At 41.6% G+C, this 69479-nt stretch overlaps 7 protein-coding genes and 1 long non-coding RNA gene across 9 annotated transcripts in view; 4 read left to right on the top strand and 4 right to left on the bottom strand.

The window, feature by feature from the left end:
• The first annotated feature begins 3365 nt into the window (after positions 1–3365).
• Positions 3366–5547, top strand: LOC131878458 (nucleosome assembly protein 1-like 1-B). The gene is made up of 4 exons (XM_059224438.1): positions 3366–3588; positions 3750–3944; positions 4142–4304; positions 4499–5547. The coding sequence occupies exons 2-4, from the start codon at positions 3750–3752 to the stop codon at positions 5308–5310; spliced, it is 1170 nt and encodes a 389-aa protein (XP_059080421.1). The 5' UTR covers positions 3366–3588; the 3' UTR covers positions 5311–5547.
• LOC131878460 (uncharacterized) lies at positions 4733–7917 on the bottom strand. The gene is made up of 2 exons (XR_009373026.1): positions 7537–7917; positions 4733–5854 (listed from the first exon to the last, which is right to left on the bottom strand). It is a non-coding gene; the product is annotated as an uncharacterized LOC131878460 (long non-coding RNA).
• Positions 6810–18693, top strand: LOC131878457 (low-density lipoprotein receptor-related protein 6-like). The gene is made up of 6 exons (XM_059224437.1): positions 6810–7311; positions 12800–12900; positions 12984–13109; positions 13198–13400; positions 13669–14485; positions 14565–18693. Exons 1-6 carry the CDS (start codon positions 7203–7205, stop codon positions 18399–18401), a joined length of 5193 nt encoding a protein of 1730 aa, XP_059080420.1. The 5' UTR covers positions 6810–7202; the 3' UTR covers positions 18402–18693.
• A 3127-nt stretch (positions 18694–21820) lies between these two features.
• Positions 21821–34625, top strand: LOC131878459 (rho GTPase-activating protein 1-like). Its single transcript, XM_059224439.1, has 8 exons — positions 21821–22723; positions 28016–28132; positions 31883–32156; positions 32278–32496; positions 33129–33227; positions 33307–33707; positions 33796–33899; positions 33975–34625. The coding sequence occupies exons 1-8, from the start codon at positions 22657–22659 to the stop codon at positions 34143–34145; spliced, it is 1452 nt and encodes a 483-aa protein (XP_059080422.1). The 5' UTR covers positions 21821–22656; the 3' UTR covers positions 34146–34625.
• A 5467-nt stretch (positions 34626–40092) lies between these two features.
• Positions 40093–42866, bottom strand: LOC131877431 (uncharacterized). Of its 2 annotated transcripts, none has more exons than XM_059223093.1 (7): positions 42342–42866; positions 42083–42269; positions 41971–42003; positions 41798–41863; positions 41136–41726; positions 40570–41059; positions 40093–40500 (listed from the first exon to the last, which is right to left on the bottom strand). In XM_059223093.1, exons 2-7 carry the CDS (start codon positions 42173–42175, stop codon positions 40280–40282), a joined length of 1494 nt encoding a protein of 497 aa, XP_059079076.1. In that variant the 5' UTR covers positions 42176–42269; positions 42342–42866; the 3' UTR covers positions 40093–40279. The 2 variants fall into 2 exon arrangements, with proteins under 2 accessions (XP_059079076.1, XP_059079075.1); XM_059223092.1 differs by having other exon boundaries at positions 42083–42252.
• A 398-nt stretch (positions 42867–43264) lies between these two features.
• On the bottom strand, positions 43265–45826 carry LOC131877430 (DNA replication licensing factor MCM3-like). Its single transcript, XM_059223091.1, has one exon. The coding sequence runs from the start codon at positions 45661–45663 to the stop codon at positions 43342–43344; it is 2322 nt and encodes a 773-aa protein (XP_059079074.1). The 5' UTR covers positions 45664–45826; the 3' UTR covers positions 43265–43341.
• Positions 45827–48700: 2874 nt separating this feature from the next.
• LOC131877432 (leucine-rich repeat-containing protein 59-like) lies at positions 48701–50958 on the top strand. Its single transcript, XM_059223094.1, has 4 exons — positions 48701–49099; positions 49207–49266; positions 49445–49708; positions 50018–50958. Exons 1-4 carry the CDS (start codon positions 48971–48973, stop codon positions 50912–50914), a joined length of 1350 nt encoding a protein of 449 aa, XP_059079077.1. The 5' UTR covers positions 48701–48970; the 3' UTR covers positions 50915–50958.
• Positions 50959–69368: 18410 nt separating this feature from the next.
• Positions 69369–69479, bottom strand: part of LOC131877940 (MBT domain-containing protein 1-like) — a 3183-nt gene continuing 3072 nt past the window's right edge. Inside the window, exon 7 of the mRNA XM_059223786.1 lies at positions 69369–69479. This exon is cut by the window's right edge and continues 230 nt beyond it. The gene's annotated coding sequence lies outside the window, so the exon portion shown is untranslated.

The following is a 69479-nucleotide window of genomic DNA, read 5'->3' as shown; positions in this document are numbered from 1 at the left end:
TTAAGGGAAACAAATGACTAAGGGTCGGAAAAATAGTTCGTTTTTCGGTCTTAATAGTTGTTTTTCAGTTGTGAAAATCAGCCAAAATAAGTTCCGAAAACGTTGAAATCAGTTATAAAAAAGTGAGAAAAAGCTTTGTTTCTGTTCAGTTATTCAAGTATAATGGTGATTTTTAAGGTCAAAATTGCTTGATTTTTGTTTTTCAAGATGTTTTCCTCTTCGGATTTAGTTTTGCCTTTACATCAGTAAAAAAAAATTTTATGAAGACGCCTCAGTGAAAAACATCGTTTACCTTAAAAGGGACCATTGAAAAACCTACCATTAAACTACGAAAGATCCAATTTTAGTCAAAAGGAAAGTGGCAACCCTCTGACTTTTGGCCATCTGAAGACCGACTCTCGTAACCCCAAATATTTGCCCATGGTCTGGTCCGTCATAAAGAGATTTACCGTTCTTGAGTAAAGTTCTCCACTCATCAATGGTTTGAGGATGGACACCGAAAGGCTCACCCACTTTCCTCGGCATCTTGTTGGTCATCAGCAGGTCGTTGGTTTTGAATATGAAATCCTGAAAATCCTTTTCCCGCACTCACAAAAATTGCTTGAACAATTTGAGTCTCAATTTTTCGGGAAAAGGGTCTTTTGAAAAAACCTTACACAATGCAATGAATGATCCACTTTCAGTCTAATGGAGATTGGTAACCTTCTGCATTTTGGACATCTGAAGACTAACTCCTGTAATCCCAAATCTTCCTTCGTCCTTGGTCTAGTCTAGTCTGGTCTACCGTTAAGGGATTCGCTATTTTGCAAGAAATACTCTACTCACTAATGGTTCGAGGACGGACACCGAAGGGCTCGCTCACTTCCCTCAGCCTCTTGCCAGTCCTCAGCCGGCCCTGTGTTTGGTTCTGACCTGAAGATTGAGCTTATTTACATTTTCGAACATTATTTTGCCCACAAACGATGGGAGGGTTACCAATCGCCACTAGACAATAGAAGGTAGATCTACGTAGAGGAATAGTCCTTTAGTTAGATGATTTGTAAAATGACCACATGTGCTCAACAGTTACTTCTTATGACAGCTTGGGGGATCAATGTCAAACAAATCATTGGGCGGGGACAAACATTGTCACCTAAGGTAGACCTAAACTTCCTTCCTTTATTTCGCTTAAATTATGAGTAAAGAGTTAATACTGTTGCATGTGTAACATTTTGATCAAAAAGTTCAACTCATGCAACTAGTGTTATTGTGAAAAGTTATTCTTGGGTGAGCAAACATAGTTAATGCATTATCTAAATAAGTTATAAATTTTATCACTTGAGTCCCCCCAAAAAATTTCATTGGTTCATTCATGCAAATCCCCATTATTGACCTGTCAAACTCCTGTTTTTGCAAGAATTTTATACCATGTTAAATTATGGCTCAAGGAACCTGATCCCCATAATGTTTTTCCTCTTCTTTGATCTGGGAAGTACCGGGTGCGGGGATAGGTTATATACGTAGCTTTGTTGATTCCCAACATATCTTTTGTTTTTTTATTTATTCATGTCATACCTTTTGTGTCTTTTTGTATATATGTACATTGCTGTTTTATGATACTTCAAATGCTCCATTGTTTTTGTAGTCTGCATTTTGAACATCATGTGTTTTTTTTGTATCATGTCTTCACTTCATGTCTTCTTTCTTTGCTGACGTTAGGATCAGTTTCTTCTAATGAACCCTCATCTTTTCTCAGTGGCTATTTTGCTTTGACATCGTCCAATCTCATTTGGCCTCAATTGACAGTTTACATGGAGGATGGCTGATGTGAAGACATAAATATGGAGTTGGATTTTTTGGCTAATGGAGAATAGACTTCTTTTCTTAGGCCGTCCTACATGTTTAAAGATTTTGATACAGTCCACCTTGTTACACTGTTGTGTAAATGCTAATACAATTCTCACTATCAAAACATCTGAGTTGTATGAGTTGGCTTATTATTGCTCACGGCAATTTATAAGCTCATTTATATGGTCTCTCATTTTAATTACTAAAATTTTTCATAAATTCAATTTGGTGGCAAAGTCTCAGGACATTCTAATCAAATCTAATCAAAACAATTCCAGATTGTTTTGGCTTCAAAAAAAAGTTGTCACGCGAATTTTGGTGGCTGGTAACTATAAGCAATCTTCAACATGTTGACCTCAAACAAGGCTGCATAGGCCCAAGTCCTTCTTGACAAGGTCCCTCATATTGGTCTCAGGCTCACTTTCAAATGCTGGGTCTGGAGTGACTTCAATGGACTTCTTCACAGCCTCAATGGTGGCCTCAGTTCAACAGGCTCAAGGTTGACCTGTTAAGGCCACCATTGAGGTTGTAAAGAAGCCTATCGAGGTCACTCCAGAGACCAGCATACGAAAGTTAGCCAGAGCTCATGTCTGCCACTATGCTGGATTGCGCCCTCTACAGGGCAACTGTTAAAGTTGGAAATCGAAATTGATAGCCCATATTCTTAACTGACTCTTTTCAAAATGGGTAAGCTTGGGGTTGGTAGAGGAGGATTCAAATTACTTGTTCGTTTTCATTACAACATAGCAACTTCACACGTATCATAACGAAAGAGGTCAGTTGGGGTTTAAAGTACCTCAGTAGGCCGCACTGCATGACTTTTTAAGAAAAAAAAAACTAAATCTTGAACGCAAGGTTTTCAAAAACTCACAGCAACCTCATGATTTCCATGATTCCTTGTTTTCGTCACGCTGAAACTTCTCCGATAACACGAAATAATCTAGATTGGAGTGATCCCAGAATCAAATTTGTAAGGGAATGTGTCTCGTGTGTTTTACTCAAAACGATTTCATGCATTCAAAAAATACTCACTTAGTGGCACTCCAATGGTCAAATGAGGCATACTTTCTCGTAGGTTATTATATTTATCACTTCAAACAACCCATGTGTTATTTAAGATAACATCTGCCCAGCGCTGCCCGGTCCCAGGCAGCAGTCTCCGGCTATTCTGGCCAATCACAGGACGAGATTTTTCGCGGCTTTTGCTGGCGCTTGTTTCGGAAGCTCTTTTTCCGGCGAGCAAGGCATGCTTCAGGGATGCTGTTATGGAATAGAATTGTCAAGTATTGAATATTCTGACTATTTTGGGCACTTGCCGGTCACCGTCATTCCATTGATCTGAAATTTGAAGCGAATAACATTGCAGAGGGTAAAGTGAGAGACTGTTCTTCGCCAGGACTTGAAACAAGGATACCCCTTCAATATATGTGTTTACAATGATGACATACAACTCGTACAATTCAAAACCCGTCCACTAGCTATAATCAATCAAATTTGATCATAGTGTTCATTCCGTTTTCCTCACTTCCTTGATTTGGTCTTTTTGCGCAGTCCGATTTGACCTTAAATTGTTTAGTTCTTCATGCCTTGCTTCAGTTAGTACCAGGTAATGCCTCTCTGCTTCATCATTCGTTGAACAAGCGTGCACTGGGAAAGTGGGCACTTCTAGCAGTCGAGTTTCCCGCCGCTGGAAGCTTCTATTTCCTTTTACAAATTTCGACATCATTCTCCTGTGGTATATTCACAGTAACCAGTGTTAAGGTGAGTCACAATCAATGCAATAATCGCTAGCTTCGCCGGCCTTCGGGGTCAAAGAACGTTGGTCAAATGCAGGGATTTGTTTATGCAGACCACGTGGTGACGAAACAAAGCAAGATACTAGTGCCATTTTTTTGAGTGGAATTCATCCTTTGTTCTTTTAGATGTCTAGTAATAGCGATCCCGAGAAGGCCATGGAAGTCGTGGATGATGACCACGAAGACATTGAGGATGAAGACGACGACGATGAGCAATCTCAGGATAAAGTAACTGCCCAACTCCTGAAGAATCCGGCCGTAATGGCCGCTCTACAAGGCAAACTGAACTCCATGGTGGGCACACCTTCAGGTTATATTGAGGTGAGAATCACCTCTTGAAATGATGAACCCATCGTTGGGTTGAACTATGATGAATGGCACTGTGCCTCATATCTGACACCTCTTATATGAATCCGATATGATTAAGTCTTTTTTACTCTGAGAATCCTTACTATTGCTACTGCTATTTATCTGTTACGGACAATGTTGTAGAAGTTAATCTTTTCTTGATCCCTTAGTCCTTGCCTGCACCGGTGAAACGGCGTCTCAAAGCTCTGAAGAAGATCCAATTCGAAACGACCAAAATCGAAGCCAAGTTTTATGAAGAAATCCACCAGCTCGAGTGCAAATATCACAATCTGTACTCCCCCTTTTATGAAAAACGCAGCCAAATTACCAAGGGTAGGTTGTTTAATCGTCTGATTTTTACCAAGATCATTTATAGGATGAATGGCGCTTAAAGCCTCAATCTGACACCTCTTATGAAGGCATATTCATGATTCGTATTGAACTTCTGAAACTCCATTGCATCACTGGCACGTGGTATGAAAAGAAAACACAATTTTTATGAGACCGTATTATTTTCATCTCATTAGGAAGCCACGAACCTACTGATGAGGAATGCGAATGGCCCAGTGACGACGAAGACGACGAAGAGCTGTCTGAAGAAATGAAAGCTAAAGCCAAGTTGGAAAACGAGAAGGCTAACGGTGAAAAAGAAGAGAAGGACGTCAAAGGGGTGCCAGAGTTTTGGCTGACCATATTTAAGAATGTAGACATGCTTCAAGAGATGGTACAAGATCATGATGAACCCGCCCTAAAGTCACTAAAAGATATAACCGTGACCTTTGCTGAAAAACCTATGGGATTTACCCTTCACTTTCATTTCGCTACCAACGATTTTTTCTCTGACTCCGTTCTGACCAAAGAGTACTTCATGAAATGTGAGCCAAGCGAAGACGATCCATTTAGCTTCGAAGGTCCAGAGATCGTCAAGTGCAAAGGTTGTCCCATTAATTGGAAGCAAGGCAAGAATCTCACAGTCAAAACCGTCAAGACAAAGCAGAAACACAAATCCAAGGGATCCGTCCGCACCATAACCAAAACTGTGAAGAACGATAGTTTCTTTAATTTCTTTGACCCCCCCGCATGTGAAGAGAATGAGGAAGACATGGACCCCATGACACAAGATCTTCTAACCGCTGATTTCGAAATCGGGCACTACGTGCGTGAACGAATCATTCCCCGAGCCGTTCTTTTCTTCACTGGTGAAGCGCTCGAAGATGATTTTGACGAAGATGAAGAAGATTCTGGTGACGAGGAAGGTGAAGAGGAAGAGGACGATCCTGACTTTGTTCCTGGAAAGGGTGGTAAAGGAAAAGATGCGCAAGAATGTAAGCAACAGTGAGCAATCTATTTCGGCTCCTAATACCTACGAGTCCAGCACGATGCCATTCATTGCCTTGCCCCCGGCCATTGGAAACTACTTGGCTATCATGAAATCTTGGCTATCTTGCATCGGCATTTATTGTACCTCAACATCCTGGTCGATACCATTGTATCTTACTCTTTGTTCCTTGCCAATGTGTCACTCAACTATATAGAGACATTTCTTTTTTTCCAAATATATGAATTCAAGATAGAATACTGTTTTCGTATTGTAATTATATCAAGCTACAGTTGCGGGTTTTTCTAACATTTCACAAGCAGTTTTTTTTTGTGACGTTGAAGTACGTCCTGCTTCTCGAATACACTTTCATCTAAACAAATCTTTGGAATGGAATAATCTGGACAGATGTTGATCAAAATTCCCTATCAACCCTATGTTTAAGGGTTAGTGAGATAGGCCAACTCTAACTCGTTGGCGAATCAATCATTCTATGAACATAAAGTTAAGTAAAATTAATACTCACTTTCGACTGAAGTGCTGGGTATTCCTTTCCTAAGTAAGTCTGCAAACAAAAAGAATACGTTCAGTGAGTAGATTTTTGTAGAAATTAGAAATTCCGTGGAAATCTTCAATAATGAAATCCACACAACCTCAATGCATGCGTGGTTAAAGTTTATCATTTCCAGAAACATGTGGAATTTCCTGCAAGAGGGAATATTACTAGAATACGAGCTCTCCCATTAGGTTCATATCTCAAGGGCTCCGGTTCTCTGGTATCTGGCTGATCTCAACAAACCCAAAGAGTAGAGAGATGCCCAAGACGCTTCCAACGTTTAGGCAGCCCAGGCTCAAATGGGATCAGTTAGAACGACGGCCTCTATGGCCAGAATCCAGGAACCAATGATCAAAGGCGAGAACGAGAGCTGCGAGCTCACGACCTGGCCCAGCATTAAGCTTAGTGGTGGTCAATGTAGTTGATACAATCTACGAGCTTCACAGGTTGAGTGCTAGGCACACCCCCAGCCGCCCTTACGAGCCTATCTTCCTCTGGATAGGGCACCCATAGGGCTGGCACAGGAAGAAAAAGCGGGAGTCCGTCTTCGAACGTGTCGTGTCTTTCGTTCCTGTGCTAGGAGCTCGCTGGCCCGTCCCTGTTGGCCACAGAATCTTGCGCGTCTGTTCTGGCACTCGTGTCTTGGCCAGCATTGGGATTGGGTCTCCAAGCTTATCCAGAGCAGACCCAGTCGGGCAGCTTCTGCTAATCGCCACTATGCTATCCCTAGGTTGATATGTCGACTTCAGCTTGGCCGGTACGAGGCTGATACCGAAGTTGTGACTGTTGAGCGGGTGCATCTCGGCCAACTCACAGCTCACCTTTAGGGCGAACTTCGGCGTTGTCACGAACGCTTGGAATTCGTTTGAGTGCGTGAGGTTGGGAACGCGGGATGGCGGATTAAGAAGGCAAGAGGGAGGGGGATAGCGAGGGGTGTCACTGTGGAGGGTGTACTTGGTCGCTTCAAGAGCGTGTACAAGTGCCACCTTGCCGGAGAGCTGAAGAACTCACGGAGCAGGTCTTCTCGCTCCCTGATTCCCTGACTCTCTGTCTTTCGAGTAGTTGTGAAAGATTGTGGCGGCCCATCGGGTGGGACAAAACAAATTGCGGGCCTGATAAGAATACACCGAACGAATATGGTTAGTGAGTCTACTCCTGACCTTTGATAACAATGCATGGCATTCATCAACACTTGTGTGCACCCCCAATCCCAAATGGACCTCATGACGGTCTAGTGTGAGTGCAAAGGAACTTGATTGCATGTCGGTTTGTCCTCGGACGTGGTTTTGCCGGTTTCAAACGTGAGAATACCAGAGAGTTACTCCGTTTTGCCATTGATGTGATTCGTGACGTGAGCATGGTTCTGGACTGGCCTCGGGGCCGCCGACGTCGGCCTCCGAATGGTTTAGTGTATTGGTCGAGTCTTCTCGGGTTAGCCTTGCTCATGGGCGGACTTTGGCCTTCAGGTAAGTCGACAATATATTGGGTATCCTTTAAACTTGATCATTTGAGTGGTTATGTAGAGCACGTTTGATAGGATCGCTTATAAGTGATGACGCCAAGACGGGTTTGGCCCTTCATTAAACTTTGCATGTCAGAGTGGCAGATTTGTTGAACACCTTTTTGACCCTTGTTAGACGGTGTCGTCGTCGACGTCTTGGTCGTTGGTCGTTGTTATTGTTACCACTTACCATTTAGTTGCCATCTTCCTCCTCGTCCTCGTCATCCTGTTCGTCTCGCTTGTTCGCTCGTCTCGTTCACAAGTCCTCTTGCTCCTCCTCGTTCATGGGGCCCGCCATCATTCCTTGGGTGTTTCATGGTCAAGACAGGCAAATCTGGACAAGGGTGCAATTCGGCCGGGTGGAAAACTCAAACTTGGGTTGCCAGCTTATTCCAAGCTCATGACCGCTAACCCTCCTGTTCACTCAAAGTGGAAATGCCCCAAAAGCAAATGAGCTTCTCTGTTTGAGCTTCTCTCCCCCAATTCCTTGAATAGAGTGGCTTTTGGTTCACAGTACGGATCTATTTCAGTACCCTTTTGTGAAGGTTGGATAGAATTGCCTGTGAAACGGCTAGCCAGAGAACAATCTGAAACCTGCACTTTCATGCAGGCTCATTTGCATAAAGATGATTGGAGGTTTACCCTGCACAGGAAGGGTTGAACTATTGAGTGCCTCATTCTTTGGACTAGCTTTGAGGATGAGCAACAGCTAAATTGGCATTCCCTTTGCGTAATATCAAAATCCCGAGGTGTGTAAAATTTTATTCCTGTAATTAAATAGGTGTTGTAAATTTTACAGCCCGAATTGAAGTAGCTTCTGGCTTGAAATATTTATATTTGGCTCTTGAGATAGTAGGAGCGTGGCAGTTTGTCACTCAAAAAGAAAATCACGACTTCAAATTGCGTGCTGTTTGAAGTATGTGAACGATTTGAAACCCCTTTGAGGACTTTGAATCGAATAATGTATTTTTTGTGCTCGTGCAATTGTCGGCAAGATAAAACGCCAAGTGTGGGAGCTTGGTGAAGCTTGAAAGAACCCGCGGTTTCCAAACCCACAAGCTGGTCCCCGCAAAGTCTATGCATGAAATCGTTCGGAATGATCGTGAACTTCTTTTTTTGGTTCAAGTCTGATTCAATGCCATATGTTTGGGCGAGACTTCAAAGGACCTCAAAAGTCATCTTGTCATGAATGCCTTTGGTATTACTTCAATGACGACGACGACATTGATTGATAACGTTACGAAAATATCGGCTTGATCTCCCTTGACAATGCCCGAAACTGGTTTCATATGGAAATGAAATCACGCTTTTAACTTTTAACATGGACGCGGAACAAGGCGGCGTGTAGAGGTGCTGGCAGGGCAATCGCCATAGCGGATCCCTTTGAGCTCAATTTTAATTGGGCGGATGATGAGATGAAACCTCGCCGGAATAAAACCCCGACGTGGCTTGAAGTCGAGCCTTGGCTCGCCAGCCACGAAGAAATCAGAAACGGAAAGGAGATCGCTTTAATGATTGTGGGAAGCTTCATGAGGTCATAAAGCAAATGCCGAAATGGCTTCACAATGGATAAGCATCCGTCGTATAAAGTTGAAGGGGGTTGAAAGAGTTCAAGAATTCAGTTCATGCCAGCCAAATCGGTGAACTCTTAGCATACTTCATGAACCAGATCTTCAAGTGTGACGATACATTTGTCAAGATCTCTCCTCTCCAATGCCATTCCTCCATGTCTGGTCATGAGAACTTGCTTTGGCCGATCTCCATCCCCAGGGTTATTATAGTCTCTGTAAGCCTAAGTCTGCTTGAGCATGATTTGTAAGGCTTGTGCTCGAATAAAAAGCCACCAGATCTGTCCTAAAGAGTTCTAGACACATCGCCAGAAAATGAGAATGCAACGCGAACAAAAACAGAGTTTTATGTTCTCTCACTCATTCGAATTCGTCCGGCCTTTCTTCATCATCCAACTCCACTCGAACTTCGTACGATGTTTTGTCGTTCCGACACCACCGAGTTTCATCAAAGAGTATTTCAATCTACTAGCTCGGAGTCTCTCTCTCTGACTCTCCTCCTCCAGCTCTTCTTTGCCTTCTTTTTCATCATCATCATCTTCTTCTTTTGCTTCTGCTCCACCTCTTCCATCGATGGTGTCGGTATTTTTCAAAGTCAATTCGTCTTTCAGACCCGAGGTTTATTTAACAATTCCAACATGAAAAATCTCTCGAGGATGGCCAACAAATGGGCCAAGAAATTCAATGTTTTCTACACGTGAATGATGTCCGGACTTGCTTGGCTTATATTCTTTTTTGAACTTGTTTGTGGAGACTCAATTTGGCTAGTTGAAAAAAGGGAAGCTGAGATGTGCAATTGTCAGAGTTCTCAAAATCATACTAAGATCTCAGCTTTCGTCCACTTAGTAGAACGAACCAAATTCACTATCGGGGGGGCTTAAATTTCATGTTTCTCCGTGTCGTCTAAGTTGTTGAATAATGCATCAATTCTCAGATTTCGAGGTTTCCAATGGCGTCGAAGAAGGAGGAGAAACAGTCTGCAAAGCAACTTGAATTCACTCTAAAGTCAAGTTTAATAGCCACTTAGCCGTTTTGTCTATTAACAGTATACGCACTCATTTGAATGTTGGCATGTGAATTGCAAGACACTCGAAAGAGTTTAGCCCCATTTTTCAGTGTAATTCGTCGTCAAAAAGTTTACGATCAGCTCGTTTGGAACTCGTTAAACGATTGGAAACCCTCCTCGCACCCAAATCTCATTCCCAACGCTCTCAGCTCAGTCGTCCAATCCAGGTGTTCAAATCCCTCGTCATTGTCAGTCAACCCAATAGTTGTTGGAGTTAGGATTGCTGCTTCTGCTGTCTCTTGTCTTGTCTCTTGATAATCGCTCTTGAACTGAGAAAAACCATACTTTGGTCTATGCACCTTCGCTTTAATGTTAATATGCATCTTTATTTGCACGCGTATGATAAAGCACTATCAAAGAAGAAAGAGGCTTTAGAAATATTATGTTTCCTTTTTCTTCAGACTTATTTAGTTACCACAGTGATATCGCATTGGTACTCGGGGTTGGAGACTTCTTTCTTCTTTCTCTCTCTCTTTCTTCGTAGAATGTCCCATTGGTAGCACTGCTAGGGTTCGGTTGGGCGATGGTCATTCTCTCCTCCGTGGACCCCTTGACTCAGTGGAGTCTGAAGTAGCTGGCAGGCCATATTGGCGATTACCAATGACCAGTTCAAATGAAGCAGATCGTTCGACAAGGATTAGTAGACTTTGTCTGAAACCTTTCTTACTGTGGTAGAGTTCGTTCAATGATGTTTGCTAGTTACTTTGGTCAGAGGAGGGGTGATAAGATGAAGATTACTGTCATCTGACGGTTTGTTGGATTGATGGATAGGCAATCATTAATCAGAAGAGCAGGGTCATGACCATTTTAGCTAATTGACTCCTTCACAGTTTCTTGAGTGATCTCTTTATTGAATCCCTTTGGAAACATGATTCAATGTAAAGTTACCAATCACTGTAACGGGTTCTGGCTCTTCAATGGAAATGTTGGTTGATACTGATGCAGGTAGCCCTTGACTCATAATTAGACCTAGGAAAAGAAGTTAAACCTAAAACTTAGGTTTGTACCTTTTTCATTCAAATTTTGGAAAAATTACCTAAAACATCGGTTTTTTGGGGGGGAATCTTTTTTTTGTACCTTTTTGGCACTTTCCATGCTCACTGGTTAAAATGGAAGGGATGATTTTGTTTTTTTTTTGTTGCTGTTGCAATAGGTATGACTTGAAAAAACTGAAAATAAACTTGAAATATGCTAAAAATATTTTAATTAGATAAAAATGCTAAGAATATGAACAACCCTTTTAATGAGATATGGAGGTCGCAATTTAACTGGAGGTCTTTCCAACTGTCGTCGGATACCCCGGTACGCTTTGATCTCATTAAAAAATGAGGCTAAAACTGTGATTTAGGCCTTACCTTGGATCGGTTTTGACCCTCCATCCTTTCACAGAGGTTACTGTTGATTATTTCCAGCCAAAATGCTCTAGTTTTTACCATTGAACTGTTCATAATTCAAGATTATTGACATTAGAATTCAAGGATCGTGAAATAGTTAGCTCTTTTTCGCTCAGTAGTGGTTAAAACACGTTTGATTCACTTGGATGTTTCTGGCAATCAGTAGCACCAAATATATTTTAGAACTTTACACGAATTCATCTCACTCGTAATTCTTATTCGCGCAAGTCAAATTTCTTTGTTCGTCCATGTTGTATCAACCGTTTAGCTCCGTCTAAACTTGGACGGCTGAAAACTTGAATTAAACAACATCCTTGAGCTACAGCGTGAAACTTGCCATGTTCCTCCTTATAATTTTGGATGTCTATGGCGAGTGAATCTGCCTGGCTTGGATAACATGACTACGACCTTTTCAATTTCTAGTCTAGAGGTCCAGTTAATGGTTTCTAAATTTTTCGTTATACTATTGAGGTACATTTGTCGGCGTCAAATAGTATGTCCAGTGTACCGTTGTCCATGGATGAGATTAAAAAATGGTCACTTCACACCAAATCCAAGACTGACTTTTTTTTTTTACAAAAACATGCATTTGTTCGCTTGCTTTGATTCGATTCAAAATATGAGAAAATGTGCTGTCATCTATTGAGCACATTTCAAACAAATTTTACTGTTTTTTTCTTCCAACTTCTTATGACTGATTTTGCTCCCCTTTTTTGGTCAACTTTTTTCACCTTTTACTTACCTTTTTGCTTTTTTCCGAAGTCTACTCATAATTGAAGCTCGGAAAAATAACTTGTTTTGCCGTCAAGGAGCAAACCTAGAGATTCGAATGCGAGTAGTCTGTACATAAGCTAACTTGAAAAGTTGCTACTGTAATGAAAACTAGTTTTGACAACCATCTGGAATCTACCCTCAACGGCAAAACAAGTAACTTTTCCGACCTTTACTCATAATGTATCCAGTATAATCAGGGCTTGAGTAACGTGTCACTTTTCTGAAAAAGTAACTGTAAAGTAACGGGTTTTTAGCCCTCCCCTTACCGTTACTTTCTTCTATACTAAACGAGAGAGAGAATAATTGTATAAAGGTTTCCTCCGCGAATTTTTGAAAGTTCCGTCTCAAATCCAGGTAATTATTTATTACTGATGAAATCAAAGAAATAATCACGGGAGTCATTTCTTTCAAGTCATATTTACTAAACGTGAAAAAATCGCATAACCGTTGTTTTTTGCAGTTTTAGGCTCTCTTCTTCTGCAAAAGTAAAAATAACGGCAACGCATTACTTTAAAAAAATAAGTAACGGTGATGCTTTCTTCTACTTTTTTTACTAAGTTATTTTTTTGGTAACAGTTCAAGCCCTGAGTATAATGCATGAAAGTTCTTTTTACCTATACCTTAAGATTCGTTTTCTGCATCATCTTTCAGTTAAAGCAATTCCATATCTCATCTATGCGAATCAAACAGACATCCGACTGATCGAGGTGAACAATCGGAGGATTGAGACAAAGCCAAACGTCATTGTCAAGGTAAATTATCATTTTCGCTTTAATTGGTGGATGTAACAATTTCTTAGGATCTAAAATAACGTCATCCTCGTTTCCCTACCCAGCATTTAGGAAGTGTGGCTACATTGGACTATATCCTCCGCGACAATCTCATTTGTTGGTCGGAAGTCCCGAATCATTGGATTCAGTGTGCCGAAATTGACAAGGATAAAAAAGGCAACGTGGAGAAGGTATGCAATACCACTAAATTTTTGTGTTTATTTGATGAAGCTTTTAATTCCGATAATGATATTGATTTCACTTATTTTTGGCTCCTAGATCTTGATTGCAGAGACCAGTTTGATCGCGCCTGAGGGACTGGCGTGCGACTGGATCAATAACAACATATATTGGGCTGATTCCGAAACGAAGCGCATCGAGGTGGCTTCGCTTCAAAAATCGGAACGTAGTCGATTACGAAAGGTCATCATTTGGGATGATATTGACCTCCCCAGAGCTCTGGCAATAGCTCCTCAAGAAGGGTAAGGGTCTTAAGAAGCTAAATTCCTTTGGATTCTTTTTAAATTGCCTTGGAATTTGTTTTTCATTCGCAAGCGTTTTGCACGTGCTGGATTGACAAAGTGGCATGCTAAACTCAGTTTGGAGTGATCCTAGTCAAAGCTTGCGGTTATTTTTAGAAGCAATTGGAAAATTTGCTTTGTCCTAAAAAAATAGATTGTGTTCGTTGTTGATACTTAGTAAAATTGTGTCTTTTTGGGGCTATGAAAGTAATTCGAAATTATTTTGCAGGTATTTGTTCTGGAGCGATTGGGGATCATATCCAAAAATTGAGCGTGTCAGTTTAGATGGTGCTCCCCAGTCAAGAGTTGCCCTTGTTGACCAGCATATAATTTGGCCTAATGGGATCACTCTCGATCTAGACAATCGACTTTTGTATTGGGTCGACGCGTTTTACAATCAATTATCTGTGATAACATGGGATGGCCATGATCGTCGGAATATTGTGTCCGATCGGCTTGCCCTTCCCCACCCATTTTCGGTGACTTTTTTTGAAGAAACACTTTTCTGGACCGATTGGAACATCACGTCATTACAACTCTTGAACCTTACGCACTTCTCTCCTGAGGTAACATCTGTTAAACCAGAAAGGCATGGTCGTCATGGGCGATTTCGCAAACCCACAGACGTCAAAGTATTCCAACCTAGTCGTCAACCGGATCAAAGTGCACCTTGTCGTATAAATAATGGCGGTTGTTCTCACTTGTGCTTGGGAAGCTCGGTGAATGAGGCCAAATATACTTGCGTTTGTCCAAGTGGAATTCAGGCCACATCCAATGGAACTTGTTTAGATCAACCTTATGAAATTCTGATCTTAGCCAAACAAGATGGCTTACGATCCATCAGTTTGGATACCCCTGATTTCACTGACATTGTGATACCTATACAAGTTCCAATGCCTCTAGATCGTGAGGTGATCGCTGTTGACTTTGATCCTGTCAGTCAGTTTGTTTATTTCACCAACACCCATGACACACATGATTCTGCAGTCGGTATTTATCGAACAGCCTTGGATGGATCCAGCTATTCTGAAGTCATCACGTCGGGGGTATGTTTAAAGTTTAAAAGAAGCAAAATACTGCCGAAGTTCAATCGGGAATAACAATATGCATTGCATTCTCTTTTAGATACGACATCCTGATGGCGTGGCTATTGATTGGATCGGCAACAACGTCTTCTGGACCGACAATAACAAGGACCAGCAAGCATATGTGGGAGTGGCTCGCTTGGATGGCTCATCTAAAAGAAGCATCATTTGGCATGGACTCGATCAACCACGGGCCATTGCTTTGGACTCCAGTAAAGGTTGGCTCTTTTGGTCGGATTGGGGAAAATCTCCTGGAATTCACCGAGCCTATATGGATGGGTCGAATCGAGAAGCCGTCATAACCAAACAAATAGAATGGCCAAATGGAATCGCTCTTGACATTCCAGAGCAAAAACTCTATTGGTGTGATGCTCGAAAAGACGTCATTGAGGTGTCCAATTACGACGGAACAAATCGGAGAGTCATTTTGGAAGATAGTGTGGTTCAACCCTTTGGGTTAACCTTACTTGGTGACAATCTGTATTGGACTGACTGGCAAGAGAATGCCGTAGAGCGAGCAAACAAACTTACTGGAGAAAATAGAACTGTCATGGTGGCTCATTTGGAGGATCTCATGGGCGTCCGTGCCTCTAGAACCAGTGCTGAACCCTGGACAAATGAGTGTTCCGTGAACAATGGGGGTTGTACCCATCTGTGTCTTTTTACTCCTGAGGGAAAACGATGTCAGTGTCCAAACAACTTCGAGCTGGATGAGAATCTCTTAAAATGCATTGTCCCTGAAGCCTTTCTTCTCTACACACGTGGCAAAATAATTGGTCGTTTAGGAATGACCCCAAACAATCTCAACGACTTATTTATACCCATTGGTCATGTTCGTGATGCTTGCGCTTTAGATTTTGATTATTCTCAAGAAACAATCTATTGGACGGACATCAACCAGAAGACAATCTCGAGATCCTGGCTTAACGGGTCGAATCCAGAGGTCATATTTGAGTTTGATCTTGAATATCCCTATGGTATGGCTGTCGATTGGATCTCGAAAAACATTTTTTGGACTGACATGGGTCTCAATCGCATTGAAGTGGCGCGGTCGAATGGGACTTCCCGACGAATTCTGGTGTGGAGAAACCTGAACAAGCCCGCAAGTATTGCCTTGAATCCTGTGGAAGGCAAGATGTATTGGTCTAGTTGGGGTGGAAACAATCCCGTCATTGAAGAGGCCAACATGGATGGCTCACAAAGAAAAGTGTTTCAAAAGCAAGTAGGGAAAGTTAATGGCCTTACAGTAGATTTTCAAACTCAGAGACTGTATTGGACGGACTTGGACCAAAAGACAATCTCGTATGCCTTTGTAAAAGCTCCCCAAGAAGTGAAAGCTGTGATATCTGGACTTGGGACTCCTTATGCGCTTACGTTATTTAATAACTACTTGTATTGGGCGGATTGGGAAAGTAACTCAGTTGAAACTGCCGACAAGGACACAGGAAAAGGTCGTGAAATCATTCAATCTGGAAGGGAAAATATCACAGACATTCTCGTCTATCAAGCCTCAAAACAGATGGGAAGGAACCCGTGCAGTGTCGGTAATGGAGGCTGTGATTATCTCTGCTTCCCTGTGGCTGGGATTGCAAAATGTGATTGTCCTTCTCATTTTGTTCTCCAGCCCAATGGTCGTTCTTGTGCGGCTCCAGATGATTTTCTATTGTTTGGTCAGATCAACAAGATATCGCGATGGGTTGACGAGCTTATCAAGAACGACGCTTTGAGATCCATGATTCCCATAAGTGGGGCCAGAAGCATCTCTTCTTTGAGCTTTGATCCCGTGAGTCGTCTCATCTACTGGATTGATTTAGGCAGCAAAAAACGAGGCCGAATCTCCATTAAACGAGGCTTTGAAAACGGCACGTTGTTCGATCGCCGACTTCGTGCGGACAAAGACGATCTCTTTAAGCCTTATGATTTAGCCATAGACCCCATTGCACGGGTGTTTTATTGGACTTGTGAAGACACCAATTCAATCAACATAACTAAAATGGACTCGAGTCGAGAAAGCTCATTTGGTTTGGTGCCAATTTCAACCCATGACATTCCCCGCAGCATCTCTGTCCATTACTTAAGAAACTATCTGTTTTGGGTCAATGTTGGCCAAAATCACTCAAGAATTGAAAGGAGTAGCACCATCTCTCAGAATCGGGTTACTCTTTTCTCCAATCTTTCTGCACCCCGAGATTTGACCGTAGACATGAGTGAGGATCTCCTTTTTTGGGCTGACTCTGAGCTCAAAGTGATTGAGAGGTCTCGGATCGATGGCGGGGACCGAAAAATAATAGTAACCAGGCGAGTGGGGACCCTTGTGGGCATGAGCGTTCTTCACAACTATGTGTACTGGGCGGATGTGGAGAACAATGCTATCATGAGGGCAAACAAGCACACAGGACAGGATCCCGAGGTGACGATTTCCGACATCAAACATCTCTCGTCCTTGTTTGCTTTTCAAAAAGTTTTGGATGTTTCGGATCACCCATGTCTTCACGCCAAATGTTCGCACCTTTGTAGCTTGGATCACTTGAGGCGCCCCAAGTGTCACTGTACTCAAAGCAGTGGGTTGGTGTTAAACGCTGATGATCGCACATGCGGAAAACCCCCAATCTGCAAGTCTGGGGATTTCACCTGTGAAACTGGGGCTTGTATCCCGCTTCAATGGAGATGCGATGGGCCCGCAGAGTGTTCTGATCACTCCGATGAGATTAATTGTCCCGAGTGTGATCCCGGCAATTTCCGTTGCCGGAATGGAGAATGCATTCAAAGCAACTTGATCTGCGACAATAAATCGGATTGTAAGGATAGCAGTGACGAGGTGAATTGTTGCCGTGAGCACGAATTTCGGTGTTTCCAGAATATGATGTGCATCAATCAATCGCTATTATGCAATGGTGTGAACGATTGTCCGGATGCCACGGACGAACTTGCGCCTCGGTGCAACACTGACAACCTAGCATTGGGCATAGAATCGACCTCAACGAACACTGCCTTTTACATTATACCCATAATTGTGAGCATCATTGTTTGTCTTTTGGTACTCGTGTTTGTCTACCGAAAAAAGGCCTCAGAGAAGGCCAATACTTCATTAGAATCGGATGATCGCCAGTCTCGCAATGGACACAATCCCACAATTATGGACCCAAATAATCATCGCTTCATCAGCACGGAGTCATTGCAGAACGAGGGCCGTTTAACGCCCTTGGGTATGCGAGCTGTATCTTTGATTGATCCTTCACCTCTTGCGGCTGTCGGAATTCCACCATCTCATGTTGGTGGATCCTCAAATGGATTACTTTATGATCGGAGTCATGTGACCGGAGCAAGCTCATCCACAGCGTCTTCAGCAGGTTTTCCCAACGAATGCTACGGACCTCCTCCGTCGCCCACGACCACTGTTCCACGCAATTCGTCTGTGTCTTCTCGAAATCCCCTGTCTAGCGTTCACCATCATGGTCATCAAAGGTCCACTCACTCGCTCTCCAGACGGTCACGAGGACCCGATTCGGCCTATAACTTTTACAGCCAGCAGAGACGGAAGCCTCATTATCCACCTCGACCCACACCCTGCTCCACAGATAACAATGACGAGTCAGATGCCACGGCCATATATGTCAGCCACCAACAAGTGCCTCAGAGACCCCTCTACTGCTCAGCGGCCAATTCCACGGTAGGCTATGATAGTGAAAGCTATGATCCTCATATGGAGTCCTACTACCCTTCCAATGGAGAGGGTATGTTTGAGCAGGAGGACTTGCCTTGCCCAGATTCGCCCTCTCAGGAGCGGACGTTCTTCCTCAAGTCCTTGCCGGAGCCTCCCCCGCCATCTCGGGTTCCTTCGCCCACTCCGCAGGACTCGCCTTCCGATTACCCGTGAGGGGCGAGGGACGCCACAACACAACGTTCAGCATTATTACGTCAATTACGAAGACTTAATATTATTTGATCTTCTGCATTAACTCTGTCTACGTGAAAATTCATCCAGATGTCTTCCAATTGCATAGATGAGTGTTGTGTTCGCATGTACGCTTCCTCTAGGTAGTACAAATTCAGTGCCATTGCAGCAATGCTAAAATGTGATAAACCATATCAGAAGTATAGGCTGATATTTTTCTAGTGAAATCCTTACATATCCTCTGAAAGAAAATAAATTGCAATAACAAGTCTCATTTTTCTCCCAAGGAATAAAAAGACAGCACGGTCCTATCTTGAGAGATTTCAATCAATTCTGAATTCTAAAGATGTTAGAAACCATTTGTTTTTGTTTGGTTGGGAAGTAAAAGATATTTTCGAGCATTAAGGGTTGTTTGGTATTTATCTTTTTTCATCGTTCCTAAACGTGACAAGTATTTTTTTCATCTTTCTTTTTATGGTTTGAAAAAAGTATTGCATTGATTTCATAATGATTGTTTGGCCCGAAAAAAGAATTTTTTTTTTCCGAGCCCTGCTCGTGACTCTACAAATTTCATTTTGCTTCGAAATAGTCCAATTTTCGAGTTTAAAATAAAATATGTATATGTACCCATGTTGCAAAATTTTGCAATTGATACCATTGGAAAGATGAATATCAGGGCTTTCCCAAGCACACGGTGGTACCCACAACACTGATAAATGCCAAGACTTCTAGCAATGATTTTCGTTGTTAATGAACCAAAAGGAACAACTTTTTTAAAATATCATATCGCATTTTAGATTTGTATTTGTATTTAAAAATATTTAAGTGGACCGATCAGGTTCCAGAGGAGCCTTCCCTGTACATAGAAGGTGGCATCCCCTTTTAGTACATTAGTACATTAATCCACTTACAACCTACAAAGAGATATTGTTTTTAAAAAACGTAACCAATAGATGTTGGTAGTAACCGTACTTGGGTTTCCAACTATAATTTTATCCAAATCAATTGAGTAAACGATAAGATATCACGCTCTCAAATGTTGCATTTGCATCAAATTTGACTACAAACTGCTCCGGTTGTATCTGAAAGCAATTGCCAAGGGATATAATATTCGTTTTCTGTGGCTAAAACGGAAAATATTTAACTTTTTTGAAACAGGGAGGAAAGCCCGAAACTAGTTAGCAATATAACTTAAAACTGAATTAGTTTCAATATTTCACAATTGTGATGCCATATTTGTCAATCTCAACTTTACTCAAGCTTGATCTTGAATTTTGACAAAATATCATTAACGTTGGATAAAAACATTGCTGGTACGTAGAAATTGATTATTGCAAAAAGTGACAAATTTGACAATTGAATTGCTATATGTATCTTTCAAATACTTTATGAACATGATAGAATAGTGTAGCTTTTGGCATTAAGTGACTTTTTTGCTACTTTTAAAGAAATCTTAAAGAAAATGGAACAATGATATTTCTTGTCGTTATTTTGAAAACGACAATAATATGCCTTGGAAATAACTGGTAACATAATAAGGCCCCTTTTTGATCTTTTAGGTGTAAAGCGCAACTTTCAAGTTGTAATGAATAAGCATCTGCTGAATAGAGGTCTATGAAATTTTACGTCAATACATAGCTAAGAATACGTTTAATACTGATTGATTACGTTTTTGACAATGATGCGTTTTAATGGACTTATGGAAGTTATTTTTCACACATATCTGAGCTACATTTAAACTTGTTTATTTCACAAAAGTTGTTCCTTTTGTCTCTTTGACAAAGAAAAACATATCTAGATGTCTTGGCATTTGAGCAAACACTTAACCAGAAAATATAACCACCGTGGCACGGGAAACGTGTTTTTATGTCTATTTTTATAGCACCTGCAAATCACCGTGGTTTGATGAGGGGGAAACTAGTGCTTGACTAGCCCTCTAGGTAAAACCATTGTTACATTTTGAGACCAACTTAAGGGTTTCCGTCATGCAACTAGTAATGTCATACGTCACAGGAAATGTAAATTGATAACTCTAGTCAAAGCCTCCCTTGATTATTTATTTGACCCATCAGTAGCAAATAAGTCACTGCATTTTAGACGGAACTTATAAAATTATAAGAAACAATTTTGATTTTATTGCTTTATGGAAGTTTAGCCCACATAAAAACCTTACATACCTAAAAACATTATAAAGAGTAAAGCTTTCAAAAACCTACTCAATGTAAATTGGGAGCACACTTAGTTAGCCCTTGAATATAAATCATATTATAATCTATTAAAACGTCACTTAGTTATATGGGATTTAATGGTCTAAATTTCATCGTTTTTAGCCCCACATTACCCCGGTTATATGTTGATTCAATTTCCCAACGATTTAATATTTACTTTCAAAATCAGAAAAATGAAAGATTACTTTTCTTTTTCTTGCATAGTCTCTCAACAGCTAAAAATGCTATGTAATGTCACTTAAAGCATACTAAAAGTGTAATCTTTGAAAACGTGTTTTACAATCATCATGGGTAAACTTAGTTACGCATTCACTTGACTTCTGAAACGATATATACAACACACAATGTTATAGATTTGGTCGTTCCTTGAAGACTTTGTTGAACCTGATTAAAAATAACTTCTTTAAGACTTCATTGATATTTGTAAATGTCCGCTTGACTAAATGTCCTTTAGACGGTTCAAAAATAAATTTTCAAAAATCTTTTCTTTTAGGGTATTAGGTATGGTTGTAAAAGGTTTTTATTTAATTTGAAATTATGCCAGAGAAAGAAAAGTAGTCTTTTCTTTTTGTGACAATGAAAATCTATATTAATTCTTTGGGAAATTGAAATAACATATAACCGGGGCATTTAGGGGTGAGAAACGATGAAATTTGAACCACTAAATTCCATGTAACTAAGTAACGGTGAAATAGATAGGTTTTTGAAAATTTTAGTTTTTATAATGTTTTTAGGTATGTAAGTTTTTTATGTGGGCTAAAATTCCATAAAGTAACAAAATCGAAGTTGTTTCCATGACTTTTTGGATGCAGAAAAATGCCAGGAAGTGTTCGGGATTTTCCCTGGAAACTTGATAGGGCTTTTTGAACACCGTGTCACATAGACAGCTTGAGACGACGAGTAAATATCATCGATAGAGTAGTTATCTCATCTCTCAACCTCTCAGAATTGTCAGGGCTCTATTTTCCTCATTTAGACAAACTGTGTTCCGCTTTGAAAAGACATTTGTAACCAAAATAGCAAGATTTAAGTATTCAAATTCAATTTTGTTAAATTTTAAGTGTTATACAGACTCATTCAACTTATTTTTGCACCAGCTAATCTTATCAACCTGTCTGTTCTCGGTTTAATGAGTGTCCCTGGTTCTGTCAAAGGGGCTCATCTGTTGTCTATTCATGTTGCCGTCTCATAGCTAACTCGTTATTGTCTCAGGCCTTGTCCCCTTACAACAAGCTCCACTGGCACAAACAAAGATCGAATCGAGACGCATTCTCGGTCAGCCTCATCGCTGTCGTTCCTCTCTTGATCTTCTTTATCGTCGTCTTATTCGGGTGTGCGGTTACCAGAGAGAGAGTCTTGGTCGAACAGCAGGACTTTTGGCCTTTGTAGCTCGGCTGTTCTTGGCCAAGACGGTAAAGGCGAGGAGAGAAGGGAGGGGAGCTAGATCGGCCATGGGCCTTCAAGCTGTGTGACAATGAGGTAGTACGTACGTACGTACGTACACACGTATGTAGTAGGTTAGGCTGTTGTTAGCTAGCTGAAAGTGACCTCCTAGCGGCCTCAATCTTCCCCAACATTGATAGTGTGAGTGAAAAGGAGAGAAGAGGTTGTCAAGGCATGCGGCAGAGGCTCAGAGGCTCGTCGAATGTGTGACATCGTGTATGTATGTGTGGCATTGAATTGAGAGGTTTCATGGCCGAGCTACGACTTATTTTGGGAATGAGGGCGTCGCCTTGAGTCTCCAGTGTGGGATTGCCATCGGAGAGGAGGAGGATCAGCATATTATATGACCAAGGGGCCGTGTGGACTCGAGTCCGGGCCGCTTACATAGGACCAAAGCATTTCATAACACGCCCAGACTGTGCCAGTGTTGTATTGTCTCACCGTCTGTGGTGTTGAACGGGACATGAGGAGCCTTCATCCTTGAGGCTCCTACACAACCACTCGGCTTAACCAGTGCCATAACTTCAATGCAATATAAACGAAACGACAGTACACAAACGCACATAATGAGCAACTTTCAATTGGGGGCCAACAACGCCTATTCATCCACCGCCTCCACCGCCCATTCCAAAGGTAAGCCCTAAGTGCACAAATCGCATTCACATCATATACATACAAACACATGCTTAAAAACCCAGGGAAAGAGAGAGAATGGTCAAGTAGCTTAACCACCAGTTTTGAAGTGACTGCTTTTGGAACCTAATTCCCTCCATCCAGGTTAACATTAATCTTGGGACAGGTCAGACCCTATCACTTTATGGATAGACTCGAGATAGTTGTTTGTAATCTCTATCAACTGAAATTGTTCCATTTGTGGTGTGCTTGAAACACCTTTCGCGATGAATTTCCTGGTCTGACTTGACCAAAAGTGATCGTGCGTTTTTGGCCATTTCGGCCCATTTGACATTTTGATTTGTAGTTTCCCCTGGGATTTAAGGGAAACTCTTCTCCATGAAGTTTTTGCAATTGAGCTGCTAACTAGGTTGACTAGCTATCCAGTCCAAATATGTGCCTAATTGAACCGCTTGATGATGGTGTTTATAATATTATTTTGTTGCCGATCAACCATTTTCGTACCTCAGTGAAGACGTTTAGGTGATTCTCCCACGTTTGTCATGGATCCGCTATGAGTCTAAATTTTTCCAGGAAATACCTACTGTGCCTAGTTTCATATAGACGTTGTGCAACCAAAGAGCGTTGATCTTTGAAATCCTTTGGCGAGCTCTCTTTATAAGGAAAAAGATTTGCCAGACATTCTGGTATTTAGAGAAGGCCCATTCCATCCATGCCTCGCCCTCGCTCTCGTCTTCTTTTTTCTCCACTTCTTCAACGTCATGTTCACAGAGCTCACTCACTCACTGTCCATTTGGCATGAAGTGAACTCAAGCACAGTTGAAGTGAAGCCGCTGAAGCGAAAAGACGTGCTTCCAATCTTCTTTCAGTGCTGAAGTGGTTGTGGAATCTAAAATGGACGTACCAAGTAGTGACATCGATTTTCTTTACTAAGCATGCCTCTAGTCGCATTCAATATTGTCTTGGGCGTTAAGAGCTGCATTGTGAGGTGTTTTACATGATTCATGAGATTGTTGTGATAGTAGTCCAAAGTCATTTCGTTTTATCTTGAGTGGACAACTTCCTGAACATCTATCCTCTTAGTGGCCGAAGAGATCTTGCAATGAGGGTTTAAACTTGAACTGTTGATACATCTGTCGGTTCAAGATGATGAGCACAACCTTGTTTCACTCCAAGATATTTTATGCGGGTAAGGATTCTTGTGTTTTACGATACGTGACGGTCTTCTCAGTGGTTCAAGTGGAGAAAGAAAATCTAGGCTTCACATGTTCGCAATCTGAACCTTTCATTTACCTGTCCAAAGAATATCCCATGGTGTGTTTTAATAAAAATATTGATGATAAGATCTTACACCTTTGTTGGGATCCCATTTGCAAATTTCGATAGCCTTGCCTTCAAGTGTTAAATAGACAAAGATCCTGTACTGAGGCACGCACGTATACCCATACCCCTTATTACTTTTTGAACAGGATCTTGCTACATAAACCGGCTGGACAAGACAACCAATCCGTGAACAATTTATGAGCCAGTCCATCTAATGGGAATGAAGTGTTTGGACAGGGGCAGACAAAGATTGTAGAATGACATCAGATGGTTGAGGAAAAAGAAACTTTCACCACATTCATCCAATCACAATTGAAAGTCGTTTCTTGTAATCCGCCTTCAATATTAGCCTTGGCTTGAAGTTTGTGATGCATCAGTTAATGATTCCTTTGACGGTTGCCGTTGCTCGTCCGTAATATCATCTTTTAAAAATTGCCGGGACCAACCGGCCAAGTGGGACCTTTACGCAAATCATTGATTGAAGAACTATTACTTAGAAAAACAGAGTTAAGAAAAAAATCAGTATGATCAAGGTAACAGGGTCGGGTTTCAAGTGTCCCGTACGAAGTGAATGATCTTGATCTTAGAAGATTTCACCATATTGGTCGTCAGGAAATGTAGTGCGCTTCACATAAATCTCACTAACAAAGAATGATGCCGAGAAAAAACTTGCCTTTGGTCTTACTTATTGTTCTTGATAATGGAGGCTATTTTGCTCCTATTTGAACCTTTATCAAGTGTTATAATCGAGACAAAGCCAGTATTGTATTTGCTGGGTTTAAACGTCACACTACTTATTGCTCATGGCGCCTGATACTAGTGGGTAGATTTAGATCAAAAAAACAACCGTCTTCAGGTTGATTTGCTGCTCTGCTCTGAAATGCCACCATGATAATCCATGCTCCCGAGGCATATCCAGTTTTGAGTTGCATGCCCAAAACGACTTCCCGTTTCCGCCTTATGGTCACAACGATTGCACGGCGAAAGGAATTTTAATTCCACTCAATCCCCAATAGCTTTTTTCATTTTCAGTTTGTCACTCCGGACTCAATGTACGTAAATCGTTTGCGTTTGAGAAAAATGGCGGGGTTGCTTTTTATCTATTGGACTAGATCTAGCATGTGTGAATGGCATTGAACCTGCAAAAAGATTGATTCATGGCGAGCGCACTAGAGCTGATCTCAGGTCCGTTAGATCACATACAATTTTTCCATGATACTTAAAATAACATTACCGCAAGATAATTGTAAAAAGAACGGCTGAGAAGATGGTGAATTGAGTTAGTGACAAATGGAACGTGCCAATAATTCGTCGAATTCGAGACTGCCGTCCTTCCTGACATGATCGCTAGCGATACTTCCTGATTTATTATTCGTTTTTTTTGCATCAATTAAGCTCGGATCGAAGGCGTGGTAGTTGTACCGTAAACAAATTTGCAAAGTTTCATTCGTCCCCCAACCAGTTCCATATCCGGCTGAGAAAATGCTGCGAATCGATCCTCATTTACTGGTCTTCCCACGAAAACCATTTCCCCTGGTAGTGTCCGGTGCCATTGTTTGTGAGCGGCTGAGACCGATCCCAGACTAGAAATTTGACTCGTTTGTGAGAATTAGATCAAACCCGAATGAAAGGAAGAGAACGAGGATAGATGATAAACTCTAAAACATTAAAGAACGCCTTCAATACAGTAATTGGCAGCTCTAGATTGCCGATGATGGATTTTTTTGGCTCATCAAACTCAAGTTTTGATGAATTCTTTGTTTTTGCGAAATGGCCAGGCACTTTCAGTTCAAGCAATAATCTACGTTCTAAGAAAGCGATGTAAATGTGAGGCCCTAACCTGGCACTTCCGCAAGGTCTTTGCCACCTGTACCTTGTACGTATAGTGCTCACTTCATTCGTTTTCTAATCTTGGCAACCAAATGACCGCTTGTAGTAACCGATGAGTCGAACGGTAGTTTGAGCCTTGGGCTAAAATATAGTACCTAATGAACCTGCATCTCTGTCAAAAAATACGGTCCTATTTTGTCTCTCGCACTTGATATTATTTCAGGTTTTTCTGAATGTTTTATGTTGAAAAATAGTTTTCTAATAGCGCTTCTTTGTAACAAATCGAACTATTAATGAACTGCAAAACTGTTACCGATGAAATTTGTTTACTTGATCAAGTGAGACCTGTTAATGTCCATTTTGATGATTTGAATCCGGTGTTATTTGTGAATTTCTATTTAAATGTACGCATACGGTTAGTTAGTATGTGGTTTGTGAAAGTTGATTGGATTTCTGGATTTCCTCGCATTGACAAAGACACCTGCGAGGATTTAGGATAGATGTGGATAGCGAGTGGTTCGCAACACTTGCTTGCCTCTGAGATTGTCTACTTGAGCAAGTAGACCAAATTCTGAATGGAAGAAAACTACCTCCCTACTTACCACGAGTCTCCCATCAGAACGGTGACCATTGTGGTTATTAACTACGTATAGACGAGAAATCATGCGCTTGCGTAAGGTAGTGGCGTTAAAGGGCCTCTCAACCAAGCTAGGTTGGAATACACTGTGCCAACCGCCAGGCCCTGAGTATTGGCCACGCTTGGATTGGCACCACTTTCAACAAGAATATATGCGTTTTACACGCGAATCGAAACAACATATCCGTTGGCATGAAGATCTGGTCTTGGTGCAATCACGAAAGAAAACGACAAGACTTTACTACTTCGGTTGACGATTTCACTGTCCGTCCGTCATCTTGGCCAGAGTGCGGCAATTCACTTTCTTTTTGCCAGAGACTTCCAAGTTACTCCCTCGATTGGAAGCACACAAATTTCCCCTGGACATTGGTGTCTGATGCCAATTTTATGATTACATGGAAGCTGGAAACCTGACTGGTTTTTCCCATTTATGGCTATCGGACGATTTCTTTTATGACTCGCTGACAGCGGAGAAACTTCATTGAAACTTTGCAAAGTCCATAAAACTTGCTTTTTTCCTTGTCCGCGGCATTACGTTTAAATTTGTTTGAAAATACCTAAGGACAAGGATTGATACACTTCAAAGTCAATCATGGTATCTGTAATCATCTCGACCTTAAGCTTGAACGGAGGGTTGTGTAATATTCGGAGATCATCTTAATGAAGCGCCATTATCATCTCGTTTTCAGCATCATGATCAGACAGACAGATCTGCACGAGACAAAGAGATCTCAACTATTCACTCTGAATTTGAGTGAATTGGCCCTGAATTAGTTCCCCCTTAGGGTTGGCTAAATCTCTAAATTCAAGGCAAAAGATGTCAATGACTTGACACTTTTCCGGTGATGATGATAACAACAACAAAGATCATCACACTTTGGTTGAAATGTTGAAAGGAGTAATTGAATCAGACCCTTGAAGTTCACACCTCCCTATCCCCTTGTAGTGGTTAGTTGGTAATTGCAAACGGCATCAATCGCATCCAATAAACTCACGGCAACATCATTCAGTTGCTTGCTCTTGAGAAGAGCTGCATAAAAGTCCCAAGAATATGATTATTTGGTCGTTGATTTTCTGGTGTCGCCTTGTATGAAGACGATAATCAATAATCTTTGTCATCATGTAGGGGCAGTTTTCGTCATCGTTGTCGTGTCTTCCTCGATCGATTCATCGGGATTTTGTTCTCGCTCTGGATTTCTCGGGAAACTTATTGTGTTCCACCTACCTTCCCGTCATTGGCACCACTGCGTGCCTTTGTCAATGATGGATGGAGGCGAGAAATTGCCATTTGAATTGGAGATTGCTCTTCTGCTGAGAGGCAGCCTCCGTTTGGTCACACTTCATCAGGGATAGTCGTAAGGTCTATGGACTCCCATCAATTGCCATTTGATTTGCCGCTCCGCAATTGGAGAAATTGATTTAATTTGAAGAGACAGGCCATCACCAAGTATATATAGAGAGAGCCGTTTTCTGACTTGTTTCCTTTGTGATCATTATTACAGCTCCCTACGGAGGGGATTGTGAGGATCCGTACCCGTCACTCTCCGATTACCATGACTACGAACCGAACTTGGAATTCGATGACTCAGATCTTCAAACCCAACATCCCGAACATGATGGTAAGAAGTGATCTTTAAATGCAGGCCCACGTACGTACGTACGCAGTGTGTGGTTCGTAATTTTGAACGTTTTCCCAAAGCTTGAAAGTTCAATTGGTTAGTTGCTGTGGTCATGAAGTTAGCATATATGTAAGGGTAAACATGATTACATAATGATACAGGTTCTCCAAAATACGAATGGAGGTCTTGTACTTCTTTCGTGGAACAAGCACGCTTAACCGGGCAGAAACTCGTAACAAAAACTTGGCATTTGTCATGGTGCTTTGCCACATTGGCCAAGCAAGCATTCATAACACTTAACGTAATCTCGGAATCCCGCTTGTTGCATCTAATGAAGACTGAACTTGGAAAATAAAAAAATGATTTGAAAAATGTTCGCTTATCACGTGCTGTTCTATCGAATCCCATTGCAAGTCCATACGAATTGCTCTAATGACTGCCTTGTTCCAATGTACCTTGGTGCGTGGTTGGTTACTAGGTAGGTGCTCTCTACTACATGATGTGGACTGTGTATACCAATATCCCTTGATACTGTAGATCACTACCCTGCACCTCTCATGCAGAACAAATTGGTTGTAGACCTGGTAAATGTTGCACAAAGCTAACCTGATGTGCCAGTCATGAAACTGTGTTTCATGGGTCCTTGTTTCTGCAATTTCAATCTAACTGCAAAAGCTCCCTCAGATCGCTCACTCCCTCACCCACTGGCACAATTACTGGCTTTGTTTGCAACGCCCAAGTTTTGCCGCCAAAATCCCCCGATTGCTCCATCGACAGGCCTGATTGTGCGGGCCTGGGACAAGTTCCTAGAAACGCCATCACGAGGGGTCGGGCATGGGATTGGATTCAATTGCTGTGAGCTCAAATCAAGCCGCGAAATTCGACGGCTTCCTTAAGTTAGAATGGAAAAGAGTTGAAGACCTTGATGGCAAGCAAGTACTTTTGGGAAATGATTTCGTGAAATCTTTGTCCTCCAACTCCAACTTCCAAATGGCTTGGAATGGCTGGTTCGTTGTAAGTACAACCACGATGATCATGCCGATCTCGAATCACTTCATCTCACTTCCCTCCCTGATGTTGAACTTTAGCTTTGAATTTGCGCCAATAAGACTTTTTGAGAAGCTTCGAGCTATAAATGATACAACTTGAAATTGCTTTGACAGAAATTAAGGAACCTTTTAGACAAGAACGTCGCGAGTAGCTCTTTCATTAATTTCACGTCCGCCATCGTTTTCTTGGTTGTGGTAATTGCTTCTTCTTGTCTCAAGTGTTGGAGAAGTAGTACTTGCTTAGACTTCTAGTATGTACGTACTTTTGCTGAAGAAAGAAAATCGCCTCCAACTTGTAATTTAGATGAGAGCTCCAAGTAACTGTGAAGATCAATAATTTGATATCTGTTGGAAATGGTGCAATGGAAGCCAGTCACTCATAGATCAATTGTCGGCCGTGAATTTCCCACTGATTACCATGCCAGAGACGAATTTTGTTTGGTTGGTTGCAGTGCCAGCACAGCGGATTACCCTCCAATTTCAAAATTGCATCATTTTCCATTATTTGTCTGTAGCTTCCCTTTGGCGTGGTCCAAATGAATGAAAGCCAATTGGAGGAAAGAAAATGCGTACAGTGATATGAGATTATATTCATATTTCCCCAGTTTGCGTTTTCTGTGTCTGACAGGGTGGGGAATGAAAATGTGGGGGTCACATGAAAATGAGCGAAGTTTGATGGTTCTAAGCCAAATTTGCTCCCCGTGGAAAATGTGATTCTTTTGATCTCAGTGGAATTTCATGGTTATTCCGGTTTGGGTTGACACGACTTCCTTGTTTTTCCTACAAGGAGGTTTCCCTCCTCCAATTTCTTCCTCTTCGTCTTCACCACCACCACCTCCTGTTTTGATGGCTTTCGGTGCTTGGTGGTATTTTGTAACTTCCATATTTTTTGCTACTAAAGAGCTTTGAATTTGCAAGGCATGAAAAATTTCCCCCAAAGTATGCTCTAGGCACTTATCCTGTCAACCTTTGCTTCTGGAGCGAAGTTTCACCCTAGTGCATTCTGTTTTTTGTGACTTGATCCGGAGAGTAATTAACATTCTGATTTTTATTCACTGAAAACAACGTACCCTTTTAGCATTGAGCACTTCATTTTATCTCAGACTTCCATTACGTTGCAGAGAATAAAACCCTTAGTAAATCACAATAAGTAATAATATTATTATTCAAGTCCTGTTTCCTTTTCCTATCAAAAGTTTTAAGATGTCAGTCGGACTCTATTCTTACGTTATGCAAGACAAAAGGAGATATGCGCTCAGAGACTCGTTCTTCGGTTTATTTCATGCGTGGACCAATCATAAGGATGTTGAGACATTTCTGAAATCCTACTATCTATATATATATCTACTACTACTATCCTATCTATATGAGTACTTTTCCTTCGTCCATTAAACCCTGATGGTTTTGACAAGCTCAAAGAAAGTGAAAGAACATGCGAAGAAAGTATTGTCAAACTGGGCCGTTGAACGCTCCAGAATACCTCTCAAATTCCTTGTCTCGAAAGTACTATTTTGAAATAATTGGGGGAATTAATGAATGTTTATTTCGGAACCTAACAAAAGCTGCTTAGAAAAAAAAACACGAAGCGACCAAAAGAGATCTTTGTATACATAATCTAGCGTAACTTCTTTGTCTACATTCAGTCTGTCTGTTTCTTATTGAAGGGGAGTGTAAAAAGAGCTGCGGTTTCTGTTAATGTTGGAAAGGTTACTTTGCACTCTTGATCGATCGAAACTCTTCAAGCTCGTCAGGCGCAAACAAACAAAGCAATGATTTCAATTACAATGATGAGAAGATTTGCATGGTGATTAAGTGTTGGTAAGCTCCATTTCGAATTCACCTCGGTTCAGTTGAATGAACTTCAAGAAGAGTGTTCACAACTTACATTTGCTAGGTTTGAGTGTTGACGGAGGAGCTTGATTTCGTTCCGTTCTTGGCACTTTACAGTGCACACGTAATTATTTCCTGGACCAAGGACCAATTGAATTCAGGGGCCGCTTTAGCCAAAGTGACATTGATTAGGCTTTTGCCTTTTGATTTAAAATGTGCTATCGTACACCATCAACAATGACGCGTCCTAATCCCTAAAAATACAAATGTTAGAGCTTGCAATCTTTCTATTAAACAGACATGGACGTCTGAGTCTCACATTGTGTGTTCAAAATGAAGTAGTGATGCTACTTCAAGGTACCACCCAAAAGGCAATTTCCGAGTGCAAATGTATCCTAAAAGTATGTCCAATCGAAACAAAGAACGGCCAAATGGCTCTCAGGATCTGCAGACAGAACCCAAGTTACCTTGAAAAATATTCCAGAGTTGAATTGAGAGAAGGGGTTGTAAACTTCAATGGTCAATGAGGATAATACAAAGCGATCAGGAAATGATAGCAGATATGATAAACGAAAAAAAAACGGAAATTTAAAACCTGCGCCATTGTGAGGGTTCGTGTTTTGAAAGAGAAAAAACATGTTACACAACTGTGACAAGGAAAGATGACACCGCACTATTGAGTTGACAAGATCGTCCAAGTTTTGACTTGTTTTCATTTTGTATTTCCGAAAATCAAGTCCCTCTTCAACTTCATAACTTCAACTACAGAAGAAGAAAAAATATGTTTTCCACTTGGAGCAGTCAAATCGAAGTGGGTCGTCACATTCGAAAAAAGCAGCCCTCATTGATATCATCCCTCTTACCTTTTCAGACTTTGATCTTGTGGAGGATGCCGGTAATCGAGATGGTTTGTCCGTGGGTACTCCTTGCAGTATTGGAGAGGTCAAGTTCCTCGAATCCCCCATGTCTAATGGAACCATCGAGGAGGATTTCGAGACTGCTCTGGTGGCCTCCAATGATGGGAATCTGGGTCAGACCCAAGGTCCTCTGACTTTGTCGCAAGGCATCGATGACGAGGACTTCTCAGCTATTGCCCGCCATGGAATCGTCGAAGTGGTAGGAGACGATCACCAGAAATTCCTGAGGTAAGCGGGTCATTTTTTTGGTAGTACAGTAGGTGGGTCTTGAAGTCGACGTTATTGCAGAAATCCTGAATGATCTTTGCCATTCGATATTGATGAGAATGGAATGCATTTTTCGTTTCAGTTATCTCACTCAAACATTGGATAAATATGTGAATATAGATTACTCGTTGGTGTATTTCCATCATGGATTGACTTCGAAGAACAAACCTCCATTGAAATGGCTTTGGGAAGTGTACAAGGCCCTCGATCGACGTTATAAGAAGAACCTGAAAACTCTCTATCTAGTCCACCCCACCAATTTCATCCGAGTCGTATGGAACTTTTTCAAGCCCATCATTAGGTGAGTCTTGCAATTCCAGCCTTGCAATGAGGCATTCCCAGGGGAGGTCAAACGGACCTTCGTTGTCCTTCGTTGAAGAACGTTTAAGAATCCTTTCCAACGATCCAGAGATATCTGGGTGGTTCTAGATTGACCTGAAGTCTCGAGACTGAGTCCCTCGTGTCTGCTCCTCTTTTCATTTTTGGAAACGCCAACCTCGGAACTGGGGACCAATCAGACTACCATATACTTCAATTTCTCCAATCACAGTGCCTGCCACTTTAATTAGAAAAGCAGAACAAATTTAGTTCAGAAGTTGCAAAGCTTTATCGACTTTGTTTCAAATTGATCTGCAACTTCTCCCTCGACAAGATGCACACGGATTGTGTCCTTAATTGTTTCCGTTATTTCAATAATTTGGGCACTGAATGACCAAGTGAAAATGATACGTTGAAAATACCGAAGTATATCTGATCGAAAAGACCTCATAAAAAGGATTTTCTCCGACGACTCCTTTTCATTGCACTCTCTGACACCATGGTTGCCACACTACCCTCGTCCATCTTAGACTTGTTCACAACCAATAAAAGCTCAAGTACAAATGCAACGACAGCCAATACCGTATTCCACACAGTCCAAAATTCATTTTCTAGCGTGAAGTTCGGCCGGAAAGTCCAATATGTCAATTATCTTCATGAGCTTGAGCCTCACATGGAAGTGGCCCGATTACCGATTCCCAAGCAAGTCATCGAGTAAGTCATGAACTCATTCAAATAATTCCCATTTCTTCTGTGACTGATTGCTCTCGTTTCGATGTTTTCTATGGTCCAGTCACAATTCGAAACTAGTCGCACGTTATTGCAAATCCTCGTTGTCAAACCTGTCGACGGCCAATGCGGGTCAAGCCCCGCTCTCGCCTCATCTGCAATTTGGAGCCTCTCTGGATTGGATCAAGGATCATTCCGCTCATGGCCGTGACATTCCACCCATCATGCTTAAATGCATTGATTTCTTGTCCCAACCAGATTGCCTCGAGACGGAAGGCATCTTTCGACGATCAGCAAGTGCTGCTCTAGTGAAAGAACTACAGAGCAAGATTAACAACGGAGAACAAATTGTGTTCGAAGAAGGGGACGTTCACATTGCTGCTGTGATTCTGAAAACATTCTTGAGAGAACTTGAGGAGCCCATTCTTACCTTTGACCTATTTGATCAAGTTGTCAAATTTCAAGGTATGATGAATTGGAACTCATTCAGCGATTGAGGTATGAATTGTTCTTCAGCAGCACATTATAAACTGTGATGTATTCATGCTTGCAGAAGTGTCGAGGGATGAAAAGATTTCGTATATGCAAGAGTTGTTGAGTCGATTACCCGATCAGAATTGCATAGTACTCAAGCACCTCATGGAATTTCTTTCGCTGGTAAGTTTTTCCATTGCCACCCGCTTAAACGAGCTGCTTGCCATTAGAGGTATCATAATCCATTCCATGTTTCAGGTAATGGACCGCAGCTGCCTCAATAAAATGACCTCGTCGAACTTAGCCGTGGTGTTTGGGCCGAATTTGGTTTGGTCCAATGATCAATCCTTGTCCTTGGCTCATATTGGTCCCATCAATAGCTTTACCGAGTTTCTACTTGTCAATCAGGACCAACTCTTTGCAACCTGATCTATGCTGATTTCATTTCGTTTTTTGAACAATCCTAATTGTCCCGTTCAACCTTTCAAGAGCAACAACAAAACACTTTGAATTCTAATGATCCAAAACCTTCTGGCTACGAGCAGTTGCCAGGTGGAGTTCCTTAGGCATTTCCATTTTCCTCCAACAATATAAACATTAGCATTTATGATTTATTGCCCGCAGAACCGAACTTCTTTGTAGTATTGAATCCAAGGCTGAAAATTTGATTTCACCAATGTAATTTCTCGTAACTTTGAACATTCCTTTGTCTGTCGCATTTCATTTGATTCATCTGATTTTTTTTATTTTGTAAACTTGTTTACCTGATTCTCTCCTGGGTTGCTGTTATGAACGAAGTCTTCGGACTATAGTACACTAAAACACGACACATTCTTGTGAATATGATACCTTATTGCAAATTTGCAAACAAATAATTCCAAGACAATAAAGAAATTAATACTTAAAAGACCTGTTCAAGTTGGCGTCATTAATTTCAGAAGCTATCGCAATCTACCGCTCAAATGGCTGTTTTCTTGAAAAGCAGCCCCTTCATAAAGGCCAATTACTGTCTTCAAGGTGAAAAGAAATCATGATAGCACATGGAGTTCATCGATAATCCGGCCGCAATGGCGCTTTTCTGATGGTGCTGTCGTCCCGCCATCTAAGTGTTAAGCTCTGAGTTACAGAAAGAGGCAGGTTCAATCCAAAGAGGCAAGTAAGGCAAGGCATTCAAAGAGGAAGGAAGCCAAAAAAAGCGGGAAGTCTTCTTTCCCTTTTTCTCCAGGCTAGCCCCCCCGAGGACCCTCATGTCTGAATCAGTACATATAATCCCAAAAAAAATCAATCAATATGTCAAATGTATCATTGGCAAAGGTCAAAGGCTTAAACAAGTGAAAGAATATGTTAGTTTAACCATCTCTTGATCACACTGTATGAAATTAATCGCCAAATTCGTTCAAAATGATGCCAAATTTGTAACTCTAAACGAGCCACTTTTAAAAAAACCGGCCCTATGAACGGTTGATGCCGATACCTTCGTAAATTGATGACGCCAACTTGAAAGCTCTCATTCTCATTGGACACAATCTGAACGGCAATTATTTTTTTTCAGCGTGGTCTAGCTAATATTTATTTTCACTTGTTTCAGCATTAGCCTTGAGCCCTGTAGATATTTCAAAAGTTTTTCTTTGATTTATGTATGGTATAAAACATGGGCGTCCACAGAATAAGTTGTCCTGGAGAATAAGTAGTAATGTGTTATTTGGGTTTGGTCGTTTGCTTGCTTGCTTAATTAGTTACATTCAGAACTTGCAGGGGTGCTATTTTCAAGATACCAATTGAAGAACCCTGTTGAGGAGGCTAACCTTTTTACCAATTTTTTCGTCTTGACAAAATGAAAGAAAAATTGAATTGGTCTTACATCTTTGAAGAGAAAAAGCATGAGAGGGGACGCGTCTTCAATATGATGAATGAAATGGACCATTTGTGACCTTACTAATATTTCATCGCGATTGCATATCAACTTCTACGAAGTGGAAAACAATGCCCTATATCCGCACATTAATATGAATAGCATAGATGGACGGACGGAGTTTTTGCTTATCGCACTTTCGAACAAGTGGCTTAAGAATCAACGACAATGTCAAACTCCAGACAAATTTAATAATTGGTTGAACTCGAACACGCAATGAACACAACACATGTCGTATTTCACTTTTTTCGTCTATCAATATTTTTTATCCCAATTCTAGGTTATTTCATGTATTTTTGGCTTAAGGAGTAGTTCATTTTGTTTTTTTGTTTAGTCTGTCCATTTCATGTACTTGTAAATGTAGTCGATTTTTCTTGTTGTTTACAATCCGTTTAGTTTCCTATTTTCTTTTGTTCTATTCCATTCCATTGATGTTAGCTTGTTCTTGTAGTCGAGTTGGTGTATGTTGGCTGAGGCTAGCTAGCTGGTCAGCCAAGAGTAGGTCATGGTAGTCGACCGACTCTTGTCCCTTCTCCTCTGTTGGTAGCCCCAACCTAGCGAAATCACCTATTCTCTTCTTCTTGTCTGTCCCCAGGGAGTACGTTCCTCCCTGGTTTCCACCTAGCACGTGTCTTGTTTACCTGCTCTACAGCTGGTTCTCATTCACACGGGGGTGGTTTCTCCCTTTGGCTCTCTTGGTTCTATCTTCTTCTTCTTCTTCTTCTTCTTCTTCTTCTTCCTCTTCTTCTTCTTCTTCTTCTTCTTCTACTTTTTCATCTTTTATTTTCCGCTCGCTCATTTCTAACGGCTTTTCTCTTGAAACTGAAGGAAGCCTCCAGAATATTTCTCCTAAGAACCGTCTAGAGCTGGTTTTGGATGGGAAAACTCCGTCCTCTATCAATAAGCCTTTCATTATGGAAGCTTTAAAAGCTTGGGTTGGTCACACCCAGACACTACTTGACTGTGGGATGAACCAGTCAAATGTTGGCAAAAGGGACACAGGCACTGACACTCTTGATTTGACAGAAATGCCCCTTGTAGTCAAAGAGGTCACAGAGGTCAGAATGAGTGAGAGCATAGTAGAGACTGCTCTTGAGATTTGCAATGTCCATAAACGACAGAGATGCAAAAAGGCAGGCAAAGGGTGTAGACTGGCTCACCCAGAATGGTGTCCCAAACTTAGAGAGTTTTTGTGCATGAGATCTTTGAGGCACAAGGTATGCCTCAATTTCAAATGCACAAAGACCCATCTCAGGGGCACTACGAGGAAGAGACAGCAGTTGTCTCAACCTCATTGTCAAGTCTCTCAACAGACTTACCCCACCCCTGTCCTCTCTCCTTCGCTATTTCCCTCCCCTTGTTCCCCTCCCTCTTCTACGATCTCACCCTCAATTCCTTTAACCTCTCTTCTGCCCAAACTTTGTAGCCCTAGGCCCCCCTCTGGTCGCCATGAGCCCCCCACGCATCTCTTAGATCGTATGCTCAGGTGGCGGCCAGAGTTCCTTCTCCCTCTTCTCCTCCCCTTTTACCCTCTCCTCAAAGGTTCTCTTATCCTCCACCTAAGATTAGTTTTGTCCAAAAACAGGATTTTTTAAGGTTAGAGAGCCTAGTCAAAGATTTGATAGCCCTAGTCCATCGAAGGGCTATCTGCCCATAAAAGGGCTTTATTTGAATGTGCATTGTCTTATTTCCAAAAAAGACGGCGCAAAGATCAAGGTTCTTGAGGAACTAGCTTTAGATATGCAGGTCTCGTTCATTTCTATGACATAAACTTGGCTTCGACCAGGGGTCTTAGATGAAGAGGCAGCAATGGCTGGTTTCATTTAGTTCGATGTGATAGAGTACGCCCTGACAATCCCATTTTTCCGCATGGGGGCGTATGTCTATATGTTAGAAATGACCTGCGCATTAGTCATGTAAAAATGTCAAATAGAGAAGTAGAGGTCTTAGTTTGTCATCTTCAAGGTCTTGATCTGTCCATTGCGACAATATATGGGCCCCCCTCTTGTTCAGTAAGCTCGTTCTTGCCAGCTCTCAAATTCATAGGAAATGAGTTGGACCAATCAGTTTGCTCAAAGGTTGTCTTTGTAGGGGACTTCAATTTTCCGGCTAGCGTTGTAGAGTGGGAGGGTAGTCCAGAGGAGTATATTCCCGCATCGAAATCGACGTCTCAGTTGTTCGAAAAGCTGGAGGAGTTTGCGATCTTACGCAATTTCTCTCAGCATGTTGGTGTAGCCACCAGAGCGAATAGCGTTCTTGACTTGTTTTTTCCAATGACCCTGATCTGATCCAGTATGTCCATGTGACACCCAGTAATCTGTCAGATCATCATGTTCTCGAGATATGGTCGACCTAGAGTGCCTTAGAGTAAGACCGGTCAAAAATGTCGGTCTGCCTAAGTTCAAGTTCAAAGATGAACATTGGCCGTTGATTATAGAAAGGTTAGGGGACCTTGATCTCATTTCAATGCCGAAAAAGGAACCGTCCATAGATGTAGCCTTCGACAAAATGATTCTAGTTTTTGGGGACGTCTGTTCCACTCTAGCAATCTCTGAATGTGTTGCGCATGGCGGGGCAGAGTCCAAAATTCCGAAGTATAGGAAGCAATTGTTTAAAAGGAGTTGCAAACTAGCAAAAAGGCTCCAGAGCAATTTGAATCCAGTAGTTGTGGCTAGCCTTCAAAGAAAGTTGGGTTTAATCCAAGGTAGAATTAAGGCCTCCATTGAGACAGATCAGTTGAAAAAGGAAAGTAGAGTTGTTCAAGAGGTGAGGTCGAATCCGAAGGCTTTTTTCTCTTATGCAAACTCTAAGAGAAAGATCAAACACCCTGTAGGGCCTTTTAGGGTCGATGGGGAAGCCATAGACAATGTAGAGACTATGGCCAACATACTTGGAGATCAGTTCTCTGGTGTGTTTTCAACTCCACTGAGTTTAGGAGCAACAGTCCATTGCCCTATTGATGAGTTTGTTGGTACTGTCAAGGCTTGTCAAGTTGAGCATGTAGATGATCTCGTAGTCACAGATCAGGATGCTTTAGAGGCCATCAGGGACTTGAGACTCTCGAGCTCCCCTGGCCCTGATTGGGTGACATCTCAGTTTCTGATGAGATGCTCACAGGTTCTTGCTCCTGTTTTCTCGTACTTGATGCTTTGCATCTTGGACCAGGGCAAGTTCCCCTCTTCTCTGAAGGTAGTTCATATTGTTCCAATTTTCAAAGAGGGATCCCTTAGTGACATACATGATGTCAAGTCGGGCGGCCCTCTTGGCTCCATTTTGGGTCCTCTCCTTTTCATTATCTTCATTGCTCCGCTTCAGAAGCTTGGTAATAGTAATGTCAGTATCTCTTCTTATGCTGATGATACAAAATTGGTATTTGGTAGGAATGGTCAGAACTCTGGTTGTCTGTTAGAGGTCCTAGACCAAATCTACTCCTGGATTGCTTCGAGTAACATGGCACTGAATGGAATGAAATTCCGCTCAATGACTTTTGGGTCGACGCCATTAGACATTGCACTATTAGATGATGAAAGTAAGGGCATTAAGCAGGTCTCATCCATGAAGGATTTAGGCGTAGTCCTCCAAGATAATGGAAAGTTCGATGAGCATATCCAGTTGAAAGTTGGTAAGGCTTTTCAAACATGTGGTTGGATATATCGCACGTTTAAGTCCAGAGATAGTATCACGATGCTAACTCTGTACAAGTCGATTGTTCAGCCGCATCTTGAAACTGCTTCATTCACCCATTTGGGCTCCAATGAATTCAGCAGGTTTGCAAAAGGTCGAAAAAGTCCAAAGATGTTTTACTAGGAACATTGAGGATATGAGAGGTCTCTCGTATTGGGAGAGGTTAGAAAGGTTGGGATTGTACATTGTTCAGAGAAGGTACGAAAAGTATCTGATATTGTACGTTTTCAAAAGCATTCATGAGCTTTGTCCCAACCCAGGATTTAGGGTCAATTCTAGTGACCGTAGAGGCTTAATGTGTGTTTTGAGAGCCCCTTCAAGTCTTCGAGAATCCAGGCTAGTTAAAACAATGAAGTCCAACTCTATTCTTTCTCGGGCTCCTTCATTGTTCAATTTGCTGCCCTCAAATATTCGTAGGGCTTATGTAGGCGTTGATCCAGTAGCAGGATTTAAGTCAGACTTGGACAAGTTTTTGACTAAAATTCCTGATCAACTTTATATTCAAGGGTTAGCCAGATCAGCCAACTCCAATTCGTTGGTCGATCAAATGATATATATGAATAAAAGTCAAGTAAAATGAATCATCCTCTCGTCTTGAACTGCTGGGATTCCAATCCAGATAGTGGTAAGGAAGTCCGCAAAAAAAACAAATGTAATTTTTAACCGATACTCTAAATTTTTCTTTTACCTCTTCCGTAAAATCATGAATAAATATGTACTATTTGTTGTGTCACCCTATACAATTATGATATGGAAATGATTATTCTTTTACATAGGAGATTCATGTTAATTTGAATTTATTTACCAAACATGGATGATAAGTTCTTTACCCTTTTTTCATTGTTTGAACTTTTTAGTATCATGATTGTCACATTTGATCAGTAAATGATGATGAATAATGGGTATTTCGCGTTCACACATTGAACATAAAAGGGTAAATATTCACAAAGGATGACGAAGAACTGCCCTAGATAATATTGTGATGGAGAACATGCTTGATTTTTTGCATTTGCATCGAGACGTCTTCCTTCTCCTTTATCATATCATTAATTCGACCTCTCTCTTTCCTCGTGGCCACGGTGAATTTGTTCCCGTCCAAAATGGAACACAGTTCCGAGTATCTATCTTCTAATTTCTCCAATTCCGTCTCCATGGAAGCCCGAACCTTGGCAAACTTGGAACGACGAACTATGAACAAAATATTCGATTTTAGTTTGAGATGTTCAAAAACAATATTCAATTAACACTCTCTCTTACTTCTTTCTCGCTTCCCAAGCTCGTTGGGGGTCTTGATTACCGGCTCTGGCTTGCTATCGTTGCCCGAATGTTCGGCCAATTCAGGTGCCATTGGACGCGAAGAACACTCCTTGATCTCTTCCGTGATTAAAACCTCTTTCCCGGCCGACATATCTTTTTGAGCCGAATCAATGTCCGTTTCTGTGGCGTCGATACTGATCGCTGTTTCTGCAGAGGTAGGATTGGCTGCAGACCCGCTATCAACCACACCAGGATTACTACCATTACTATTCTCCTCCTCGTCTTTCCCATTGACAGGCGTGTCAGGGCGTGACAAGGAAGCTGTTGAGTCGGGCGGCGAAGGCTGAGTGCTGCTAGCCACATTGCGTGGCCGTCCTCGTTTCACGGGTATGTCGATGGGAAGTACGTTTCTACGCCGTTTGCGAAGAAGAGGCGGGGAATTGATATCGTTAGTGGCATTTAGCCACCGATAAGATTCGCGATGCTTCTTCTACGGGACGCAACGAATTGATGAATTGACAGTGTCTAAAGCAGAAACACAAACAAGCATCCCCTTGGGTTCTTACCTCGGTGAATTCGGGGACATAGGTCCGATCCCTGATATCTCGTTTCCGGCCCAAGACACTATCCCGATGTGTCTCGACCTTGGTCAGATCTGGTCCTGTCAAGAGCCCTAAATTGAGCATAAAGGCATTCTGATCAGTGGTGTCGTTCAAAGTCAGTTGTTGCGGAAAAATCGGATCCGGTTCTTCGGCTAAATCTTCGGGTTTGACTTGCAAATCTACTTGAAATTTGTCCAAATGGGCTACATGTGCCGGAAACTGTTCGGGGCCCAACTCAGCCATTGGATCCTTGACCTTGGACCAATGATCTTCCTCGACTTGGACCGGACTCGGGGATCGTGGCGTTTTGATTGGGCGCGCAGCTCGGCGTTTTCGGCGTTTCTTTTGTTGCCGAACCAAGGCCATTCGTTTCAACATGGAGGCTCGTTTGTCCAAGACCTCTTTCGAGGGTTTGGCCTGGCCCGATGGAATCGCCTCCTCCCCATGCCGGATATCAGCTTCGGTGGGGGCAGATTTCGGTTGGACACCTTTGGATTTACCGACATTTCCATAGAGTTGGGCCACTTCCGATCGGATTTTAGCCAAAATGGGTTTCTAAGGGGTGTATGCGTTAGTTAGGAACTATGACCCAAAAGCGTTTCTTATCATGACTTTGTTACAGTTACCTGCTGATCGTTGCGTTGGTACAGGTAATGTCTGACGATTTCCAGGCGCTCCGAGTGAATCGAGTTCTGATACCATGATTGATAATGAAAAAAAGAGAAAAAAAAACCACCCACGTGAATGAACTACAACAATGTTTTTATGCAGAATGTTCCACCCATGGCTTGTTTCCTACCTCAGGTTCCGATTGAACTCGACCTTTCAAAATCTGCAAGAAGACGAACACCATCAGTACATACACATACGTTATGCCAGCTCAAGACTGTGTATGGTGTTTCATCCATTACCTTGAAGTTGTGGAGTAAAACCCGAATATCCTTTTGAATGGCCTCTAATTTGGCCACCAGAGGCGGCGAAACCCCTTCAGGAACCGAGAGCATTTTGGTTGGGACCAACAAACAGTATTTCCCTGTTGATAAGTGTACAGTAGCTTGCCACGATTAGGAGCAATCTCACCCTAGAAAGATGACAATACTATGACGATGATATTGATGATAAAGATGTGATGGAAAAAGAAACAAATAGCCAGGAGGCTCTTACACTCACCTCGATGTTCAATTCAGTTGCGTTGGTCCAGTAAAATGTGATTGAAAGAGGAACACGACGACGGCAACGACGGCAACGACGACAACGACAATGCTCTTTGGGGACGACTGTCCACTAGTTCGAATGTGTACGTACTCGTACATACGATCGAATGAACGTGAGAGGGCGACTGAAGGAAGGAAGGAAGCAAGGAAAGAAGGAGGGAAAAAAAGAAGATCTAGAAGTCAGGAGGAGTAAGAGGAGGCCAGAGGAGGTTGCGAGAACCCCATCCATCCACTTTAAGACGCTCGATCGCAAGCGATCCGCAACACGGACGCTCCACTCTATGAAATAAACGAATGCGAGGATGGCAGATGAATCGTTCACTGGCTGAAATCGGATGTCGGGATCGGTCTAGGAGCCCAATCCGATGACACAGGTTATTTCGTACTGAAGATAAGAACCGATATCCCAGAGTAAATGGTCCTGGTCCAAATATGATCCGATCACGGACGGAGCTCAGAGTTATCTGAGGAGGGCGGCGACGCGACTCTGGCTCGGGCGGCGGTCAACGTGACCAAGGACTAGCTGAACAATGGCGCCAGAAAAGAGCTCCCCGATTGTGGGTTGCGTCCTAATATTGGTTTAGGGGCTACAAAAGGGTCGGCTTGAGGGTTAGGGAGTGGTGTTATGATAACCGTACTCATTTCAGAGCTGAAATGGGATTGTTGGGGCTAACATTGGCCCATGAGTTTTTGAGATACCGAGGCGAATGTGAGACCTATCGGCACTCTCTGGCCGACGCACAAATGAACTATCCCACCTTTTCGGGGCTCTCCCCTCCCTATATGTCTTATTTTTTTTTCTTCCCTGAACGACGATTTATCTACTTGTCGTATGATAGGGCATAACGAGATTGAACAAAACTATTGAAACTGAATGAGTACACTGGTTTAAGATATGTTTATTAATATGTCCGGGTTCATATACAAGTTTGTCAAGGCGGAGCTTAAACGTCAATCTAAATCAAATATAAGACGTTCGAAGCCACCATGACTTTGTTCTCGTCTTCGAGGTTCTTCAGCATGGCCTCCACATCTTTGAGGGAGTATTTGTCCCTCAACTTGTCCTGCACCTCGGGCATGGGGATCTCCTGGCTCATGCCAAAAATGTTGAATAGGTCTTCTTTAAACTTAGTCATGGCCGATTCGTCGATGTTGACCGTGGGCTTGGCGCGTTTGGGTGCGGGCTCTTGAGCGTCGGGCGTTTCAGTTTCGGGTTGAGCGTTGGGATCGACAGATTCTTGGTCGTCCATTTCTTCTTCGGACTCGGCTTCGTCATCATCCCCGTCCTCATTGGCGCGACGTTTCTTGGGCTCACGCTCCAGGATCTTTTGGAAGCAGGCATATTGGAGGAGCTCAATAACTTTCAAGGCATCCTTCTTCTCCACCACTTTCGACAGACGGGCCTTGGCGTGAGCGGTGGATAAACGAATCATGGTCTCCAAACATCGAGCGGTGATCGGCTGAGTCCGGGCCTTATCTTCGTGCGAATTGTCTTGAGCTCGAAGACGGGAGTACTCTTCTCCAATGAGCTCACAAGCCTCAGAGGAGAGCACAGGTTGGATCTTTTTGGCCACTTGGATGTACTTCTGGAGGAATGATTTCGAGAGCACCTTCTTGCTCTTTTTGTTTAGTCCATGGCGGGTCTCCCAAATGCCATGAGCTTCACGCGACTCACTCCGATTTGTGTCCAAGCCGCTGAGGCTGAAACCTCCGGTGGTGATGGCTCCGGCTTCCTCGTGGCTATCCCGATATTGGTGGGTGTGCACCACGTGGTTGGCAATCATGGTGTCCGAGTCGATGTCGGTGGTGTCCAATAGAATGAAAAGCAAATCAAACCGAGACAACAGCGAGTCTTGCAGGCCAATATTTTCCATGGGGGAGCGGAAAGGATCGTATCGACCATAGACGGGATTGGCAGCGGCCAAGACCGAGCAACGGGCATTCAGCTGAGCGTGAATGCCGGCCTTAGAAATGGTCACGCGGCCCTGTTCCATGACCTCATGAATGGCCGTCCGATCCATGTCACTCATCTTGTCAAATTCGTCAATGCAGACGATTCCACGATCAGCCAAGACCATGGCTCCGGCCTCGAGTCGTCGCTCATTAGTCTCCCCATCGGTGGTCACAGACGCAGTCAGACCCACGCCAGACGAGCCCCGACCCGTGGTGCAAATGGCGCGGGGACAAATATTCATGACATAGCGGAGCATCTGGGATTTGGCCACACTCGGGTCGCCGATCAGCAGGATATTGATATCCCCACGCAAGCGCGAGCCATTGGGTAAGTGTTTCTCAATACCACCTAGCAGCATGCACAGCAGGGCCTGCTTGACGTAGGCGTGGCCATGGATAGTAGGCGCCATGGATTCGGCCAAAAGGGTGAAAATATCCTTGCGTTGTCGACCAATACGTTGACAGTCCTGGACGTCCTTAGCGGACAGATCCATCTCGGCTTCGGCGTCTTGCACGAGGATATTATTGGCAATCAGGACGCAACGAAACGTACCGGCCGTGTACCCGCCTTGTTTGGCCGGCAAACATCGATAGTAGCCCACCACCTGAAGGCGATCGCCGGGCTTGCATCGATCTACCAGATCGTGATCGCACAACACATCCACCGAGCGGGGCAACTGTCCGGTAGGCGCGGATTCCGGCGCCTCCTGAATGGTCAGCGATTGGTGGTTCATGTACGAGGACAAGCCGAACTCGGTCTCCAGCGGGTTGCCGTCCTCATCCTGCGTGGGATAGGCGGCCGAACTGGGGAAGGCCTCCAAAGAGGTCAAATCGGCGTAGGTGCGCTCCATGCGCTTTTGCGTGGCCGGACAATAATGGACCGAGCGTTGAACCTTGGGCGCCACCAACGAGCATTTGGTCACAATGCCCTCCACGCACACCATCTTGTGCACCCAGCGGGCCGTCAAGCCGCGCGGAGTCACATGCTGCGAGCCAAATGACCCAGCCAGGCCCACGAACAACTCCGGATGGGCCTGGCCTTTGAGGTAATCGGCATCGGTGGAGGCCACCACCTCGGCCAAGGCCCGTTGCACGGCCACCAGCTCATCGGCCACCGAACCGCCCTTCAACAGCGCTAGACAGCGTTCGGGCGCTTGCCGACGCAGATCGTTGACGTTGAGCGAGAGACGACGCCCACCGTTGGCCATCATGGCGGTGATCTGACCGTGGAAGAGGCCCTCTTGACCCGCATCGTCCAGGACGTCCACGTACAGACGTTGGAGCTCGCGGAGCCTTTGATCGCGATCCATTGAGGACACACTCATGATGGATAAGTTGGGATCACTCAGAGAGAACACAATAGGGCTCAATTGGGAACAACACGAGCAAGCCAAGATCCAAATTCACCACAAGTCAGTCAAGTCACAAGGCAAGTCACAGGTCACAAAGTAGGAAAGAAATACCGCCAAACTTGAAGAAGCCCCCATCCATAAGCGTGACCAAATTGGGTCAAAGCTCGTCCAGGAAGCCGACCAACAAATTCCGAAATTGCTAGGCTAAAACTTACTGCTTGGACCTAGTCGAATAAAGAATTAGCTGCTATTGGAAGGTTAGGTCCTATTTATAAGTGACTTTCTTCAGTGGAGCGAGAATATAAATTAGCATTTTGAATCACTTGAAAATCACTTGAACGTGAGTTCCAGTCCAAGGTCACCCCTGCCATGCTAAAGTGACGGTTAAGCCTGAGTTTTATTTCCGTTCTAATGACTCTTTATATTGATATGTACGGTGATTCTGTTCGAGAGCGGGTCCGAATTGACGTGACGAGAAACTGTATTTACGCGGTCGTGGCGCCATTTATTTTCTTCTCCTGGTCAATCAGTGGTAGTTTTATCTGCCTCATAATGATCATGATGTCCCAATCCTTGTCCATGACACATAATTCCGTCACGCTAAAACCAGATGAAGTTGCCACGAAGGTTCATACCCTTTATAAACTAATTCAATATAAAATATCATGCTCAGCGACATGACCACTGACCGGTCTATTTGTTGTTCAATCGATCATTCCCAGCGAGTATTGCCAAAGTGGTGAATATCGCCCTTAACTTGTTCCACGATACCATGGACGTGATATGTTTGCTCAGACTGATATCACAATGAATCCATGAGTCTCACTTTTTGCACAGATTTCGCAATATTTTACAGTGCCTTTTTGCAATTTTACAAGCGCTTAAACTGTAAAAAGTTATGCTCTTTTTCAGGGGAGAGGGGTTTTGGAATCGTTTCATGAGATTTGAACAGAAATATGGTATTCTATGTGATCAAAATCAGCCCCAGAACATGGATCCAAAGAAGTAGTAATCGAACTTCATCAAGCAGGGAACAGCATCCAGAAAAACTGAGCAACCTCAAAATGAGCAAACAGCAAAGATGCTTTGCAATTGGATGAAATTTTGGAAACATCTTTATGTGATATGGTCGGATTAGAAGATTCTTGAGATATAAGTGATTTCCAATGCTACCAAAAACCAAGTTTAGGGCAAACACCTGGAGAACATTCTGAGAACCAGAGAGCAACATTTTATTGCCCAAAAACTAGCCCCTGTTTTGATGTGGGATGATGTGACACCCAATGGGCTCAAACCACCCCTCATCTTCATACCCAATGGTGTGAAGGTCAAAAGATCAACAAGTGGTCCCATGTGGCCCCAAGCCACATGGCTGGCAGGAAACATTTTTGGCTCCCTTCCTCTCAACTCCAGACCTCAAAGTTTTTTCATAGAGCCCATTCTTGAGAGAAAGGTTGGAGTCAAATCATCCTCCAGTGTTGATCCCCTCAAACAAGTATTAGAAGCTGATTGGGCGGACGTTGATCCTGACAGCATTTGTCCACCATGCCATTTAGTTTATGGAAGACTTGATGTTGTGAGACTCAGGGGAGGTTATTGGCAATGTATTAGAAAGCTTCTTTAAACATCTGTGTTTACTTATCAAATTTGAAGTTCATGCAATGCTGCAAGATTCTTAGTTTTGATGATATAAAAAGTTAAAGTTGTCACACTTTTTTCGTGGTTGCCCTGTGAATTTGACTCGCCAAGAGCTGCATTGTTATGGGAAGAGGGCAAGGTTATTTTGCTTGGTATTACACAAACCTGCTCCTTTTTGTATAGAATTCAACTATTACGTTGCCATTTTTTTTCAGTGCTATTCATATATTTTGCTCTATCATCCATTTCACAAGTGACTCTTTGGACTAATGAAAGAACTTGTTCTCATGTCTTGGCATCCCAAAGCAGATCTAAAAAGACCAACAATTATTAAGGTCCTTCGTGACATCTGCGTGTGGGTGCCCTGATATTTTTTTGGTCTTGTTTCAAGCTGACTTGCCTGAGCACAAGCTGATTCTAAAGGGAAGCCCTAGAGACCCTAGCATCCAGGGTCCCTAGGAAACCCTAACAATATTCATAGTATCTCATTATTGAAATATCAAACTAAGGAAGGTCCCAGTTAGATTAAAGTACTTTTAGTTGAAAAAAGATGTTTATTTTGGTTTTTGGACTTACCTCACTATTTATTCCGTCCACAATGATTTCCAAACATATTGCAACCATGTTCCATGTTGAATCATGAAGCCCCAAATTTACTCTAATGTTGATTTTAAGAGCACTTGGTGTCTTTACTCTTGTGTTCACAAGCATAAGAGGACAAACAGATTGCATTTTAACACTTGGAAAAACGGCCAAAGCAATGATTGTTCAGATTTCGTGCGTTATTGATGCCCATGACATTTCTTTCACTATTTTAGGCCAATGACATGGGGTTTCAAGTTAAATAGTTCAAAAAGTTTTCATGTTGGGCTAAAAAAAAAGCGAGGGAACAAAGAACGTTTTGTCGAAATATGGCTGTAAGTATTGGATTATCTGCCATGGGCAACAAAGCTTATTGGTGAATCTGCCTGGCTCAACATGGCAAAGAGGTTTCAATAAAAATTGCCATAGATGAACCCAAAACTTAGAATGGAAAAATTAAAATTGCCACGCAGCTAGGACTACACCTTCCACTAAATACCCTAACACAAGCATGTTTACCATCCACTACATGCTATCGCCAGCTGTTGTTTGATTGAAAAATTTTGATCTTGTGCAGGACGAATGAGTTAGTAAGAGTTGTTACCTTTTTAACACTGCCTAATTTCGCGCCCACTGTCCTGGCCCTGGCTCCTGGCTGTCCATAGGCCTCAAGCCGTCCCGAGGATGGCTGTGAGGTTTCCACATCATTGACGGCTAGCGCCCTCTACGTATGAGGTTGTGCGCGAGACTGCCTCCCTTCTCCAATGCCCTTCTCGCAAGCGCACTGAGGGAAAGAGGCAAAGAGCCACGGAGGGAGCGACCGGGAGCGACCGAGAGCGACGGAGACCGTTCGTTGATATAGATCGTTGCCACTTTGGCCTGTCATCATCACTTTTTCGTGGACTGCACACACACACATACACACTGGCAGTCTGGCAGAGCATTAAGTTGAGACTCGAAACCCGTAAAAGCCGAAACGTGAAAACGCCTCGCTGGCCCCATCATCCCTCGATCCACTTTGAGTAATTGATCCACGGTCCCTCTTCATCCCGCCGAGAGCATGAACGGAACCTCCGGAACGGGCGGGGCCCACGTCGCCTCCGGAAAAAACCCGTTGCGTGACAAGTTGGACGACGATATCTTGGATTTGAGTCTTATGCAGCTCCAAGAAGTGCCCGTAAAAGACATCGTGAGTTCACGCCCCGAATTCATCCCAGAAGAGATAGCTCTTGCCGCGAATTTGTGGCAGGATGAGAGGAGTATGTGTAAATGGGATTTGATTTGATTTGATTGCAGAGCGGTTTGACCCGAGGCACGACTCTGGACTTGTCCAACAACCAGTTGCGAACCTTGCCGGTACGTAGGACAACCAGACACACACACACACTTCGTCCATTCATACATTGATTCGTTGGTTTGGTTCATATTATTCACTATGGATGGGTCGATGGATGCATGCATGCATGGATGGATGCCCTTGGATTAGGTGGTTGAAGCATTCATTGATGCATCCTTGTCTCCTCTTTCTTGGCAGGATTCGTTCGTCATGTTGAGTCATCTGGTCAAGTTGGATCTGAGTAAGAATCAGATCTACGAGTTGCCCGAGTACTTTGGCCAATTGCGCCATTTGCGCCACTTGGACTTATACTCGAACCAGCTGGAACGCCTCCCGGTCAGCTTAGCTCAACTCAAGCACCTCAAGTGGTTGGATCTCAAGCATAACCCGCTCGTGCCGGCCTTGCAGCAAGCCGCTGGACCTTGCATCACTGCCTCGGATTGCTCCATGTGCGCCAAGAAGGTTCGTACTTTCATCCTACCTCAACCATACTTGGTCAAGATTGGGCCGAGACCCCATCAATTCCAGATACGAGTGTATGTCAAGAGAAATTGAGAGCCCCGATTGTGTTAAGTCGCCCTCTGAGGCTGGATGGTATGGTCTGAGTGAGTGAGCTTTAGTTTCTGGCTGAAATGAAAGCAAATACAAGTGGGTGCAGGGAGCAGGAGGACGTGTTGGACTTAGATCCTATCATTCAGTCCCATGAATGCTCCCATTCAGTCCGACGAATGAGGTTCTCAATCAAAAAATAATAATGGTGGCCTTTTGCAGGTGGTAGTGCTTTTGCAAAGCATGCAAAGTCAACTTGACCGGGAGCGGCAAAAGCATGCGCTCCAAGAGCAACAAGCCGAGCAACGCCGACAAGCCCAAGCCGACGTGGAGCGCGAGCGAATGCGGGCTAAAAAGAAGGCGGCCAAAGAACGCCGCAAGGAGGAAAACCAGGCCCAAAACGCCCGGGACAATTATGCGCACGAGATGGAACGTCCTCAAGCTCGTGAGCGAGATGGTGGCCAAGCCAATGGCCATGCCGCCCACTCCACCGGTTCGAGTTCCACCCGCAATGCACCCCGCGGCTGGTGTTACTCCCTCTTCATGGTGTTAATGGCCTGCGTGTTCATTAGTTTAGCTATGGGCATCTCCATGATCTGGATCTACACTGGCGGGAAACTGGACCAACGGAACATAGAACGCGCCTTACCCGTCATTCGTCAAGACATCGACGGGACCGTGATGCAAGTGGGCCGGAAACTCGAGGACACGTTTCAGAGCGGTTTACAGATCGCCGCTCCCTATTGGCAGAGTCTAAAGGCCAACACTCTGTCGGCCCGAGAAGAATTTTGGCGCCGCCAGAACCTCGTGTCCACTTACGTGAATAAGAATCTGGGTCCCACGGCGTGCGCTTACGGGAATCAGTTGAAGGCCCATCTCATTTGGTTGCGGAGTCTGTTGATTGACGCTTGGCTCCGAGTAAAGCCTCAGTTGATAGAGTTTTGGGTGGGCATCCGGCCTCATTTAATACAAATGGGTGAATACATAATGGAGCGTCTTCGTCAAAGCATGTTTTGGTTGGAGACCAATGGGCCCATTTTCTTGGCGTGGTGTCAACGCCAATGGACCATAGGCTACCAGACCGTAGCTCAAGCCGTTAATGGAGTGATCAATGGTTGAATTTCGAGCATGGATGCCAGTAATATATACATATATGCGTTCCAGAGCATTTCTTTTTTTCACAAGGGGGATCCCTGGTGAAATCTCACTATTTTTCTATTTTCCATGCTCGACTGCGCCTTGCGCGGCATCATTTTTTTTATTATTTTCGCTTTGTTCGCTAAGATATAATTATTGATTATGATTTTTTAATTAATGCTTGGCTGTGCCTCGCGCGGCATAGATGTCTCGTTCAATGCGACTTTAAGTCTCATATAGAGCCATTCTATTATAGTGGCTCTAGTCTCATACATGATATAAGTCTAGTTCAATGAGACTGCCGTATGACCAAGTGTTCCGTGTTTATGATGAGAGCGCTTGCGCGTGCCACCTGCGGCGGTCTCGTTCAACAAGACTTTTAGTCTCATACATGATATAAGTCTAGTTCAATGAGACTGCCGTATGACCAAGTGTTCCGTGTTTATGATGAGAGCGCTTGCGCGTGCCACCTGCATCCGGTCTCGTTCAACGAGACTCCAAATATCTCAAATAGATAAATGCTTTCTAATTTGAAAAATGATTTAAGGAAATGTATTTCTATAATAAAATATACAACGAAATGTTGAATTGGATAACCAATAAATTAACACAAGGATTTAACTTTGTGGGAGAAAAATTATCTCAAGGAATTAATTATGTGAGAAACTCCTTAAATTCTTTTCTTAATAGAAACCAAGCTGTACAGCAATAAGAAGATATCTCAACACTTAATAAAAGTTATATTGGTGAAGTATCAACTAAGAGAACCTATGGAACTACTTTAACTTGGAAATTTATAATTACCAAAACCAATGGAAATTTTGCAAAAGATGTAGGAGAAATTTTAAATGAAAAGAGAGTCATAAAATGTCTGCAGGATTATTTCCAAAGATTTGGAGCATTTACATTAAATACTAATTTGAAAGTTCGGTATGTAAAAGAAACAGAAAATAGCAGAATTTTTTATGAGCATGGGTTTCAGAATAAATGACATATGCCAATAACAGATTTGTTAACAGAATTGACGAATTTGAAGGTAATGGATCTGGTTGGCAATATCATGCCTGTGTGGAAATGACTATGCGAGCAGATCAATATGATCCCTCAACTAATTTTCAAAAAAGTTAATAAAGAATAATATAGGATCTTCATATATAAAACTTCCACAAACTCTCATAAGAACAGGAGCTTATATTAATTCAAAAAATACTGACAATGAATGTTTCAAGTATGCTATCATAGCAGCTCTTCATCCACCTAAATATAGTCCTGATAGAATTTCTCACTATAAGCCATATTTGAATGAGGCGAATTGGTCAAAGCTCACTTTTCCAAGAAGATTAAATGAAAAAGATTTTGAAAAATTTGAGAGAGATAACCCTAATTTGCCTCCCTTCAATGTTCATGTTTTAGAGACATATAAACATATAAACAAAAAAGCAAAGATTGTACTAAAGCTAGAACTTGCTCATTCACCAAATATGAAAAAACCCAAGAATTGCCTATTGTTGTTTAATTTGATTGTGAAGCAGTAAATAGAAAAGTAAGGGAGAAGGAAACAGAGCAAGATATAATGGCAATTGGTGCATTTTACAAGGTATCTGAATATTACAAACCTTACTTCCCAGACCATGTGGGAAAATACTAGAAATTTGTAGGAATGACTGCCCCTCAGGATTTCATCAAATAATTAAAACAAGATGTTGAGAAGATCAACCAAATTATTAAGGATTCTAGCAAACCAATGGAAGAAGTGGGATCAATGGTCAAGCGCAGCGCGAGCGCAGCGCGAGCGCAGCGAGCGATGAAGAAGGTATGAAATGTCATATTTGTAAATCACTAATTCAACCTAGTGATAAGATCATTGTCATTTTTCTGGTAAATTTAGAGGTTATGCTCACAATGATTGCAATCTCAAATACTATTTGAAAAACATTTCTGTAAAAGTAGTCTCACACAATTTTAGGGGTTATGATAAATCAATTTTATTGCAAATGAAATATTTTTCGGAAGTTGAATGTATTCCACTGATGGAAAACAGTGAAAAACCTAAATGTGTAACACTGTCTTGGAATAGCTCAATTGATGGTGATCATGTTAAATTCCAATTCATAGATTCATTTATGCATCTTTCTCAACCATTAGAAGTCTTGATTCAGAATCAAGCAAACTATCAACCATCACAAAAATTCAAGAATAAAAATGAAGTATTTAATGATTTTGTGAAATTCATTGAAAAGAAGGACATTAAATTTCTCAGGCAATCATTTCCAGTTATGTCTTTAAAATATAAAAATGATAAAATATTTAAGACACTACTCAAGAAAGGTGTATTCCCTTATTCGTGGTTTGATAACTTAGTAAAACTCAAAAGAAAGAATATATTGTTAAAAGAATATTTTTTCAATGATCTGAAGAAAGAGCACATATCCGATGATGAATACCAGTACTACCTTCATGTTATGGAAACACTGCAATTGAATGACTTTCAAGAGTATCTGGAACTCTACCTCAAAACTGATGTTCTTCAGTTGGTTGATGTATGTAACTCATACAGGCAGCTAGGTATGACACATTATGATTTAGATCCTTTTCATTTTGTTTCTGCAGCGTCAATGACTTGGCAAGCTGCTTTGAAAAAGACTGGAGCAAAATTAGAATTAATTACTGATGTTGATCAGTATAAACGAGGTATTCGTGGTGGTGTTTCATACAATGCAACAAAACATGCAAAGGCAAACAACAAAGACGGATAATTTTTATGATAAAGACAAACAGTCAAGTTATTTTTCATACATTGATATGAATAATACGTATGGTTATGCAATGATGCAACCACTACCTATTGGAGACTTTAAATGGGAAGAACCCAAATTGTATGTACCAACCAAGACATTTAACTACTTTTATGAAGTTGATTTGAGGTATCCTGAGAAGTTTCATGATGATCATAACGACTTCCCTCTGGTTCCTGAAGTTTTAACCCCTTTGAGCAATAAGCACCCAAAATTAATACCTCATTTAGGATCACGAAAGAATTATGTTGTTTCTTGTCATAATCTTCACTATTATAAGTCCAAAGGCATTGTTATTGAAAAAATACATAAGGTTTTGAAATACCGTCAAAAGGCATGGTTGGAAGAAGAGATTAAGCATAATACAAAATTGAGGGCACAAGCAAAGAATGAGTTTGAGAAAGATTTTTTCAAACTCATGAACAATGCAGTGTATGGTCAAACATTAATGGATGTAACCAAGTTCAGTAACTTTAAAATGTTATTAAGTCAAGAGAGATATAAGTGGCTTCAAAAAAAATACTTTTTAATCAAGAAAGTAATTTTATATTCTGAATGTAAGATATGCAAAGAACTTGATGGAACATGCATAGAATGCAATGAAGAAGAAAATTGCTTTTCAGGAGTAGAAAAGATAAAGCCAAAGGTTACCCTAGATCGACCTATATATATATTGGATTTCAGATTCTAGAATTGTCTAAATTACACATGTACAGATTGTGGTATGATATTTTGAAGGTAAAATGTCCTAATATTCGTCTTTTGATGACAGATACTGACAGCTTTATCTTCCAAATTTTTTGTGAAGATTTGGACATACTGTAGAATTACAGAAAATGAGAAAACATTTTGATTTCTCAAAATATGATAAAATACACCTTCTTCCTTCAACAAAAAATCTAAAATCTCCTGGATATATGAAGAATGAGTATCCATCTAAAATTAGTACTCATTTCACAGGGCTTAGAAGGAAAGAGTATGCATTTAGATTTTTGGACGAAAAGGAGGAAAAGAGGTATTTCTAGAGTAAATAAAAAGAAGAATATTCATTATGAAGATTATGAAAATGCTTTTTGAACCACATACTTTTCTTTTTCTGGATACCATTCATAAAAATCCAGCATTCAGAATAAGGAAAAACCTAAATGAACCCCTAAATATTTGTATGTCCTGAGTATGCACTTGTTCCATGCTTCACTCATGAAGATAATTGTGTTATGCTGTGTAAGCCATTAAACAAAACAATGAATAACCTTCGTTTATGGGGATATGATCGCAGCTCTCAAATCTCGCAAATGCATGACAAACAACACAGTAGAGTTTTAAATGTAGGATTAATTGATAAGCTGAATGAATAAAAACAAATATCCAAGAGGTCCAAGAGGTCCAAGAAGAGGCCCGCACAAGCGCTCTACAAACACTGGAAGCAATCATTGAGATAAAATAAAGATAAAGTTGTTGATGCACTTGTTGCTCACAGCAATACAATTACAACCAATTTGCAACAAACACAACAACAAATGAAAACAAAATTAAATGGTCATTTGAATAGTTTTGAAGTCTTGCAACAAAACTTGGTTGAAATATACTCTAGCATTGAAAACATTGGGATTGCAGAGCGCGCGAGCGAGGCCCAAGCGCATGAAAATATTATTAGAACCTCAATCTTAGTATAAAAAAAGTTCCAAGAATACAAGGAAAAGACTCTTGGTTAACACCAAAATCTAATGAGACGACTAGGGGAATTATATGCTGAAAGACATTTGCATAAACTTACAGTTTTACAAATTTGGTCAAAAAGTACCAGTCTTAAAAAAAATTAAAAAAAATATTTTAATGAATAATGAAATTTTCTATCAATTTCCTATTAAATATAAGCTAACAAATTTAAAAGTATCTTCTTCTAGTAACTTTATTTTATCACATCAACTTAAATTTACAATACATTTAGAGCGCAGCGACGAGCGCAGCAAAGGATCAAGAATTCTAATTACAGCATGGGGACCTTTTCCAAAGACCTTTGATGTTAACAAAGACATTGAGACCAATATGAGATTTTATTTTACACCAAGTAGAAACACTAACGAGGGCCTCTTTGTTGAATTTATCGGAGAAGCAGTTGCCTGATATTTTGGCGCAACATGCAGAACGCGGCCTTGCTGTGCTCAGTCATGTGGGTGCCAAGTGCAGTGTGTTATAAATAAATCACACAAATATGAAACAAACGCAAAATACCCTACCAAAACCAAATGAGAAAGTTAAAAAAATGTTGGAAGCAAGGGCTATTCAAAAAAGAAATATTGAAAGTGACGAACTTGAAAGAGAAATTTATGATGATAATTTAGAAAGAGAATCCAAACTAGTTGTGCAGGCAATTAAAGCAAGTACTGCAACACAAGCTATGATGCAGCGCGAGGCGCAGCCGAGCATACCAAGTGTTCAAATGATGCGAGTGCAGCAAGCCACACAACAACTTGCTCCTCCAAGTTTAACTCCATGACAGAAACTTAGCTACGACCAGGGGTCTTAGATGAAGAGCTGGCCATGGTTGGTTTCAATTTAGTTCGATGTGATAGAGTACGCCCTGACAATCCCATTTTTCCGCATGGGGGCATATGTCGATATGTTAGAATTGACCTGCACACTAGTCATGTAAAAATGTCTAATGGAGAAGTAGATGTCTTAGTTTGTCATCTTCAAGGTCTTGATCTGTCCATTGTGACAATATATAGGCCCCCTTCTTGTTCAGTAAGCTCGTTCTTGTAAGCTCTCAAATTCATAGGAAATGAGTTGGACCAGTCAGTTTGCTCAAAGGTTTTCTTTGTAGGGGACTTCAATTTTCCGGCTAGTGTTGTAGAGTGGGAGGCTAGTCCAGATGGGTATATTCCCATTTCGAAATTGACATCTCAGTCGTTCGAAAAGCTGGAGGAATTTGCAACCTTCCGCAATCTCTCTCAGCATGTTGGTGTACCCACTAGAGAGAATAGTGTTCTCGACTTGGTTTTTTCCAATAACCCTGATCTGAACCAGTATGTCCATGTGACACCCAGTAATCTGTCAGATCATCATGTTCTCGAGATAGGGTCGACCATTACTCAAAAGCCGGCGTGCTCTAGAGTAAGACCGGCCAAAAAGGTCGGTCTGGCTAAGTTCAAATTCAAAGATGAACATTGGCCGTTGATTGTAGAAAGGTTAGGGGAGCTTGATCTTATTTCAATGCTGAAAAAGGAATCGTCCATAGATGTAGCCTTAGACAAAATGATTCTAGTTTTTGAGGACGTCTGTTCCAGTCTAGCAATCTCTGAATGTGTTTCACAGGGCGGGGCACATTCTAAAATTCCGAAGTATAGGAAGAATTTGTTCAAAAAGAGTTGCAAACTAGCAAAAAGGCTCCAGAGCACTTTGAATCCAGTAGTTGTGGCTAGCCTTCAAAGAAGGTTGGATTTAATCCAAGGTAGAATAAAGGCCTCCATTGAGACAGATCAGTTGAACAAAGAAAGTAGAGTTGTCCAAGAGGTGAGGTCGAATCCGAAGGCGTTTTTCTCTTATGCAAACTCTAAGAGAAAGATCAAACACCCTGTAGGGCCTTTTGAGGTCGATGGGGAAGCCATAGACAATGTAGAGACTATGGCCAACATACTTGGAGATCAGTTCTCTAGTGTGTTTTCAACCCCACTGAGTTTAGGAGCAACAGTCCATTGCCCTATTGATGGGTTTGTTGGTACTGGCATAGCTTGTCAAGTTGAGCATTTAGATGATCTCGTAGTCGCAAATCAGGATGCTTTAGAGGCTATCAGGGACTTGAGACTTTCGACCTCCCCTGGCCCTGATTGGGTGACATCTCAGTTTCTGATGAGATGCTCACAGGTTCTTGCTCCTATTTTCTCGTACTTGATGCGTTGCATCTTGGACCAGGGCAAGTTCCCCTCTTCTCTGAAGGTAGCTCATGTGGTTCCAATTTTCAAAGGGGGAGATAAGTCACTCCCCAGTAATTCTAGGCCGATCTCTCTCACTTCGAATATTGCGAAGGTGTTTAAAGAGATCATGAAGTTCAAACTTGTTGAATTTCTTGATATCCATGAAGTCCTTCCTCCTAGACAACATGGGTTCCGAGCACATCTTAGCACGGTTACCCAACTGATTGAACATATAGAGCAGGTTATTGAGGGACTGGAGAGCCCTGAATCAGTCGATGTAGTTTATCTCAACTTTACCAAGGCCTTTGACAAGGTAGATCATGGTCTTTTAGTTAACAGGCTCCATGAGATTGGGATCCAAGGCAAGGTTCTCAATTGGCTAAGAAGTTTCATTTGTGGTAGGAAACAATTAGTTAAGGTTGAGGGATCCCTTAGTGATGTACATGATGTTAAGTCGGGTGTCTCTCAGGGCTCCATTTTGGGTCTTCTCCTTTTCATTATTTTCATTTCTCCGCTTCAGAAGCTTGCTAGTAGTAATGTCAGTATCTCTTCTTATGCTGATGATACAAAATTGGTAGTTGGTAGGAATGGTCAGAACTCCAGTTGTCTGTTAAAGGTCCTAGACCAAATCTACTCCTAGGTTGCTGCGAGTAACATGGCACTGAATGGAATGAAATTCCGCTCAATGACCTTTGGGTCGACGCCATTAGACACTCCACTATTAGATGATGAAGGTAAGGACATTGAGCAGGTCTCATCCATGAAGGTTTTAGGTGTAATCCTTCAAGATAATGGAAAGTTCGATGAGCATATCCAGTTGAAAGTTGGTAAAGCTTTTCAAACATGTGGTTGGATACATCACACGTTTAAGTCCAGAGATAGTGTCACCATGCTAACTCTGTACAAGTCGATTGTCCAGCCACATCTTGAATATGCCTCTCCCATTTGGGCTCCAATTAGTTCAGCAGGTTTGCAAAAGCTCGAGCAGGTCTAAAGATGTTTTATTAGGAACATTGGGGATATGAGAGAGCTCTCGTATTGGGAGAGGTTAGAAAGGTTGGGATTGTACAGTATTCAGAGAAGGTACGAAAGGTATCTGATATTGTACGTTTTCAAAAGCATTCATGAGCTTTGTCCCAACCCAGGATTTAGGGTCAATTGTAGTGACCGTAGAGGCTTAACGTGCGTTTTTGAGAGCACCTTCAAGCTCTCGAGAATCCAGGCTAGTTAAAACAATGAAGTCCACTTCTCTTCTTTCTCGGGCTCCCTCATTGTCCAATTTGCTGCCCTCAAATCATAGATAACTTCATATATAGATCGATCAAGGGCGCTGCGATTGCATGTTTTCGTCTCAGCTGTCGCTGGTGGGCAAAATGTTTCATTCGTAGTCAACCTCTTTAGGACAACTATGGTACAAATTTGAATAGTTGACGGCTCATCCAAATTCAGAGTAGAAACCCCTAATACGACTCCTTGTCAAGAAATTACTCTCATCTAGCGCGCTTCATAAAATGGGTTTGAGTAAGTTGCCCAACCACATTTTTAAGAAAAAATTTTGAAGAGGTTAAAATGGGGCTTAAGTTAAAGTTTTCATCCATGTGGTGGAAACACTTAATTGAAACCCAAGGAACAAGCCTGGGTTCAGGCTCAATTCCAGAGGTGTCGAAATTACCTAGATCACGTAAAGGCGCAACCATGTTGCCCAAATTCAAGCACATTGTTGGGAGATTGAAACAAAATTCAGAATGCCTCATCATTGGGTTGCAATTTCGGATACATTTTGTTACACTTTCCAGATTTTTGAGATGTGTTTTAGCAACACAAGGGCAATCAATATAGTACGTGATTTGCTCTACTTATGTCCAAATCTTTCTTTGACATGTTACGTGTATTCTGCCCCAAAAAGCATGGTTTTTTTATTATTTTACCGCTCTTTCTACCTGTATATTTGTAAGATTCAAAAGAAATTATGATTAAAGAGGAATAACAAACGTTTCATGAGAATAATTCAACTTGCCTGAAGTGAGATTTTACGAAACATCTTTGTCCCTTTTCCACCAGCGTCAGCTGACCTGAAAACATGCCCATGTGGTACAGCTCCTGTTGAGCTTAACCATTCTAGTTAAGGTTTTCTATGCCTCAAATATTCGTAGGGCTTATGTAGGCGTGATCCAATAGCAGGATTTAAGTCAGACTTGGATAAGTTTTTGACTAAAATTCCGGATCAACCTTATATTCAAGGATTAGCCAGATCAGCAAATTCTAATTTGTTGGTGGATCAAATAATATATTAAAATAAAAGTCAAGTAAATTGAATAATCTCATCGTCTTGAACTGCTGGGATTCCAATCCCGGTAGGGGTAAGGAAGTCCACAAAAAAACCTCAAGATGGAAACCGAGACGCAATCGAGGCTACGCTTGTAGCTAAACATAGCTCATCAGGTGCCAAAGGCACCCACGCAAGCGCTGATGAGATATGATTCAGAAACTCTACAGAAAATATCGTAATTCTACCAAATGCAAGACTACTCAATTTGAAATCGCTGAAAAGGGAGTTTTAGGACTCTATGGACAAGTAGATGTTGCTCTTCTGTTTAATGAAAATATTTTGCACATCAGAATACCTGGAAAAGCAGATATATATGAAAGCAAGCTTTCTGTTGGCTTAGTAGCTTTGTTGTTATTGCCATTTGAAGATTTAAAACGTTCAAAAATCACTCCCACAGATCAAGATATGTCTTATTATGTGGATATTATGAGTAGAACTGGTTTTTCTTCAGTTAATAGGTGGAAATATCAAACATACATCAAGACAAGATTAGCATCAAGAACACAGAGTTATCGTTCTACAACTGAAGTCTCTGACAGTGAAGATAATGTATTTGATGCGGCGGGCTCTGCCCGCTGCTCGAGAAGCGAAGCTTCTCTCGCTGCACATGAAATGCAAAACTTGTCACTTCAAGAAGAAAAATCTGGTTAGTGAATTTATATGTATCAAAATCCTAGAGAATTAGAGGCAAGACTAATGATTATGATTGGATCAATAAAAGCTGGAAATACGAGCAGAGAACTAAAAAGGAATGTTAGAAGAATTGTTGATGAAATGTTAAAAATCAATTACATCACACTCAAACAACACAGACTGTTGTATCCAAAAACCGTCGCAGGCAGGACGCGCTTGCGCTCAGGAATAATGCCTTTGGTGGCTGCTTCACATTCTGCGAGCCGGCATAAGCAGGCTTACACAGCTCACGGTGTCTTGGCTGAGCAGGCACAAGCCAGCTTGTGCGGCTTGCACATTCACCAGAGCTAGGCTGTATTATAAACATGTTAAAGGTGAATAAATAAATACAAAATGGATATTAAAATGGGAGAAATGACAACTATGCCTGAATATAATTATGTTTTATCAACTGTTGACATATCAGTATATAGATATGATTTTCATTCAAACCATCCTCTAATTTTGGGTAAAAATCCTGAAATTGGATTAAAAAGCATATTTCTATGGAACACATACCCCAATGTATCTGAAAAATATGGCAAAAACAAAGTAACCTTTAAAAAAAAAACTCTGATGCTCGTCACTATGCTCTACATCCATCCCGAACCCAGCTTCGAACGAGTTCCTTCGATGATCCTTCAAACTCCTTTCCCCAATGACCCCGAGAAAAAGACGGAATGGCCCCTGCAGAAGGTTGTGAAAGAAAATCCTATGTTCCTCGTCTCTCTTGTAAAGCATTCTGGCCAGACCAATATTGGAAAAGGAAGGGATCAAGCCAGACCAAACCTGGAAAAGGAAGGGTTTGGGCCAGACCAAACTTGGAAAAGGAAGGGTTTGGGCCGGACCAAACTTGGAAAAGGAAGGGTTTGGGCCGGACCAAACTTGGAAAAGGAAGGGTTTGGGCCGGACCAAACTTGGAACAGGAAGGGTTTGCGCCAGACCAAACTTGGAAAAGGAAGGGTTTGCGCCAGACCAAACTTGGAAAAGGAAGGGTTTGCACCAGACCAAACTTGGAAAAGGAAGGGTTTGGTCTGGACCAAACTTGAAAAAGGAAGGGTTTGGGCCAGACCAAACTTGGAATAGGAAGGGCTTGGGGAGGGCCAAACCTGGAAAAGGAAAGGTTCAAGACGGACCAAACCTGGAAAAGGAAGGGTTTGGGCCAGACCAAACTTGGAATAGGAAGGGTTCAAGACGGACCAAACCTGGAAAAGGAAGGGTTTTGGCCGGACCAAGTCTGGAAAAGGATGGGTTTGGGGAGGGCCAAACCTGGAAAAGGAAGGGTTTAGGCCCGACCAAACCCAGAACCAGAAACCAACCAAGACCAAGATGCTTTTTGGTTCATGATGAGCATTAGCACATTTGTAAGGCATAGTGCCATGTGGAGCAATGCTCATGGGGCATTATAATCAGTGACAAATCTTGCTTGATTGATTGTTTGTATGTAATCCTGTCCGTACCAAATATATTAGCCATTGGTGGTCTCGTACTGGGGCATGTCCAAGCACCATTTTCATCTTCCTAACATATTGCATTTCTTCAGAATTTTGCAAAGGCCCAAACTCTTCCATTCCCATATTTTGAATTATTTGGATACATTTAGAAATTTCCATTTGGAAAATTCCATTTAGAAATTTCCATTTGGAAAATTCCATTTAGAAATTTCCATTTGGAAAATTCCATTTAGAAATTTCCATTTGGAAAATTCAATTTGAAAATCAGGTGAAAAATGCAGGACAATTGAAAGTAGTACCAAAAATATACTTTGGGAATTTAAGATATCTTGATAGAAATTTGAATAGAAATTTCATAGAAATTTGTTGGAAGTTTCATGAAAACTGGAAAGGGTACTGGATACATCTTGAACCATTAGCGCCTAAAGGCTTGTTACATACATAACGTTTGCTAAATTTTTTGCTAAAGTGATGTTTTATTATCATAATGGAGCAAATATTTATTGAGACAAGTGAGGATTCTTGGTTTCGATGTTGTATAGTGTGGCCAATGTGACAACTCCTTGATAAGCCACACGAAAATAGTCCAAAATAAACGCCAAGTTGGATTCTGGCGTCTTCGTGATCCAGTTAGGCTGTCCTCGTTGCAACCAGTTGGCTACAATGTCGTAGCTGAGTTTGGAAAAGCTGTACTGTATTGGCAGGTTCGCAACTCGGCTGGATCTGTAGAGTATTTTTGGCATTGCCAGACCCATATTCTGGAGGTTTTCTCCCTTAATTGAAATAGAGGGCCCGTCCAGATTGGAACCGCCGCAATAAACGTTACATGCCGAAGCTATCTGCAGTGTGCTTTCGTCCATATCAGGTCCGATGTCATTTACTTCCAGGATGGCATTTGGTACACCGTGATTTCCACGCATCAAGAGTCCCGAATGTAAATAATGATAACTGGGAATTAGTTGTCGACGGAAAGCCACTTTTGAGCCTGATGGAAATTGGCTCAAATGATCCACATGGATGAACTCTTCCGAATCCATTGGAGTCACATACTTTGCTTCGTCCATCCAAAATTTTCAAAAAAAAACCTCCGATGCCGGTAACTTTGCGTTACATCCGTACCGAAATATGATCCTAGGGTAGCTTAGAGACCCTAGGGTAACTAACCTTTTGCTGGGAGATGCGTATGTATTTGTAAGGAAAGCAGATTACTTGAATTCAACGGTACTTACAGAAAAAATTCACGCAACCTTTTCAGAAAGAAAATGGCAGAAAATCGGGAAGCAATGTTGACAAACGGACGGGATTAAGCCACTAAACCGTGTCATCAAACTATCGATTCATTTTTCGGGAAGGGAATAAATGTTAGGTCAATTATTAGAATTGCTTCAGCAAATTACTAACACTGATAATTGACTAGGTTCTTGAGCGAATCTGATCATCAAGTTTTCTACATCCAATTTTATTTTTATCTCAGATTATTTGAAAAGACATTACCACGTTAGATGCATGTTTATTGAACGACAAGTCAAATGATGGAATTATGCGGAACTTACACACTTTTTACAAAACCAGTTGCCGTTGATCACTTCTAGTGAGTTATACTCAGTACAATAGCAATGAATCCAATTTTCACATTGATCACATTGAACAAAACCAGACAAATTTCTGTTGAGATCATTGGAAATATTGCAATAGTGGCATTTCCATATCATTTTGGCTGCCTCATACTTAGAGAGGAATTCCTCTTTTTAAGGGAGATTTTTTGCTTCTTGTAATACAGTTTCTATGTTTAAAGATATACAAAACATCCAACAATTGCTGTCTAGAGAGGAGGTGCAACATTCTAAAATCAAACCTTTTAGAGGGATTCTGGTACAGGTTGGGGGATTTTCTTTCTGTTATTGCTGGTCCGAGGAAAGATTGATTGAATCCGCTCTCTCTTCTGTCCCCTGTCTAATTTAGGAAACAATGGTCCACTGGTTTGTAAAGCATCTTGAACTTTCTTCAGAAGAGTCTCGGCAGCAACTGATTTTAGAGTGTTGAGTTGGTTATTTAACCTCTGTAGTACAGCTGCCTTTCGTTCTACAAAGCTCTAAAAACCAAAAAAAAAATTGTGGTAAATGAAAAAAAGATTAGGGTTATTCAAATTTTTCAAATCTCTACACGGTGCTTAGAAAATTGTTAAGTTATTTCCAACCATGTTCTCAAGATTTTTAAAGATAATTTATAATTTAAATAAATCAAAACATTTAATTTCTGATTTGTAAAAAGCCAATTATTTATTAAAAACTATAAAATGACACTTAAAACACACTTTATGCTACATTAGTCCAAAAATACCCATAATCAAAATCAAAAGATACGTTAGTTGCACCTTCCCTAGAAATTTTATGGACATTTAAAGCAGCTACTTAGCTATTGCAAGTTGATTGTTCCCGTTTTTTGTATTCATCTGAATTTTGCAAAAGATACATCCAATTAACAGCCTTGTAGATTTATGCTTTTCCAAAGGACATTATTCCAGCTGAAGAAGAAATCACTAATGTTCAGGATTTGTTTTTTCCTTGAGATGGTGCAAGAAATGGAAAAGTAATTTAACTTTTTTTATAAGATTGGTTTGAAAAAAACCGGTTATATTTATCTTAACATTTTAACAAAGTTTAGGTGGAAGGAGGGCAATTGGGACTTAAATGGGACTTTGAAATCGAACATAATGTAGTGAAACAGCATTCAGCCGTATAGTGCTGAGTTGCGATAGACCACTGTAGGAGAAGAGCTAATATTCATCAGAGCAACAACTATGGAACGAGGATTAATGTTAGAAGCAAAAAAGCGTTGCAAAGATGTCAAGGCCAAGCATGCCAATCCCACCAACGAAGATTGATGAGTGCAGTGTGCAAATACGTCAAGCCAAGTAGGCTGGAAGCCGAGGACCTGTCAACCTGTCATGTAACAAAACAGCAATGCGAAGATGTCGGACTGTGTAACCCATTTATCTGTCATCACCCCAATGCATAAAAAGGCACCAAGAGGTTTCTTGGTGAACCCAACCATGAGAATGAAATAAGTAGCTACTGGACTCTCAACCCGAGTAGACTGTATAGTTGTGTCTCCCTGTATAAATACTCAACAAGAAATAAAGTACTAAGCATCCACACTTGGGCTAATTCTCTTCTTCCCGGGACTTGGGCGAATTACCAGACATCTACAACCCACTCCTTAGTTCGAGGCCGAGTCGAATCCTTTCTAGATATCAAAGTACTTGATATTCATCATTGGTATTGGTCAGCCACGAATCGGTACCTCTACAATAAGTCATTCATTGGAAACCGTCATTTAGTGGAAAAACATTTAATACGGAAGTTTTATGCAATATTCTAACCATTGTGTGTCTTCAAATTGCAAAAGGTTTTCGATTAAGTAGAAATATAATTGTTAACATTACCCGAGACAGATTTATAATCTGTTCCTTGCAATTTTCGTCATTGTCAGGCGTATCTTGAGCTGGTTCTCCGTCCTCAAAAACTAGATCTACATCGCGACTCGAATGATATTCTGTTTTCATGGTCAACAAGTGAGAATGTTTGCAAGTATTTCTTTTGGCGTAATCGGGACACTTGCAAGTCATTTAATGACTACAGACACCGTTGGAAGAGCACCTAGAGCAGTGTACTTCACAAATGCTTTTATTGCACTTGTAAGGTTTTCGAGCGAGGACGTAAGTGCTTAGTAGCTCGTCGGGGCTCTGAACATCAACCTTGCGGACGTTGAATCTATTCTCTCCAAGTGAATAAACTTCATAACCTTCAGAAGTGTCCGGGTGCTTCTGGTTATAACATACTTGTGCCCGAGATGGCCTTTTTCCGCCCAATATATGGTGATGAAGAATCAACGCTTTTCCAACATTAAATTCATCGATTTTTAGCAAAGCGTGACACAACTGGTCCACTCTGTCATTTCACTTGAGCGCTAAATCTTTTATCGTTCGATGATACCTAAAAAATGATGAAAAGTGAATAACCATCAAAATGATACGACAAATGGTTCCCTATGTCCCACCAAATGGAATAAAGCATGGGAAAGAAGTTTGTGCATTAGAAAGAACCTGTACTATGAAAAAGGAACTTCACTAATAATTTGTATTTGTTAGACTTTTTTTCTCCATAAGGCATAATCAATTGTATTTCAAGTCCAGTCTGAGAGTATGCATCGGATTGGGATCTCATCTAGTCGAACTTTGAGTAACAATTTATTCAACATTTCTGCATCCGTGTGTTTTAAGCGAGTGGCAATTTGTTTTTGGTGTGCCAATTTCTATTTAACCCTTAAAGACTTACCTTTCTTCGATAAGGTTATGGGACAAGATCCCGTGGTTGAAACAACAAGCCCATTCTTTTGGTTTGCATACTTTTCCATTTGGACCGTAATTATTGACAAAATAATTCCATCCATCTGACTTGCCGCTCTAAAAAGTAAATGTTCAAACCGTTGATGGATAAATTGAAACATAGTAAGTTAGTTTGTAAAAGAATTTTTTTTTTCATTTTTAATTTCTTAAAACTCCAGCGTCCATTTTATGCAAGGCTTAAGTCTGTACTATACGTCCCGAGATACAAGCCCATGGTATGGCCCACAATTGTAAAAGTTCTAACGATAAATCTTGCCAAAGTAGGCTAAACTTGTGTTTTTTTCTGCATACCTATTATATTCTGCATACCTATTATATTTTAACGATAATTTATTTCCTGGAAAAGAGCAACACCAAGTGCTTTTTTTTAGCATAAAAGTGCACAATCATTTGATTGAATATTAGAATCTTACAAGAGGAGATACAATTCCCATTCATGATTAATTTATTTTTAACCCCTTTCGTTCTCGTAGGCTATTTTTAATAAATGCTTACATAATTGAATAAAAACTATTGCTTGCATACCTAATCTTGCTTCAACTTTGTTATGTTCACATGTGACGGTGTATGAATGATATCTATTGCCGAGAGATGGAGGTATATATAGGTGAATGGAATTGAACTATGGCGAGTAATGAGGGATGTGGTAGAGTAAGTATAAATGAAATAACGACGGATGACTAGGATACAACAAGCTTGTAAGAAAAGGTCACGAACTCTGATTCCGAGGGAGTCAAACGCAATTGGCTGAGACACGTCCGTAATTCGGGATCGTGAGGTAGGAGACCATTTTTCCAAGCGTTTTCGAGATGCCACGCACATTTAACGTGCTTCACCGGTAAACTTGGGAACGCCTCTCGCCAAGCATTAATGAAAGAAGCCCCCATATCAGACATAATCACTTTCACGTCATGAACAGCCTCTTCAGCCAAGCGATTGAGTACAAATAAGCCCTGTTTCACCACAATCGAAACCTCTGTGTTGGCAACAATTTGTATCACTGGTACGCCTTCGCCTCTTTTATCTAAAACATAAGATTACCAAGATTGTAAAATGCGACATACCTTTCGAACACATTTAAAGATAAACAGAACTTGCAATACGGTTGTGTTCAATTAATATGTGCTTCAAGCAATTTCAAATATGGAACTGTTTACTTACCAGTCACTAAGAATGAAATTAGCGGGTATTTTGATGAATTTGTCCCATGTGTTGAATCCATGAAAAGAACCTTGGGTTGTTCTTTAAATGCTTTAATCATGTCTGACGATGCAAAGATTATGAAAGTGTTCTCTTCGGTCTTGGATCACTTTTTCGGATATTTCTTTCGGGATAGCAGTCGGTTTGACGGGCAACCCGTCAAAGGAATACGCTCGAACCTCCTCCCTTGTCATTAGATTACAAATATTTTCAAAATCTGATTTGGTTAAATCGATATTTGTGTGAACATAAGCTCTTGCAAGGTTGTCTAAATCTTGTAGCGTAACTATCTTATTCCCTCCTGCAACGCAGTCCGCCGGAGTACAGTATCTTTGAAGGATTACAGGTTTTGGAACTCCTGCTTGAAGTAATCCAATAAGCATCTGCTTGGTAATCTTGGAGATTCTTTGAAACCGTAGCTCGATTGCATGGGTGTGGGTTTTGCAGCCCTTCATTACGAATTGCATTGCTTGCTGGTAACATTGGTTTCCTGGGATATCTGGTGGACATGAGCACAATGTCATTTGCTTGGTATAGTATTTGGCCTGGCATTCATGACGTGTGATCTTGGCTTTCTTTCTTGGTTTTACTTGGGCATGGCTAGTTCGGGTGCCAGGTATCACTGTTTTGAGAATTCGGGTAGCGTTGTTGACTTCATTGGTCTGTCTTTGACCATTGTCCAATACGGCGTCGTCGTTTGAATCGCCCTGGTTTGAAGCCTCTATTTGGAGGGCATCAATCGATTTTCTGTAGTGTCTGCATTGAAATCTTGCGATGCCATTGCGTCCTGTACGTTTAATGAAGATTTTGTCCAATTCCTGTTCCATTACCCAATTTTCCAACAAATCCAGCGATGCAAAGGACTCATTGATGTAGTCGTGTGCATGATCCTCATTGCATAGGCCGTGGCAATTTTTTTGGTGTCTCGCTAAAATTTCGGCATTACTAAGTATTGCTCGGCGACACCGCCGACAATTATATTCTGAAAAATTGTTAAATCAGCGATTTATTTTTCTCATAATTTTCAATAAACCAACGATGTATGGCTTTGTCAAAAGGTGTAGATGCAGACATATACAGGCGAATTGTTTCAATGTAAGTAATTTGACCAGTCTTAAAGAGGATGCAATTATTACAGAACAAACATATAGGAATTCAAACGACGTTATTGCCACAATCTCTTTTATGACAGAAAAATAACTATATACTTACTTGACGACATCCTCTCTTGTTGATGGAAACTTGCACCGGTAATTCGGGGTATTCAGGGAAGTAAATTACATGAAATGGACGAGGGTTAACGTCTTTGACTTTTTAATCGACACAGCCCGGTTGGTCTTCAAGAGGACAATTTCGCGCCAACTTGCTTCTTCAGGGCATCACGAATCACTGCACAAGGGATGCCAATACCAGGATTCGGACAGATTCGCCAATTGAGTTCATTTTGTCACAACTGATTTCTTGTGTAATTTGCTACGTGCTTGTTTTCGCGGAAAATGAAATTAATTAAAACTGTGATGAAAATACAATTTTATGACAATGAAATGTGATGGAAAATAAATAAGAAATAGTGAGATTTCACCAGGGATCCCCCTCCTCCAGTAGTATATACTGATGCCTTGGCCAGCCATCCCTCCCTCCTCGACCAACACCCAACGAAATTTCGAGGTTTCTATCTTTATTTCTCTGCTTTACGTTCAGAATCTGATGATATTTAAGATTTTTTTTACATCGTCGTCAAGAAAGGCTCCTCAGCCTATGGATTTAGTGGG

This window comes from Tigriopus californicus, chromosome 3, assembly GCF_007210705.1.
Source record: "Tigriopus californicus strain San Diego chromosome 3, Tcal_SD_v2.1, whole genome shotgun sequence".
NCBI lineage: Eukaryota > Metazoa > Arthropoda > Copepoda > Harpacticoida > Harpacticidae > Tigriopus > Tigriopus californicus.
This window is presented reverse-complemented; position numbering and strand designations above follow the sequence as displayed.

Excerpts from the sequence above, each read along its gene's own strand:
- LOC131878458 (XM_059224438.1), top strand. The coding sequence starts at position 3,750 with ATGTCTAGTAATAGCGATCCCGAGAAGGCCATGGAAGTCGTGGATGAT. Across the intron at positions 3,945-4,141 it reads CACCTTCAGGTTATATTGAG|TCCTTGCCTGCACCGGTGAA; the intron begins GTGAGAATCACC and ends TTGATCCCTTAG. Across the intron at positions 4,305-4,498 it reads ACGCAGCCAAATTACCAAGG|GAAGCCACGAACCTACTGAT; the intron begins GTAGGTTGTTTA and ends TCATCTCATTAG.
- LOC131878457 (XM_059224437.1), top strand. The coding sequence starts at position 7,203 with ATGGTTCTGGACTGGCCTCGGGGCCGCCGACGTCGGCCTCCGAATGGT. Across the intron at positions 12,901-12,983 it reads AGCCAAACGTCATTGTCAAG|CATTTAGGAAGTGTGGCTAC; the intron begins GTAAATTATCAT and ends TTCCCTACCCAG. Across the intron at positions 13,401-13,668 it reads GCAATAGCTCCTCAAGAAGG|GTATTTGTTCTGGAGCGATT; the intron begins GTAAGGGTCTTA and ends ATTATTTTGCAG.
- LOC131878459 (XM_059224439.1), top strand. The coding sequence starts at position 22,657 with ATGAGCAACTTTCAATTGGGGGCCAACAACGCCTATTCATCCACCGCC. Across the intron at positions 22,724-28,015 it reads CTCCACCGCCCATTCCAAAG|CTCCCTACGGAGGGGATTGT; the intron begins GTAAGCCCTAAG and ends TCATTATTACAG. Across the intron at positions 32,157-32,277 it reads GATCACCAGAAATTCCTGAG|TTATCTCACTCAAACATTGG; the intron begins GTAAGCGGGTCA and ends TTTTCGTTTCAG.
- LOC131877431 (XM_059223093.1), bottom strand. The coding sequence starts at position 42,175 with ATGCTCTCGGTTCCTGAAGGGGTTTCGCCGCCTCTGGTGGCCAAATTA. Across the intron at positions 42,004-42,082 it reads TTTTACTCCACAACTTCAAG|ATTTTGAAAGGTCGAGTTCA; the intron begins GTAATGGATGAA and ends GTCTTCTTGCAG. Across the intron at positions 41,060-41,135 it reads ATGTCCCCGAATTCACCGAG|AAGAAGCATCGCGAATCTTA; the intron begins GTAAGAACCCAA and ends TGCGTCCCGTAG.
- LOC131877430 (XM_059223091.1), bottom strand. The coding sequence starts at position 45,663 with ATGAGTGTGTCCTCAATGGATCGCGATCAAAGGCTCCGCGAGCTCCAA.
- LOC131877432 (XM_059223094.1), top strand. The coding sequence starts at position 48,971 with ATGAACGGAACCTCCGGAACGGGCGGGGCCCACGTCGCCTCCGGAAAA. Across the intron at positions 49,100-49,206 it reads AAGTGCCCGTAAAAGACATC|AGCGGTTTGACCCGAGGCAC; the intron begins GTGAGTTCACGC and ends ATTTGATTGCAG. Across the intron at positions 49,267-49,444 it reads ACCAGTTGCGAACCTTGCCG|GATTCGTTCGTCATGTTGAG; the intron begins GTACGTAGGACA and ends CTTTCTTGGCAG.